We start from the raw sequence: 72,089 nt of genomic DNA, 5'->3' as shown, positions 1-72,089 counted from the left end.
TCTAGGTTTTTGGCTTTGCTGACTACATGGAGGGGGATGCAGCCGGTCACAGCAACAAAGACTGCAGCTGGGAGAGAGTTTGGCTTGCAGACGCCATTGAGCCAGAACCCTCCTCTGAGAAGCCCGTGAGCATCATCAGAGAGAACTCAGCAAAGCAGCCGTTGCAGGAGCATGGTGTCAAGTCAATATTGCTTTCCTGGGCCTCCCTGATTCTGGCATTTGCAGAGCCTGAAGTTAATCCAGTGAATCTAGCTGTTATCCTCCTTTTCCCTGGGCAGCTGGTGGAAAGTCCGCGAGGAGGTATTTCTACTCTAAGGGGGAATCGCAGGGCAGTCTGGGAGGTGGTGCCCTGTGGCCATGGCTAAATTACAACGGTCAACATTGATGCTGTTGGACATTTGGGGATGCATGATTCTTTGTTGCCAGGGGTGCTGAATTGTACCTTGTAAGGTGTGGACAAAAGACTTCATGCAGATGCATTAGAATTCATCACAAGGCATGTGAACCCCTTCCTAGCGGCTCTCCTCACTCCCAGGCCCTTAGGTCTCCAACCACCTTGGCCAGTTGAGTCATGTTTGTGGGGAGCTCCTGTAGTCAGAGCAGGCTGTGGTTCCAACTCCATCCCTCTGGTCCAGGTAAGGACAAAGCTGCCCCATGACACAGCACTACCGGCCAGCTCTTTTTTTTTTTTTTTTTAAACGTTTATTTATTTTTGGGACAGAGAGAGACAGAGCATGAACGGGGGAGGGGCAGAGAGAGAGGGAGACACAGAATCGGAAACAGGCTCCAGGCTCTGAGCCATCAGCCCAGAGCCCGACGCGGGGCTCGAACTCCCGGACCGCGAGATGGTGACCTGGCTGAAGTCGGACGCTTAACCGACTGCGCCACCCAGGCGCCCCACCGGTCAGCTCTTTATGACTGGAGAGGCAACGCTTTTTCCATTTTCACTTCTTTTGGGGGAAAGAGGAAAGAAAGCCCAGAAAAGCCCCGCTGAGCATTGTTCTCAGAACTGCGAAGCAATTAAGTCTGCTCTGGGCGCAGAGACAAGCCACAAGCTGGGAAGGTAGACACAGGGGTACTGGCTTGGGCAGATTGAACAGAAAGACAAATGTGGTCGGCCGTGGGTCATAACAGACCAGTGACCGTAGGGTTTAACTAACATCAGGAGAAGCAAAACATCACAGCCCAGACTCCGAAGGGGCAGGACGGGGTGATGACAAGGAAACCAGTAACAGCTTTATCCGAGCAGACCTGAAGGGCCGCCACTCCAGCTTGGGGTGATCCAGGAGGGGGAACTTCAACATTGACCTGACCTTTGACCCAACCTTAAGCCAAACTTCAGCGGGTCGAGAAGAAGGCATTTTCAGATCACTATGGCCATTCTTTTTGGATTTCTACACCTTGCCCAGTCCTGTGGGGGGGCAGTTGTCTTAGAGTAATACTCAGAGGTGCCATCCGTGAACCTGCTGGAGCTGGCCCCACAGGAAGCAGGGATAGTGAACAACCCATGAGGTCTCTTCCCTCTAGAGAGTCTCCCTGTGCTTTCTAGACTGGAAAAGTCCGAAGAGACAAAAAAGCTGGGCATCGTGAGCTGGCTCAGTGCTCCCCCAGAGCCTCCTGGTGCTGAGGTCGGTGTGTGTGTGGCCGGGTACACACATGACACCGAGCCTGGCTCACCGGGATGCCCAAGCGACGTCCGTCCCACAGATATGTATCAAGAAAGGGTCTGTTTAAGACAGGAAGCTGGGGGGCGGAGGGAAGCCTGGTAGATAAGGAATACAAGAACAACAAAGCTGTTGCCTTAGCACAAGGGGTCTCAAGGTCTGAACACCAACCGCTTGCATGAGTAGGGCTTCTCTTGTTGTCAGTTAGGCCTAGAAGGCCGGCTGCCCGTGACATGTAACTTCTCTGAAATTAGATCTCTTCACTCCAGTAATTGCCTCGGGATTTGAACCCAGGTCTAGCTGACCCTAAGTCCTTGTCGTGGCACCGAAACCTGTCTGCAAGGCGTCTGCGATTTGCTACGTGTACACAGTTGGCGAGACAGCTCCCTGAGCCCCAGCCGGCTCCGGGTCCTTCCTCTGCCCACAGCCAGCTCTGTTGAGTCCCTCGGAGTGGGTGGCTTCCGGCTTTTCTCGCCCCACCCACCTGCTGTTGTGGCCCACTCTGCCCGGACAGGACAGCTTCCTCTCTGTGCACACTAACGAGCACTGTAAGCAAAGGCAGCGGCCGGGAGTTCAGGATTAGGGTCGCGCTGGGAGTCATCTGGGAACATAGGCGGCCCCTGCTTGTTTTGGGAAAGCACCAATTGTGGACCACCCAAACGGCTCCTTAGCCTGGGCTCCACTTGGGAACTCTGACATGGAGTTGGCAGCCTTCCTGTTTCTTCTCTACCTCCTGATAACTCCCCTGGGCCGAATGCTCAAGTACCATAAGCCTCTCGAAGCTCCGAGACCAGGGCACCACTGGGGCTGAAGACACAGCCCTTGGCCAGAGATGCGCGGTTTCCACCCCCCACCCCTTCGGTGAGGAGACGGCTGCCCACCCTTGCTCAGGCAGCCTGATTTAAACCAGTGGTGACGGCTCCTTCCCCCCCGGCCCACCTCGCTCCTCCTCAGCCTGTGGGGGTTCCCACCGGGACCGCCCGCCTCCACAACGAGGCCAGCGGTGAGCTTCAGCTGGGAGCATCCCCACTCACTGTCACTGTTGGTGTCACCCTCACGTGCAGACAGGATGGAGAAGGTGAGAGTCATTGTGTGGCTTTAGAATCAGAAATTCTGGCTCCGAGTCCCGAGTAAGCCACTTGGGAGCTGCGGGACCTTAGGAAAAGCCACATTTAGTACCGTGTTGGTGTCTCTTTATCTATATAGTGGGGCTAATACAACCAGTCGCTCAGGGTTGTCATATGGAGTAAAGATAATGCCTCAAGTAGTGTGCCTAGAGCAGGGCGTGACACAGAACAGGCTCTCCATGGACGGGAATCCCTGCCTTCACTCACGCACACTCACATCATACTTCTTCCTGCTGTTTCTGGTCTCTCCCCTGAGTGGAGACCTCAGGCCTGTTCCCCAGCCCTGATCATGCCATATCCACATGCAGAGGGACGAAAGGGCACATCGATAACCATGGCTCCTTCCTGAGGGCTTGGGAGACACAGGAAAACAGGGCAGCTTTTTGACACAGAAAGCACAGGGACCAACTCCTCTGCTTAGCACCAGAGGCCCCTACGAGGCCCCTCTGAGGCCCCAACCACATTTTCAAGCTCCTCATGGATTCCTCCCATTCACAGATCCCACTAACTGTTGCTTTCCCACGTCCACATGCTGACATTCTGTTCTCTTTATTCTCCTTATCTGGAACACTTTCCTTCCAATCTCTGTCCAAACCCAGTTCACTGGAGAGGCTTGTCAGCGAAGGCCTTTCTTAACACCTTTTGTTGGAGGCTAGTGTTGCAAATAAGTAATAAGAAAAAGCACCTCCTTTGAACACCCCCCCCAACTAGAAGGAGCCTATCCTCCTTCCATCCCCCCCCCCCCCCCCCCCGGAGAGCGCTGACTGTGACAAGTGCCACAAGACAGGGATAGGGTGCCTGTGGGATAGCTATTTGTCTTCTTGTCTCATTCTCGTTGGAAGGCTATCAACTCTATAAAAGCAGGGACTATATTTTATATATGTATCAACTCTATCTTAACAGGACATAGTCTCGGCAACGGTTTCTCAGTCTTGGCACTATTGACATTTGGGTTGGGTAATTCTTTATCGTGGAGGCTGTTTACTGTCCTGTTCATTGTAGGATGTTTAGCAGCAACCTTGACCTTTACCTATTAGATGCCACTACTACTCTACCCCACCCCCCCCGCCAATTGTGACAGCTAAAAATGCCTCCACATTTTATCAAATGAATCCAAGGAGGAGTGAGGGAGCAAAGATGGGGAACCACTGTTCTAGGTGCTTAACCAATGCATTTAAAAATCATTATAAAAAAATCAAGCATATATACAAGTAGAAATAAAGAAGGGGTAGTGAATCATACATATCCACCACCCCTCTTCAATAACTATTAATATTTTTCTGGAGTATTTTAAAGCAAATTTCAGGCAATATGTCATTTCATTCATAAATACTTGAGCACACATCTCTAAAAGATAAAGACGTAGAAAAACATTATCACAGTGCCATTACATCTAACAAGGTTAATATTTTTAATATTATCTAATACTCAGCCAATGTTCACATTCCGTGATTACCTGAAATCATGGACTTTTTTTTTTTTTTGCAATTGATTGAAACCAGCGTTAAATAAGGCCATGAGAGGCATTTAAATTTCTTCTCATCTAGCTTTTTCATGGCATTTGTTTTTATAGTTAACACATATTTTTAGTTATATTTTTTATTTAGTTTTAAATTTAATTCCAGTATAGTTAACAGGCAGTAATACGTATATTTAATGACTGAAAGAGAGAGGTGCTGAAGCAGATTTTGAATCAAAGGGAGGAGGTTGTTGAAAACTGGTATGAAATTTTCTTTCCCAAAGGCGTCACGCTCTTGTGGCCGTCAGCACTGGTTTGGATCTGCTCAGAGTAACTACTGACACACTCGTTGCCTAAAATACTGCTTACTTCATGCATTTATAAATACATACCTTCCTTTTAATTTTAAGTGTATTTGTAATGCTCAAAATTTAAATTCAGCACACTCCCTGGAAGTGAGAATGAGGCTATGTATATAACTCGGTGAAGAAACATGGGCTTCCAATCCAAAGTCAAGTGGAAAGGGAGAGGCATCTCCTGTTGATATTGCTTCCTTCTTTAACGATCAGGAAAAGCAAATATTTAAAGTAATTGCTTGGCTAATAGCTCCTTTGACCGGTGGCGTACTCATGTTTAAGCATGTTTTCCAGATTTTAGATAATGACTTTTTCTTTGTGTTTACAAGATTATTTCTACAGCAAAATAAGAGAAAGATTTATTTTTCCCTGCAAAAGTAACCTCAGGGCAATAGGAAAAATTATATATCTATCATGGTGCGTTGTTGTTTGCGTGTAGAAGCTGCAATTTGTTTTCCTCTCTTGAAATGTTTGCTTTCTCTATGACAGAGAGAATATTTGGAGATCTATTATGTATGCATTTGCTCTATGCATATATTCTTGCCCTTAGGTAGAAATCTAGTGTCCATGGAAGAATGTGACATTTGATTGAAAGCCAGTGAGCCTGGTAGTTTTCCAACGGTTACAGTTCACGGTTCTGCTTGAAGCAAATACCTCCAACTGTGGATAATGGACCTTCCTTGAGAACCTGAGACAAGTTGCTGGTTAATGTCTCTGAAACAGCCTGTTAAGACTGTTACTACAAATTAGAGTCTGGATCATTCCGAAACCCAAATAGACTTCTTTCATCTTCCAGATGGCCGTCTGATCGGGAGCTGGGCAGGATCACGTTTCAGGTTGTGACTTAATGATTCGGGACAATATTTATGGTTATTACTTGACAGAGGGCAGTGAGGAAAATTAAAGCACAGCCCCATGCTTCATTTATGACAAAAAACAAATTCATGGCAGGGTTGTAGATTAGAGATGGCATCTCCCAGCTCCAGGCAAAACTCAGGCACAGCTCTGGTCATCACCAGAGTTGACCCGGTACAACTCGGTAAGGGTGGTGAGTCCTGACCTCAAAACTCAATGCATTCTCTCTAGAAATAACCGAGTGAACCTCAAAATGGAAATCTTGGGAAAGGTATAGCATGAGTGAGAGATCTCAGAGGAGACAAATAATGCAATTACGGTCTTTGCTGGAATGACAATTACATGCAGCTGAAATATTTTGTTTTGAGGCACGTTTTTAACTTTATTATTACAGTTGGTAATATCAACAGGAGAAAATAATCATGCCTGCCAGTGGTGGGCATTCTGTTTATGTAGTGTGTAATTTCTGTATTAACTTTTCCTTCTAAAACATGCTCTACACGATATAATATTTATCTCTTACATTACCCAGAATTTTAGGAATTCCGTAATTGGGTGCTATGGGGAAGAGAAAGACAAGATGGGGAGACAAGACATAGAAAGGGGATAAATAAAGTTAGAGTCGGTTAATGAAAGTGTAGATTGTCTAGAAGAAAAGCCAGGAGAAAGTTTATCTTGCTCCATTAATCCTCTACTCTGTGAAATGAGAATGCACATATTGTTCTGGGGGGAAAAAAAAAAAGAAAGAAAACTAAACCATATGCCATTAATACATTTGACCAACTGTGACATTTTTTAAATAAGGTTTTAACTGGTTTTATTACACCAACTGTGTAATTTCAAAATGACTCTGTCATCTATTATATCTATTATAAACAAGTACTTTGTTTAACCAAGCCAATAATAACCTTCACAGACAGAGAAGGTTGGGAATTGAGAGAACCAAATCCTCTGATTGTTTAGATAAAGGGAAAGAAATTCTCTGGCTAGAAATACAAAAAAAATGCTATCTTGAAAAAAATGTCTTCAATTTATCACCCTACTTCCAATAATCTGATATTCTCTTCTGTGATGTGTAGGGCTGGCTTCCCAGGGCCTGAAGCCCACCTCCAAGCATGAGCCATCTTGGTTCCACTCTCACAGTCTAGTTTCCAAACGTATAGCAAAACAGGGCCATGTGACCACCACCAGGGGAGCCCTTTCAAGGGGGGACTTTGCCAGAGAATGTGTGGTCAGGCTGACTTACAGAGGAGTCTCTACCTCCAAAAGGCTTTGGGCCGGTTAGTCCAAACTGCAAGTGACCACTGATATTTTGAAGGAAAGAACAGAGGGAGGTCTCCTTGCCTCTTTATATCCTGTAAGGTGCACCCACCTCCCTCCTGGATTCAAAGAAAAAGCCTCAGCTCCCTGAATATTTTCAAACTGCTGGCCTGCCTTCCTTTTGCTATAGTCCTAGAACTCATTTGCTCTGTGCATTTTTATTTCTTTCCAAGCATTTGGCTTTGTTCCTGACTCCTGGAGGAATGTGGGCTCTTTCATCGTGCAGGAGGGATGCTCTCCCAGTGTGCTGTGTCTGTTGTTTTCTTTGCTGGGTGGTGTTCAGGGTGAGCGAGGCCACAGTTGTCTCCTTTACTGCAGCACGCACTGTGTAATGTTGAGCTAACTCAGCGGGGAACACTGAATGCCTTCCCCGTGACTCAGGTGGAAGAGCATGGGCTTTAGGATGGATAAAGCCAGGTTCACGTCCTACTTCTATCCTCCATGTGACCAGAGGAAATCAACCCTCTGAGCCTCCAACTTCATCTGTGAAATGGGAACAATAATTCCAGTTTCCCAGGGCTGTGGTAAGGATCACATGAAATCACATGCCTGAGGTGTAGAAAAACAGTCCCTCGTTGAAAGGTTGACCTCTGATCTCCAAAGTACCAGGAATATGTGCCTCAGACCACAAAGTTGCAGCAGGAACCAGAGCCCAAGGCTGTTGGACCAGTGTTCCCAGTTGTCCAGGCTCTGTACCGTGACCCCCTTCCCAGCACCTGCACCCCATGATATTGCCTTCTCTGAATAGACCTTGTATTTGCACTTCCTCACATTTAATCTTGTGATACTCTTACGTTGTTGTCTTGTATCGTTGGAATCACAAATTCATCAAGCTGAAATTTACCCAATTTACCTTCTGGGTCATTGTTTCACTTTACAGGGAAAGTCCTTGAGGCCCGGGAGGTTGTGTGACTTACTAAGGACACCAGAACCAGCTCATGGCAACACTGGGTCTCCAGATGCACAGGCCAGCAGAGTTTTCACCCCTGAGTCTTACACTGCTATTTAACTTCTGTGTTCATGTCTGATTCCTACCAATATCTCCAGCCTTAGCACACTCACAGCCATCTTCAGATTTAAAGTTCCTCGCAACGGGGTGCCTGGGTGGCTCAGTCGGATAAGTATCTGACTCTTGGTTTTGGCTCAGGTCACGATTTCATGGTTTGTGAGATGGAACCCCGCGTTGAGCTCATGGAATCCCAAGAGCCTACTTGGGATTCTCTCTCTCCCTGTCTCTCTGTCCCTTCCCTGCTTGTGCACTCTCTCTCTCTCTCTCTGTCTTGCTCTCAAAAATAAATAAATAAACTTAAAACAAAATAATAAAGTTCCTGGCAGGCATAGCTGCTCGCAGGTGGTCCTGCACTTGAAGGGGGCAGTCGATGAATACTTGCTGAACGGAGCCAGTTGAGGGATGGAAAAATTCCTGGACATGTCAGGAAACACATTTTATCAGTAGCCCCTCCTTCAATTTCACAGACATATTGATCTGAAAAGCAATGATGATAAAATTTTCATGTAGGAAGAGGAGCCTTAGCCTGAACCAATGGTCCCTGCACTCTGTCCCCGGGGATCTCAGTTGTCCTTGTCAAGGTAGGAGCTAGGGTATTTGAATTACTGAGTCGGGTGAATATTTCCTCAGTGCAGAAAGACGGGGGGATAGCCAATGTCTTTTCTGTACCTTGTGATGAATCGGACCCATTTATGACAGACTAACTCTGTCCTCAAACTCAACTAAGCAGCCACTTCTAACCTGGTTAACTTTCAAACACCCCAGCGGGGGGGTGGGAGGGAACGAAGGTACAGAACCAAATGGAAGGCATTGCACAAATTCAGTGAGAGAGGTGGACGCAGGCAGAGTGGAGGCCAGTCCGCCAATTAGGGGAGAAGTGAAACAGATGGCACCTGACACGGGGTGGAGAAAGCAGGAGGGTTTCAAATACGTATTGGATTCCGTTTTCACCAAGAGGTCAGCTTTAATCAAGTTCCCAATGTAAATATTACCAATATAAACCAAATAATGGAGGTTAAACTGTCGCTCTCGAGGTCAGTGACTCTTGGTCAAGCTGGAAGATTTCACATCAAATGGACGCGCTGGAATTTACCTGGAGGGCCTCCGTGCCTGACCATGAAACCTGACTCCAGACCGACTCCTCTGGCTGCTGGACGGAGCGCAGAGCAATGCGCGCTTGGCGGCCTTCTCTGCTTTCCGCCCAGTGCTTGAAAACCAGGTGCACTGGGAACACAGAGAGCTGCACTTTCTCTGTGGCTGAGAATCAAAGCGGATGTTTGGTGCACAAGGTGATGTATCCTGTCCTGTGGCACCTGTCATAGTCGGCGCTCTGCAGGAGGGATGGAAGGAGGAGAGGCTCCTTCTAGTTGGTGGGCGGTGGTGTTCAAAGGGGGTGCTTTTTCTTATCACTTATTTGCAACACTAACCTCCACCAAAAGGTGCTAAGAAAGGCCTTGACTGACAAGCCATTTCAGTGAACTGGGTTTTGAACAAGGACTGGAAGGAAAAGTGCTCCAGATAAGGAGAATAAAGAGAACAGAATGTCAACATGTGGATGTGGGAAAGCAACATTTAGAGGGATCTGTGAATGGGAGGAATCCATGAGGAGCCTGAAAATGTGGTTGGGGCCTCGTAGGGGCCTCCGGTGCTAAGCAGAGGGGTTGGTACCTGTGCTTTCTGTGTTGAGAAGTTGCCTTGTTGTCCTGTGTCTCCCAAGCCCCCAGGAAGGAGCCATTCTTGTAAGTGTGCCCGTTTGTCCCTCTGCATGTGGATGTGGCATTGTCCTCTGCAAGGTCAGTACTGGGGAAGAGGTCTCCATGCAGGGGAGGGACCACACAATCGAAACTTCTCTGCTGCCTGAGCTTTGGGTTCTATTTTGAAAAACAAAACCTATCAGTCACCTTATATTCCCTGCACTGTATGAAAAATAAAATTGTTGCTTACGTTGCTTTTGTTCTTCCAACGTGCCAATCATTATGCCAAGGGGTTTACATGCCTCATCGCATTTAAACGTCATGGCAATACACGAAGCAGAGTCTCTAACGATTCCCAGCTTACATATGGGGAAACTGAGGCAGAGAGGGGTTAAGTATCTTTCCCAAGGTCATACAGTAGACAGGGCTTGAACTCAAACCTACCTGACATCAGTCTGTGCTTTAAACCACGGGGCTCATGTTGTTTCTTTAAATGAATCATCACACGGGTATCTTCTCAGCATTCATCGTTTTGAGTTCTTATTCCATCCTGACCAGGTTCTGACTAAATACAACTTGCCGTCTGCATGTCCTAGTTCTTTCTTCCAAAAAATGGGCTTTTAATCAGAGCTATGCAAAGATCCGTATGGATGGTACCCTCAGAGATAAATCCAAGCGCGGGACACAGCGTGGAGAGGCGGTGTGTTAGGCTAGCTACCTTGTGAGCATGTTGAAGAGTATTCAGCAGATGATCCCCCAGCGATGCTCAGCAAGGTCCAGGAGCTGCTTGCCTGCCCAGGCTGGTGCCTTCCTCATCACTGAGCTGCACATCCAGGAGGGAAACGTGGGACCCATCTCACTGCATTAGCTTTGTGCTTCCCCGAGTTCAACACAAAACGGCAAGGGGCGCGGAAGTTTGCTGCCTGTGAAATGCACCTCTTGTCATCTTTACGGGCGTGCCAGACCATAAAATCCGAAGAGATATGACTGGAATAACCACATTATCTCTTACGAGGCAAAAAAGAGAGGAGGGTGAACGTGGAGATGGATGTACAAAAGCACGGGTCTAAATAAACAATCTACATAAATTTGCATTTGCACGGGAGCATGGCTATAAAATGTGGTCTTCATTAAAGAGAGAGGCTGGTGATGCACCTTAGCAGGGCCTGACACGTGTGATTTCTGATCATTTGGCTCCCTTGTCTTTTTAAAGTCAGATCCTGTATGTGGAATATTTGCCTCATCTAAATAAAGTAGCAAAATCACCTCGGATGGAAGCTGCTGACATCTCTAACATGTGAATATTATACATATGGTATAATTAACAAAGCTTAAAGACGTAGATTCACACGTGCTGTTTCCAGGGGGCTTAGAAACAAATATGTCCCAGCGATATGTATTGGAAAAGTCACCGAAAGCTGGCATCCTGGTAAAGAACAAATTGTAACTCACTGATCCCAAAGGAACAATGAATAATCAGGAGTGACCCCAAAGAACTTCTTGATAGAAAGAAGGGAGGGAATAGTTGGGCTCTTTCTCTCCCAGCCCATGACTAAATAAATAGAACGAGAAAAATGACCTTGAACAACAGCATGGGGGATGTCGGTTAAAAAAGGGACGGGAGGATTGTTCTGTCCAGGTTGTCATCTGTTCTGTGTCAACTGGAGGAAAAGAGAGTAGGGTGGCTTGGGACTCTTCCAGTAGAAGAAATAAGGAAGAAGAACAGTGTCCAGTCTTGCTAAAGATATTTTAAAACAGAACTGTACTATGGGACAGACCCTAAAGTTGAAATAAAAGGGCTGACGTTTCAGACTCACGTTCCGATTATTAGCTGTGTGACCTTGGGTAAGTTAAATCACTGCTCTGACCTTCAGTTTCCTCGTCTGCAAAACCGAAGCCTTGAACCAAAAAGTATGAAAGGTTATTTCCGGTTCTGACAACGTTTGGCTTGAGGTTCCTTTGGCCAAGGGGTCCAAATGTTGTGGTTTGCCTGAGATGGTCCTAAATTATGCCTATTGTCCTGGCATTGTTATTAATAGTGCACATTTTCACTCTCAGAGTGTCCTGGTTTGCACCATAAATTAATAGAGTTGCCCACCTGTACCAGTAAATAACCATTTTCACTTGATACCATCTTAGATCATGTCCCACAATACTGACAGGAACCTAAAATGAAGCAAGTATTTGGCCCAACAATTTATTCCCCAAGAAACAAATAATAGTAATGACAATAGTTCTTGTTTATTGAGTTAACCGCATGACGGTTCTCGCCTAGGGCTTTCCAAGCATTAGCTAATGTAATTCTCGTTACAACTCCAGCAGTTAGTTCGATGCTACTCGGTTCCCTTTTACACTGGGGAGCACTAAGGCCTCAGAGGTGAAGATCACGTGCCCAAACCAGGATTTGAACGTAGGTCTTTCTGACTCCTGGGAACCAGCAAGGGGAACCGCTCCCCAAATGCCTTGGCTACTTTTAGCAGCCAATCTCCTTGGCTGTGAAAGGAAAGCCTTTGCAAGTTCTAAACTCTCCCATATGACGTTTAGACTTGCAGATGATCATCTTCCAAAATCACCATGATTTCATATGAACAACAGTTTCTGCTTTCCAACAAAGACACTCAGAGCCCTGGGTCACTGGGAAAGAGTCTGTGGCGCTCTACGCTTTTTGGTGTTTATCAAACCAGGCCCCGCCCGGAGATTGTTCGGATATTGGGACGTTGATTAAACCATGATGTTCCTGTTACCCGGCAAGGCAAATGGTTGAGTGATTCAGCAGCCCAGTGTTCTAAAATCATTTTCAAAGCAAAAGGGGGTTTGAACAAAATAAATGATTTGAACGCAAGACATAAACAACCAAACAGGCTTGTAAACGAGACCAGTAATGAGGCATCTGGGACACCAGTTCTGTTCCTGATGCCTTTCGGCCGAGCCTTGATGCCTTTCAGATTTTCAAAGAAAAATAAACGGTGACAAAAGAACAGCAGCTGTGGGCACAGTAAGGAAATTAGTTGGAGCAGATTTGTAATTAAGCACTGAAAACGGATCAGTGCGATCCCTTCCTGCATACGAGTACCTTTTGCTTTTTGCCCCTTTTCAAATCCTATTTTTAAAAAATAAACACACACTTCAGCTTTAGTCATGCATGTCCCAACCTGGGATACTGGCTAAAGATGTTACTTTTTCTGGGAAAAAAACCCAAGAAATCAGCTCATTAGAAGCACAGAACCCCGTGAAGTAAAATAACATTGTCTTTGGGTTCCCATTTTGTTTTTATTTTTGTCATCTTTTAACTTTGGAAAGGCAGAAGAGTTGTCTCTGCTCAAAAGATTGTATATTTATGGATAATAAAGGAAGGGTGAAGGATCCTGGGGGCATTTGGGGGGCGATTCATTTTCATTTCCCAATATAAGATGAAGATGGAAATTTTACGATCTTGATTGTGTTTACTCCATGTAACAATGGCATCACAGACAACACTTAAGTCACTCTAAAGATACCGTTATCCACCGAAGGTCTTAAAAAATAGAGCAGTATTGGGGGGCCTGGGTGGCACAGCTGGTTAAGCGTTCGCCTCTTGATCTCGGCTCAGATCGTGATCTCGCAGTTTGTGAGTTCCAGCCCCGCATCAGGCTGTGAGCTGATGGCTCAGGGCCTACTTGGGGTTCTCTCTCTCTTTCTCTCTGCTCTTCTCCCGCTTATGGTCACTCTCTTTCAAGGTAAATAAATAAACTTAAAAAAATTAAAACTTAAAAAAAAACACAGCAGTATTTTCTCATGGGATGAACTTCAGTGTTAAATATATTGATTATGCCTTCTAGGCCAGAGACGGCCCTCCTCCCCCTCCCATGCCCATCACTGAACTCCTCCCACCCCACACGACCCAGTGAGATTTACCCTTGTGGGTGTCATAGCTGACATTCCCCAGCAGCCATTAAAGGAGGACAGACCTAGACCCTTCTTGAACTGGAAATTAGTGTGTTTCTCAGAGGAGCCGATACCTACTTCCTGGTCCACCCTGGAGAGTGTGCCCTTCCTCCTGCCTCCTGGATCCCATCCCCTCTTCCTGTAAATCACCCTGAGCCCAGAGAAATGTAGGAGGAGTGGGTCAGACCCAGGTGTCCTGAATCATTAAGCGCACTGGCTCCTCCAGGGGCTGGCCAGACTCTCTGAGCTTTGACAGCAGTGAAATGTGACAAGAAAGTAAATATCCTAGTGCCCCAGTTATCCAGAGGTCAGGCGTCCCTCAACCTCTACCTTCTGGAACTCAGTTGTGAAGCAGGAAGGAAGCAAAGCAGGCTCGAAGCAGCGGAAACAACCAGTCACAAAGCAATGCACTTTAACTATGTCTAATTGACTCTTAATTAACACACACTCCTAACAAGCCCATTTATGTAGACTCCCAGCCCACAACAAATTAAAAGCAGAAAAGTAGAGGGGGGACGAGGAAGGAGGGAAGAGAGATTAGCAGTGATCACACTGAAGGCAGGAAGAAATGATGGCAAACAGCCTGACATCAAAGGAAGAGATAAAAACAAGCCCCTGAGAAACAGTCCCAGAATTAGCAAAATCAGCAATCCACAGCCATTTATATCGGGTCAAACAGCACAGCACATCTGTTACCGAACACATAGTTCCTGCTTTAAAAGCCGTGACAACCTGCCTGAAGGAGGGAGCCCAGCGCTGAGGACACAGGAACCGTGGCCAGGTCTCCCCCTTCCACTCCCGCAGCCCCTAGAGGGCTCAGGGATCTCCTGGGGAGCCTGTTGTAAACTCAGAGCCTGGAGCCTGGACCCTGCCCCTGGAGATTCTGATCAAAAACGTCCAGCTCCTCAGGCCAGCGTTTTCACGAGGCCTCTCCCACTGGGATGGTGACTCAGAATTACACTTTCAAAAACAGTGCTGACTCCTTCACCAAATTGGGATATGGTTTAGGCAAGTCAATTATTGCTCTGGGTCTTGCTGCTTCCGCAAAAGAAAAAAATCTAGTATATCACCTCTTAATTCCCTTACAGGCCAACCCGCTAACAGCATATACTAGTTTTATGATTAACTCTTAGGCAGCTGCTGACTAGCCAAGGAAGTGTTCATGATGACAACAGACTGACTCCTTTTTAAAAAAGGAGGCCTAGTGAGGCACATGCCATCAGTGTCTCCCACCTTTCTTAACTGCAACACCCTGTCAGTAAAAATCTGGGGGGCACTCACTTTCAGTAGATATATATTTTAATGTCTTTGTAATCTGTGCACGTGCTGCTAAACTAATATTTATACCATAAACCATACACAAGATAACAAATTAGAGGTTCTGCTATTTTCTTCACATACATCACTCTGAAGACCATTGAGATAAATTTCAGGACAAATTCTATTCAACATCCAGAAGAATAGGAGCGATTTTGAGGGCACACTTTGTTTTGCTTGTCATTGTGGTCTCAGGGCCTAGCATGATTCCTAGCTCATGGTTTAGGAGTGGTTATGAATGAATGAATAGAAAGTAGGAAGGGAGGGAGGGAAGAAGGGAGGCAAGGAAGGAAAGGAAAGAAAAGGAAAGGAAAGGAAAGGAAATGGGAAAGGAAAGAAAAGAAAAGAGAGGAAAGGAAAGAAAAGGAAGGAAGAGAAAGAAAGAAAGAAAGAAAGAAAGAAAGAAAGAAAAAGGAAGGAAGGAAGAAAGAAAGAAAGAGAAAGGAAGGAAGGAAGAAAGAAAGGAAGGAAGAAAGAAAGAAAAAGAAAGGAAGGAAGGAAGAAAGGAAAAGAAAGAAAGAAAGAAAGAAAAAGGAAGGAAGAAAGGAAGAAAGGAAGAAAGAAAGACTTTGAAGTGACGAAGCCTCAGTTATCAGGAGTCTCCGTTTATATGGAATATCTTTTTCTTCCATGGTCGTCAGCAATGTGACTGAATACGGAAAATAAAGAGTGAAGTTGAGAAGTATCATTCATATTTGAGGAAACTGCCTGTTAGAATTTAGGGAGTATGATCAATATTTATGAAGCTCAGAAAGCCCTCTCCGGGGCAGAATGACTCACAGTTCATGAAAAGGTAAAAGCGTTGGTTGTTCTGTAACAGGTATGTATTAAATACCATATGTGTCCAAGACGGGGTTCGTGTGTGTGTGTTGTAGACGTTCTTTAGGAAGAGGCGGAGCTTTCCTTTTCCAGATATATGCCCTGTTGGATGCAATTCATCTAACTTATTAACTAATTAATTAATTGTTGGGGGAAACCCAGTTGTATTCTTTTAATGTACTTTAAAAATTGATGTATACTAGATGGTTCTTTATGCAAAGACAGTTTAAATCCCATTCTTCCATAAAACATGTGTGTGACTTATGTCATATGAAGAGTCACTTTGCAGAGCCCTACAGGTGCACACCATCAGCATTCTGCTTGCTGAAGTGACCGAGGCTGAATTACAGTCATCTGCCTGTTGGTCATTGACATGGCGATCTCCTCAGTGAGTTCTGACGATCACCGGAAACTGCTGGGTCTGTGAGAAAGAATTATCTTGGGGAGGAGAGAGAAGACCCATCTTTGAAGAGATGGAAAAGGTAGGTGATATATACCTAGTGGACTCAGTCCAGTGCTTCTCAAACTTTCTGGTCTTATGACTGCAAATTATTGATGACCTGAGAGAGCTTACATTTATAAGTATTAACTATATTAGAAATTAAAATAGGGACGCCCAGGTGGCTCAGTCGGTTAAGCGTCTGACTTTGGCTCAGGTCATGATCTCAGGGTTCATGGGTTCAAGCCCCACGTCAGGCTCTGTGCTGACAGCTCAGAGCCTGGAGCCTGCTTCGGATTCTGTGTCTCCCTCTCTCTCTCTGCCCCTCCCCCACTCACGCTCTGTCTCTCACTGTCTCAAAAATGAATAAATGTTAAAAAAAATTTTTTTTAAAGAAATTAAAATGGATCTTTAAAATACAAGAATACAAGAAACACAAGAAATCCTCACGTCATGTAGCTTCTAGAACACTACAGTGTAAACTCTTAAGAGAACGAAAGTGAAAAAAGAAAATAACATTTCAGTATTATTATGAAAATAGTTTTAACTGGATGAACCTACTGGAAAGGTCTCAAGAACCCCCAGAGGTCCCTGGACTACACTTTAGGAACCACTGGCTCAGCCCATTGCATAGCAAAAGCCCGATGCATGCACACTCTTGGAAGAAGCTGTCAACCAAGATGTAAGAGTGACATCTGGCTGGTGAAGACTGAGGAATTTCTTTGGGATGGAGGCTCCGTTGGTGGCAGCTGGTGGCCCACCAAACTGTGGCAAAGCACGTACCGTGGTGTGCTGGATGTGAAGGATACGGTATTTATAAGAATGACCTTTTCACCTCTGAAATATTTGGAGCTGTTGACCTTCTCTTCTTGACATGATCCTGGACACGGTGACCCATGTTCCTGTGAATTCTTTGCGGTGACCACCTCTGGAAATCATTAACTCCTGGGTGTGGGTGAAGAACGCCTGGGGGTGGTTCTTCTAGGGCTCAGTCCCCGAGTTCCCTAGCAGTATGCTTCTGAACTGAGATCTTTCCATTTCGGCAGGGATTTTCTGCTGTGTCAGAAACAGGGTAGAAGAAGTACTTATTCTCTTGGGCAAATAGTTAGTGCTTTGTTATTTAAATTGTAACTATACACAGGCACAAATATTTGTTGAATGAATGAAATATGAAGCAGGAAATCAACTGAATGTATTAACCATGGTCTTGGAAGGGCATTATCTCTTTCTGGGGCAAAATGGAGGCACAATCTTCTTGATAGAGAGAGGTTGGTCATTTGGACATGGGTCAGGGTTTGTCACAGTGTAAAACAGTGAGACTTCTTGTTCAGAAAGCAAGAAAAAAGGGGCATTAAAAGTACTAAAACAGAAAATATTTTCTTTTCTTCACAGTCTCTTTCTTAACTTGTCATGGTCTTTTTTTATTTGCTGTCTGATGTCATTTTAAGTAAACAAAAGTTAAAATTTTAAATTATTAGCATGAATTATACCATTCATCTTTATAGCGTGGAATGCCAGTTTTCAATGCGGATAGAAGAGCACTTAACCTGTCTTCGAAATCACTGAAATTATACAATTTGTTTTTCATAGTGCGTACATGCATATGAATTTAATTCTTACCAGAGCAGTGGAAACACTTCACGAAACTAACCCCATTGTTTTTATTTCACTTCTTGAGTGTGTGCGCATTCTACCACACTCTGGAAGCAGATGGCTTCCATAACACGCTTACCTTGTACTCAGTTTGAGTCTCGCTAAACTCCAACACATGCTGAGTCTGCTGGAATGCTGTGCCCGTGAGGCATTGCCAAAGCTGTATGTGAATAGGGGAGCAAGGAACGGGAGACACCCATGCTGTGCACGTCTCCTCCACTCACATGCAGACTCCCTTGTCCCATTGCACCTCACAAGTTCAAGGATAAGAATTTTATGAATGTCAAGATGCTGATATCTGTCATTTAACCAAGCAAGGGACCCTTCCGAGCATGGGCCCTGCTTGACGACACAGGTCACTTGGCCACCGGGCTGACCTGACTTGGGGCGACGGTCCCGTGCTGAGAATGGGGGCTCATTTCGGCCGTAGACCTGCTCTTGGGTTTCGGTGTGTGCACAGCTGTCACTAGGGTAGGACGCCCAGCATCCCACAGGATAGTACTCTTCCCACCGGGCCAGAAAGGTTGGACAGCAGCAGAGGGAACCGAAAATGGTCTCTTGGGGTGTATGAAGAAAACAATTGAATTTATTTTTCTATGAACTTTTTAATGTCATTCTTTAAAAATTTCTGTGTCGTGTGTTTGTATTTTCAGAATGCACAAAAGATATCAACAGAGCATTATATGTAGATAATCTATAAATCTATATTGGTGTTTGTGCTAAAAAATGTTTTACTGAGAGGAATGCCTGAAAAACCAGTTAAAGGGCACCATCCCAGAAGACAGCATAAACAATGAGTCAAGGGAGAGAGTCTAGGGGCTGAGGAGAAGCCCATTTTGATTATTTGGCAATGGCTTCCTAAAGTGGGTCAGTCCATAACCCCACCCCACCTCCCCATGGTAGGGGATGATAAGGCCCAGATGAGTTCTAGCCAGACAGGTGGGACCTGAGTTGGTGTGAGCCTCTTGACCTATAAGGGGAGAGTCCAAGTTGTACCCATGGAGGAGAGCCTAGGATGAAGCCAGGGGCTTCACTGGCTCCTGTCAGATGTCCACAAATAAGAGAGACTGAAAATGTAAGTCAGAACAAGAGAAGCCAGGTCAGTAATAATAACTTACGGAGTTACATGACATTGAACTCACTATGAGGCAGCTTTTTCTTCCCATTTCACAGATGAGGGAATGGGCAGCCAGACAGTGAAGTAATTTGCTGAGGGTCACAGAGCTAGCGATGACCAGGTATGTCTCTTTCCCCGCCCGCCTGTAGACTGCAGCAGGCTGAGCAGAAATACCTCCATGAGGCAGGAACTAATATTGTTACCATCCTCGTTTTACAGATGAGGAACCCGAGGTTCCGAAGAACGTGGCGGTGACCAGATCTTGTTCTGGACAGAAAGTTGGTCGTGTGGTCCATGGCAGGGTCAGCTTGGGGCAAAGTCTGGATGCCAATTCCCATGGCTGCGATGACGGCCAACATCCTGTTCAGAGTGAGCTCAGTTGCCTCAAGGGTTGGAGGATTCTTTTTTTTTTTTTTTTTTTTTAATATATGAAATTTATTGTCAAATTGGTTTCCATACAACACCCAGTGCTCATCCCAAAAGGTGCCCTCCTCAATAAGGGGTTGGAGGATTCTAAGGGAGGAAACAGTAACCCCTGGTTTTAGAAATGGGTGGACACAATCTTCAGCCGCGGGACTAGAAATTATAAATTCCATTTACTTAATCTTTCAAAGCAAGCTCAAGGGCATTAAGAATCACTTTACAATGATCTCTTTGGTATTTACGATATCCCTAAAAGGTAACAAAGCTGCTTTATCTCATATTTACATCCAAGCAGAGCTAGGGAGCAGGGGACAAGGCCTTCCCACCGTGATTGAGAGCGATGCTGTCCGGCTCCAAATCCCCGCGCCGCTCTGACACGAGGCTGCGTATAAGGCAGCTTCTCACTGTCCTTCCATTTCTCGTTTTACCTCATTTGGTTAAACCGCACAAGCTCAGTGCTTGGAACTTCCGTTTTCTTATCTTGAACATCATGTGCTGTTCCAGCTCCAGCCAGCCACCCAGGAAGGAAGCATCCTGTTCCTTTTAAACAGAGGGCCCGGCCGGCCACATGGCCACGCTGTTGACAAGCTCTGTAAGTAACATTATCTCCATTGCCTTGAAAAGATCTATCAGAACTGGAAAGCGCACAGAGTTGGAGTTTAATAGTTATTTCTGGTCTGCTTATCTCGCAATCAAATATGAAAAAGAAAGCCAGAGGCATGAGAGGGAGGGTAAGGACAAAGGGGGCAAAGAGACAGAGAGAGAGAGAGAGAGAGAGAAGAAAGAATCAAGCATGGGCCTCTTTTCTTATCCATTTTCAGTTTTCCTAACCCCAGTCCTGACTGAACAAATTAATACATCAGGTCTCTACCCATGGTCACACTTGTTGGGAACCTGAACCGTGTTGATGTTTTATTGTGGTCAACTCGTTGTCCAGATTTCTCTTATATGCTGATCATTTTTAGTATTACTTGAAAATATGCTCTTTTTTTTTTCTCTTTTCATTTTTAACGTTGATAACCTGGTTGAGTATTTCGTTAAATGTGGAGATGTTGCAGGACATGCCCTCCTTTGGGCTGGAAAAAAAAAAAAGGACATTTTCATGGCAAGTTCTTAATCCTCTATTTTTATTTTCCTGAGGTTTCTGGTTTCTCAGAATCTATGCTTTAAACAAGCTACTTCCTTTTGATTTACACTGCAGAGAATTTTGAGAAGTTCTAAGTTAAATGGGTAAAAAGCATTTCAAGTGGTGCAAAAATAGTTAAAAATGTGACATGGAAAAATGCCTGAATCTATTTTACTTAAAAAGTTATGTCAGGAATTAAACTGTGAATTGGGTAGAAAAGCCTTCACGCCCCGTTTCTTTCTACTGGAAGAAATTTTAAAGTATCCATTGAATTCTAGACGATGAGGGTCACGGGAAGTTCACGGGCGATCTAAAACAGCACGCGTGCCTACACATTTTGGCATCTGAGTTATTTGCACAGGTACAGAGCATAATGTTTCAAATAACAGTTTTACTCAGAAAACTTGATTCTGTGCAACTGGAAACCTGTCTAGCTTAGTTAGCTCTTCCTCAACCTGTTGGGCTCTATTCCTCTCCCCAACCTAGAGATGGGTTTATTTCTGCTGCTGACGTTCAGCACCTGCTTGCTTAGAATTCCTCTCTCTTTCTCTCCCTTGCTCTCCTATCGTGTCTCTTTGGTCTCCCGTGGCCAGTCTCTGAGAGTGGAGATGAATGTTCCAGCAAGAATAGTAGCTGGTACTTCCTGAGGGTTTTCCCGGAGGGTTTTCCCGGAGGTTTTGACCTAAGCTCTTCAGGTATACTATAGCATCGAATCTCCACCATGATCTTGTGAAGTAGTTCGGTGAATACCCCCATTTTAAGGTTGGGAAAACTGAGACACAGAAGTTATCAACTGGTGAAAGGTGTGGCAGGGTTTCAGCCCGGGGGGTCTCCTTCCGAAGCACGTGTTCATGACCAAATATTACACCCACCCTGGTCCCCTGGCATGAAAAGAGAAGGGAATATAATTGTTGCGGGGGGTGAGTAATGAAGGAGGGCACAATGAAGGCTTGTGGGCTGGAAATGATCTGTTTCTTGATCCAGGTGTTGGATTTGTCGAACAGAATATTTATGCACTTTTATGTGTATGCATTACACTTCTCTTGTATAAAATAGAAAAGAGGAAATGGACATGAAGAATTAAGGTATATGTATATCACCAATGGCAAATTGAATGCAGACCTTGCCACTAGGTAACTTTGGAGTAATGACTTGATCTGGGTCTCAGTTTACTCATTTGCAAAACGGGATAGATCATTCCTAATTCACAGGGTAGGATGAAATGGTGTCCTTTCTATACCGATTCAGCAGTGAAGGTAATCATGGTGTCCCAGCTGGTTCAGAGAAAGGAACATTGGGCTTCACAGCTAGTAACTAGGGTCCTTCTTCCCAAATAAATAAAGTATAGGAACTCAAAATCCAGATCAGGAGTGTTTCTTCTCCAGGTGAAGAGCTCTTCTTTTCACAACAAATTATACGACCAGATCCAAGGTCAGCCAGCCTGACACTAATAAATTCACTGGCTGCCCCTGTTCAGGAGGTGCAGACTTTGGAAAGCATACGTTTTCCTGTCTATGGTGTAAATCTTGTGTTCCAGAAGTAAACAGCTCAAATGAAAATGAATAGATCTATGTTATTTCCTAGCATTTGCGACAAAGGCCAAATTCCAAGGAGAAGCAAGCGAGGAAAGAAAACAGTTAAATTTCTTGGACAATATGACTGTTCCTGTATTTGCCCATCGGCTTGATGTGTTTCAAACCTGTGATATCTGAGATCTTTGTTTCCTTCTTTTGTATTCTCCATCACATGGAGCTAGCCTGCAAGCACTTCTGAGATGCCCACTGTGTATACCCTTCACCGTGCCCTTCCACGCCCGACGTCCTGCCCATTCTCATTTGACCAACGGTCAGCACTGCTCGCCACAATCCTGTCAAAGCAGACAAATTAAACATGCCAGGTGACATATGGAAGAAAAGACTTTCTGATTTACTATGGAACTGTTTATGGATAAGAGTTATTTCTCTTGGCCTGGTACCTGCTCTCAAGGCTTGATCACATTTCAAGGCACTGCTGCCATTTACTCGAATTATTCCGGGTCCTCAGATGTTTGTGTGCACATGGCTGTCTGGGTGCGTGCACATCTGAACATGGTCCAAATCCTGCAGTGAGGTTGTTGATTGCAAAGTGCAAATGAAGGGAAATTTAAGTCTTCCTCCAGTCCTCACTTCCCCCACGCGGTGGTTTTAAGCATCAGGAGGGCTACCTCGGTAGGGAAAAGGACTTAGGGTCACATCTCAATGAAAAAATAAATAAATCTTTAGTTTAGCGTGGACAAGTTTGAGAACATTGTATTTGTTTGGAGATGCGTAGAGAAAGCTCTGTTTCCTCCCCCGATTTTTGTTTGCAAATAGGATGCTGTCGTGTCTATTTCTTGTGGTGTCGTTCTTTATAAGAAAGAAAACCCTAGCGGTATGGGAAGGTCAGAGTGGGGGTGATCGTTCTCCCTCTAGCTTTTCAGATGTCACAACCAGATGAAAGATAATTTAAGAAGCCCAGCACTGGGTGATGGGTCTTGCAGAACTGCTTGTCTGTTGGACCTGGAAGAAAGCTTATCCCCAGCAAGGTAATTTACGACAGAAGACAAGCTCAGCTCCCTGCAGGCAGCACCACCAAAGTCCTCTGAAAAACTCCTGCTTTATTGGAGAGAGCTGTAAGGCTGAAGACAGGATGACTTATGGCTTTCCAGTGGCTTTCCCCTTTCTCCTCTTCCTTGTTGTGATTGTTATTTATTATTTGTGGGCAGGGATGAGAGGGTTCACTTTGCCAACTTTTGAACCCTCTCTAAATTCATGGTTCTGAGTTTTGAACCGTCCCTGAACCTTCCTGCATTTGAGTTCCCTGCATTCTGCAGCTTCCTGATGTGGACAGAGAAAGACCCTAGAAGGGTTTATTTTAAAAGGTGGAAACAATTCCTTAAACATCAAATAGCTCTTTTTTTTTTTTTTTAAAGCAGCCCATTTTGATGAGTCAAGTGTAAATGAATTGAAAACATATGCTCCAGATCTTCCCCCACTTTATGCAGCAAGTTCATGGCTGAATTGCTAATAGGGCTTCACTGGATTCAGAGTTGAGATGAAATAACGGGGCAGGGGATGGGCCCAGACCCATTAGTTCTCGTGGTTTCTACTGCTTTGTTTCTTATTTAATATAAAATGGGCTCTAGTTGAGCTCTGAAAGCTGGAGAGAAGAGGAGGAGACATTTATAAGTAGCATTTTGCCAAGTAAGAGATCTGTATTAGGAAATAGTGCATTTTGGCGAAGGATTTAAATTCTTGGTTTAATGACTGTAACATTAGGAGGCAGAAAGAACTTTGAAACCCGGGCCGTCTAACTCTCCACTCGGCTGAAGCCCTTCTCATCACCTTCACGCCTGCAGCTAACTTGGCGCTTCCTTCCCACCCTTCAAGTCCTGTCCTTAAGAACCCTGAGAGGTTATTTGGGTCTAGTGCTTTCTATGGCCAATTGCCTTCAATGTGTCTTTTTGAAAATGTGCCCTGCAAATGCTGACAGCTCTAGCAAGGCAGCCTGGGGTAACGTGGAGGACAGCCTAAGAAATCCTGCTCCTCCTGTGGTCCCCGTGTTCAGGGGTGCCCAATGCCAGCCTCACACTGGCGTGGCGGCATAGCTTTTGGGAATCAGGGTATAACAAATGTGTGCTAAGTGCATATCCTGGCAACTGGACAACAAATGCTCACCGGATGCCTACAGGATGACCCCCTATAACGTGTGTTCGGGACAGAGTGGCCCCGAGGCCCCAAACCAGACAGAGCCACACAGGGCATGTTGACTTTTGCCGCTCACATTCTTCGTACGTGCTTGGGAAAAACACTTGCCACGTTCTATGTGTCCGCCGCGTTTCCCCACCTGGCGGAGACGGGCTCGCCTTTGGCCACCCACGTTGCAGGGTGGATGTGGAGTGAACAAGAAGTCCCACAGAGAGCTTAGGGATCCCTGGTTTAAAGTCAAGCACCCATACAAAGTACCAGGCACTAGTAAAGCCTACTTTTGGCATCAGAGCTGGACGCTCAGGGGAAAAGTGGGTACGTTTTGCATGCCGTTAGCAAGCAGCTCAAAACATGCTTTCTAACTTCTTTGTGGAGAGGAAAACACAGTTGTTACAAGTTACTCTGTGATGACAGAACACGCTGAAAAGGAACCGCTAAGAAAACCCGTTCGTCCAGCCTGGGCCCTGGGTCCCGTGGCCAGCTGGGATTATCTAAAGTGGGCGTCCTTAGAGAAAGCAGGAATTCTCTTCCACCACAGACTGTTGAAACCTCCCCATTCAACTGTTTTAAAAGCTGCAGAGAATTAAAAATAGAAGCTTTTTGGAAGGAGGAGAGGGTCCTATGGGGGCACTTTGTTTGCTTTGGTTTCTATCTCTCTCCCTGGAATGCACTGGAAACCTGGAGGAGCCAGCACTCAAAGAAGGCTCTGCAGAGAAACGAAACCCCCTCATGCCGGGATGAAGGGTGAGGAGCCCTTTCTGGGTTCTGGTTTTATCATCATTTCTGTTTAGAGTAGGAAAGCAATAGCCCCCTTCTTAAATTCAGCTCATGTCTCTTCTGAACGGTGCTCCTCCTTATTCAAACATTATATGGCCTAGAGCTTCAATAGGTCACTATTAAACAGCTAATGGTAAATACAGACAAACACTGCCAGTTGAATGGATGACTGTCCCCCAGGTGGTAAAAGTGCCATTCACGCACAGGATGTGATGATTGCAAATGGCAGCCACCACAGGCAAAATAGTTGATTGGGTGGGTGTGGGGGGTGCACAGAAGGACTTGCGTTTCGAGGAGGGGCATTGTATGAGAGGAGGGGGAGGGGATTGAAAGGCAATCTGTAGGCCACTGGGCACTGATTTTAGTCCCTGGGGTCCTAAGAAAATGGGGAAGAAGGTCTTAGGTTTTGGGTTTTAGGGTAGCCTTTGGCTTTTCTCTCTCTCCCTGTTTCTCCCCCTCTCTGTCTCTGTTTCTGCCTCTCTCTCTCTCTCTCTCTTTCTCTTACACACACACACACACACACACACACACACACAGCGCTATGGCTTATTCTCCTGGCTCAAGTTATATAAAACACCAGAACTATACTAGGAAAGGAAGAATTCCAAGTGTTACTCCAGAACAATCTGAAATAAAGTTTTTTTTATGAGGGATCCCAGTGGGTTGTCTGACCCCCGGACTTTCATTCTTTTCTCAGAAACCCCTGTGGGGAGAAGTCCCAATAAAAAGCAGTAAATAAATATAGCGATTTGGGACATGTTGGTTTAAAGAGGGAGGTTCCCCACACCAGCCCCGCTGTGGCCCCACAGAGAAGTAGGGGCTCACCTACTCAACTGCTCCCGCCCACCTGGCACGGATGCAGTTCTGAGGAGGTGGTGGGCGTGCTGTGGAGATGGGCCTTTCCCCCTTCCAGAGGAAGAACTCTGAATGGGATCTGTTTGTGCCCAGTTAAGTTCTATACAATATACAAGATGCTGAGGTGGATATACCTTAGTGACTCCCTTGCAAAGAAGAAAAATGTCTCCTGTCTTTCTTCAGTGGAAGAGGGATTATGAGAAATGTCCCTCCTCTCTTTGTCTCACAAGGGTGATATGAAAATAAAAAAGTTAATGTTTTTGACGGGCGCTGTCTCACTCAGGTGACAAGCAAAGCAGTATTATGTTTATTATTATGGTTATCGCCGTGTCCCCGAGTACACGTTGCTCTCTCTCTCTCTCTCTTTCTCTCTCTCTCACATCACAAGGGTGAGTACGGTCTCCCCGGGAAAAGACAACAGTACAGACTGCTAATGAGAAAATTCATGGGGCCACACCAGACAGCTACTTCAAATTACAGTTTCCCTGGGCACTGATCACGCTTCGTTCCAAAACGAGGAAATCTGGGAACCCGGTTACCTTGAAAATAATGATCTGGCCGCAGAAAGGGCTGAGACAGAGCTAAGTGTTTTAATTACTATTTTGAAAAATGCAAAACCTAGCCAGCTCATGAATGTTTGATTTATACAGACCTGCGCTGTCTGGTCACCACTGGCACATGTAGCTAGTAAAACATTTGAAATGTGGCTAGTTTGAATTAAGATGTGTTAGGGGCACCTGGGTGGCTCAGTCGGTTAAGGGGCCGACTTCGGCTCAGGTCATGATCTCGCGGTCCGTGAGTTCGAGCCCCGCGTCGGGCTCTGTGCTGACAGCTCAGAGCCTGGAGCCTGTTTCAGATTCTGTGTCTCCCTCTCTCTGACCCTCCCCCGTTCAGGCTTTGTCTCTCTCTGTCTCAAAAATAAATAAAACGTTAAAAAAAATTGAATTAAGATGTGTTATAAGGGTAAAATATACACTGGCTTTTGAAGGCTTGTAACCAAAAAGAAAAAAGAAAAAAAAAGAATGTAAATTACCTTATTAATTCTTTTATATGTTATATGTTGAAGTGAAATGATTGCATACATTTATTAATCATTTTACTAAAATTAATTGTAATTATTTCTTTTTCTTTTTCTTCTCTAAATTTAGTGTATGGTGGCCCTCCCCTGTAGTGGCTACCAGGAAATTTAAAATGACATGTGTGACTGAATTTGTGGCTTGCATTATATTTCTGTTGGGAAACCCTAGTATGGACTTTATTAATAGACAGTGGGGGGGCTGCTATCTGGAATTCAGTATTTCTTCCCCAATTCACAGTATCAGGATATGATTGACCTGAAAGGACTCTGTGGTGATACACAGGGTCAGGAAAAATTGAGAAACACTTCGTGATAGATGGAAGAGAAATTACTGAGTGTGATGCATTCGTGTAGTTATCTCCACTTTTCATTGTTTATCCAGCTGTTTTATAATTCTGCAAGTTGTAGAAAGCTGATAATAATGAAAATAATTCTTATCTATAGAAATGCAAATTACTCGTGTCTAGTAGAATGTAATCGATCATTGCTCTCTGGATAGACCCTTTTGCCCTTCTGTGCAAATTCATCTCAGCATTCCTTAGTGCCCATATATGTGCGATTCCTTGAATTTTGACCCAGTGGCAACATCTTACTTGCTTCCTCACGAATTAATGAGTTAAAAAAAAAATATTTGACACAAGTTCATTTTGTATTCGTATGAGAGTCATGATTTTATCTTTTAAAATAATCCTAGAGGATTTAGGAATTCATAGCCATCGAGATTAACACTATGTCTTTCCCTCCTCCCTTAACCCCTAGCCACTCCCGTGGCCCCCATGGTGGGATTACTGAAGCCCCGAGATGGGATAGACAATGAGTTTTCCTATAGAAAGTGTTTTACCTGACGGCTGCATAAACTCTATTCGGACATAAAGCAGGCTAAATTGTGGGTTATTCTGAATTTTGTGAGCCAGACAGGGAATCCTTCCACCCAGTGGAATATTTGATTCTAAGAGAAGACATGCTTAGTTCCAAATAATGAAAGAGAAACATAGCATACAGCATATGGGTAGGGGGTACACTGTCCTTCCTACCTCTTTTTTTTTTTTTTTTACCTTATTGTCATTTTTTCAACAAGAACTGGTTTCCTTCAAAGCAGGGTATGACGAGATGACTCGGGCACATCAGTGTTTATTTCACATGCCCATTTATTTCTGTGAATAGAATTGACTTTAACAAACATGAGCAAACTAAAAATATAAAATAGGTGATTTCTCACACTCCTTTCTACAAAATTTGCAAATACTACACTTAGAATATATATATTTTGTTTCTTTTCCTTATTTTTTTTAAAGAAGTTGGCTTTTATTAGCAGAAAGATCATTAAATTTTGTGGGAACTGGCCTCCAGCATTTTAAGTTTTTACAGAACACGTGAAAGTTTACTGGTCTTTCACCAGCGGAGACGCATGATTTTTATACATCTGTAATTCTGAAAGGGAAACACTCTCCCTACAAATGCAGAGCAGTCCACTTATAAATTTTATGTTTGTGGGCTATTTTCTTATATAAAGCAGCCACCTTGGAGACTCCATTTAAAGTACAATTAAACAATATTCTCACCTATATAATCTGCCCATATGTAATTATTTTCTTTTTTGGTTCTTTGGTAAATAACACAGGAGGCTTTGTGGCATGAGTAAATCCCTTGACCCGGGTATTTTTAATACTATAACTTGGTGAAAATGAAAACCAAAATATGCTTTTTTATAATTTTTGGTTGTTTGAAATTAATTTTTGATGTTTAAATTGGCCGTGTGATGCTTTGATTTTATTATACCAAGAAATACTTTTAAAAATCGTTGACAAAGAAGAGTATGAATTGATGCAACTATTTACTTGAGAAAGACAACATCTTTCAAAACGTTGATTTGTTTAAATGAAAACCTTTGCTAAAATTTAAAAGGTCTTTATGTGCTTTGACATAGGTTATAAAAGTTTTGATGTATCTTAACTCTTGGTAAAACGGGTAAGAGATGCTAGCATATTATAGCTCCCATCATTCTTCAAAAATATGAGAATGCTATACTTAAAAATAAAACCTAGGTTTCATTTGCATGGAAAATTTGTTTCTTATGGAAAAGATTTAGTCCTAACTCATTTTCTGCAAAGAGGAATTACTATATTCTTTACTTCTTTTCTTTATCTGGGGTTTCTCTCACTGGGATGGTTCTCTAGGTTGGTTTTACTTGTTTCTTCTCTCAGAAAGATCATTACAGCAGTGACCAACAGTAAAATAAACAGATAGATACATGCAAAGATATAGGTCCCTTCTGGAAAACAAAGAATTGGAGAATCATTGGGGAATAGCTTTATTTTTTATTAACCTGATTACATTTAAAAAGTTAACAGAAGGGTGATGTCTTTGTCATCTGCTGTGTATTCAGGGCTAAAAAAGCTTTGGAAAAAATAATCACTATTTATCACATATGACTATACTAATGATCAATACTATTGATTACATATATAATATCAGGAGATACAGAAGTACTTCAGGTATTTGTAATAAGAAGTTCAGGCAATCCATGAAGTGCCTTTAGTTGTTGGACAAAGTTTTGTATTTGCTTTTATCTTAGAAGACAGATCTTTATCAAAATTTCAAAAGTATCCCTGACCATCCCCCTTCCGAAAAACTTCAGAATGCTTGGCTAGAAGGATTATAACAGCAACTGCTTGTCTCTATAACATCCAGACGAAAATGAAAACTTTTAAGATCATCTCATCACTCTATCCATAAGCTTCCCAACTCAATCCAGAGATTGTAATGTGCATACGGATTTTTGGCAGTGTGTAACTTTAAAAAGATACAGTCCTTTAAATAATGTGCCATCTCAGGCTCCTTTTCTTCAAACTCTGGGATCCTTTCTGTTGAGCATCATACCTGCTTGTCTCCTGTTCCCAGTCTTTCCTACCTTCTCCGTGTGAATTAACTAAAGGAAACCTTGTGGTGCACCTGACCTACAGAGGTGTGGATAATTCTGACCCCATGGGTAAGCAATGCAGTACTGTGATCAATATGTGTTCATACAATAGGTCTGTGTCAGGAATAAGTTATTAAAGGAACAGTGTGTTGTTGATAAGGGGTTTTATTAATTTAGAAACTCAGGACTCCAGTATTTTTTACAATAACGTGAGCAAGAAAGTGATGAATCATTTACAATCAACCATGACGAAGGTGATATTGTCAAAGCTTATTTTTGCTGGTACTGTTCCAGAAGTTTATCCACAATTGACGCCAATTTCTCATTCTTCAAAGTTTCCCTGTATCCTGAAATAGAGGCATAGTTTAACCTGAAGGAGAGCAGAAGTTGAAGGAAATTGCAAAGTAACATTTGAATAATGAACATCTTGCCAGGAAAATGTGTCTGATCTCCAAGGAAAGGGCGTTGGAAGAGATGCAAGATGGCGGGGGCGGGGGGTGGATTTTCTCTGACACAATTTTGAGTTCTTTGACAGCAGTATCTTTCTGTCTACGAAGCATATAGAAGTACGTTCAAGAAGCGAGGAAGTCCTAGAGACATGATCGGAAAGAAAACTGCAGACAAGGAAGTTGTTCAAACTAGCTCACTTCTCGTCTCGGTGTTTTCAGAGTTTTCCCCTCATCCCACACTAATGACAGGCCCTTAGGAAAGACAAACCTTTTCCAGATGCTTCGGTGAATTTACTGCCTTTTTTTTTTCTCCTACAGACAATAATAAATAACTTTCAATTAGGACTTTACATTTAAAAAGCATTTCATTTTCACAATAATCTTTTAAAGTTGTCGTAATAATTACTATTGTTATTATGCTGATTTTTATAAATAAGAATACGGAAGTTCAGACTCTTTTTGAATCATCCAAGTAATAGGTGGAGAGGCAGGAATTTTTAAATACAAACCATCCAACTTCAAGTTCCCTGCTTTTCTCCCTCCTTTTGGAATGACGCTGGGGGTAGAATTAGATATTAATCTTTCAATAATTATGTTTGCTTTTTTGAGTAAGAACTTGAAGAAATGTAATATGCCATTTAAAATACTCTCACATTTATAGACTTATACATTATTTACACTGTTTTGAAATATTTAAGAGGGGAGGAAGTATAATTCGTCATGATAAAAATAAACTACCATCATTGGGGTAGGAGTTGGCACCAACCGAAACATCCTGACTGCTTCCATACATTGCTGGGGGCATTTATGAAAGTTTGGCGATTGGAAGTGGAACCAGCATCATGAGGACTTCTCTGTGAGTCTCCAGCGTCCCTCCAGGGGGCACTGGGGCCCTTCCCTTTTTTTCTCTCATTTTGTTCCATTCCGCCCCCCCCCCAGCCCATGATTGGCTATTCTATCTACAGCAAATCAAAAGAGAATGTCAGTTATCTCCCCACCATGCTGTACACTTGCTTCAGATGGCCTCACGAGATTAACTTTCAGCTAAATTCAAAGATGAAAATCAGAAAACAAAAGCAAAACAAACTTTTGCAACCATCTTTATCTCAAGGACTGGGCTCCCTTTCCAACACAGAATGGCTTCGCACAGATACGGAGTTATTCTTCAACAACAGATGGGTCTGTAAGTGAAAAGAGACCTACTCATTTGTCTGGTGGCATGTGGACTTCTTCAAATGCACATGTGGCTCTGATTGCCATGGAGGGACCACACGACATTAATGCAATTTCCTCTTTAATGTGCTCCCTCTCTATCAGCCCTGATGTTCAGGCATCCACATTTAAGACAGAGGCCTCCATCAGACCAGCAGGAGTGCCGCAGAGCTTTGTGGAGCTTCGCCAAAGCAACAGGCCAGCATTTGGGAGAGGCTAGTGATGATGTGATTTCAATTTCATGCCATCTGTCCCCAGATTTCTTTTACTATGGGGCTGGTCACTGGCTTTGAAGAACAGTCAGAAAGCCAGGGCTCTGGGATGCTCTGTACGGACTTGAAAGGACAGGAGCCCCTGGGAGCCCCATGGCTGGTTGTTGCCGTGGGGAAGTGGGCAGAGACTGTCAGCTCCCGTTAAGAGATGTACTTGGACATCCTAACGAAAGCAACGTCAACCTTCAACAGCTGGCTGTGTGAGAGGCTGGGCAGGAGATGTCACATTGCTTCCCTGGTGACAGACAGAACACAGGCAACCAAGGAAGGAGGGGTAAAAGACTGGCTGGTGTGCTTCTCATCAGGGAATGTTCTTTCTTCTTGGGAGAATAAAGCCTTACCACCTATTGTCCCAATGGAACCCCTCCAAGCTCCTTCTGCAGCAAGATCTCACCATTCCAATAAGAACCTAGACCAGAAACCAAAAACAAGAAAAAAAAATGGCTTTTTTTTTGGCCAATGAGTCAGTTTTTTTTTTTTTTTAAATGGTGGATTATTTTGCACAAGCCCTTGAATGATTATTTTCTTTGCTCCCAGGCAATCTGGATTAATCGATACAATAAAGGTCTGGAAGCCCTAAAATGTTGCTTTAATTCCCAACTCTGACACAAAAGAAGCGAAATGACTTGTAGGAGAATATGTTGGAAAATCAACAATTTCCCTATCCGCAAAATAGCGTTGGAGTGCCGCTGGGACGCTGTGCGGCATTCAAAAAAATTGTGTTCCAAATGCTAATTATTCACCAGTTGGCGTTCCAGTTCGCGTCTCTTGACATCAGTAAGTCGATTGCTAACAGGATGATGACACTGGTTTCACTTTTAAATGTGGGTTTCAAAAGTAGACATTTTCAGAGTCGCCAAAGAAACAGAATGGAGACAAAACCGTAGGCAAGAATCTGGATGTCAACTCATTCATTTTGCAATGAGGAAAGCAGGGCCCAGAGAGGTTAGCGCCCTGGCCAAGGCCACAGGGAAGGTCAGTGACACGCCAGGACAAGAATGCTGGGCTTGACTTTGATCAGTACCACATTCTGTAAAACGTCTGGCTTTCTATAGGCCTGCTTCCTGTGATGGTCCCTGGGAAGGGATTTCTCATGACATGGGTCTTCCCCGGCTCTACATGGGTGACTTGGGGGCAACGCACGAAGGCACGCTTTGCCATAGCGCCTTCCCCATCACGTACAACGCTCATTCGTCGATGACAGACTCGCCAGCGTCTCCTATCAGTCGCTGAAGTCTTGGAGGCATGAAAATAAACACAGCCTGACAACTCTGTTCCCGTGTTATGACCTGTTCACCTCCCTGCCACTTCCAACTTCGCTTCTCCCTGAGTAGCCTCCACGTTATTTAAGTCAGCAGGACTTCCAGACATCAGGCAGCGGGCGCAGAGGCTGCGAGAAGGAGTGGCTGTGAGGCCGCCGTGCGCGGGTCTGAGCTCTTTAAACTCCAGGTTATGACTGCCTCGGCAGGGGCCGAGGCCGCTCTGAAGGTGGCTTTTCGTCTCAAAATTTTCAAATTTCTTTCCTTTTTCTTAACCACATCATGTCCTGGAATTGCTAAGGTTCTCACTCTGGTAGAAAAATTCTTGAAGTATACTCAGGAGCCGCCTTTATTCTGGAATGTGCCAACGGGCAGCTTTAACAAAAGCCTGGATAGCCCCTTAAAAAAATAGAAAATAAATGCAACTTACACTTTACTGTGAATGACACTAACAGTCCTACCTCAGACTCATTGAAAAATGCCCAATTTGTACATGGACATTCATGGCTGCATTTTTTCACAGTGGCCTGAAAAGAGATGTAACCCAAGTAAATGTGTCAACTCACGCCTGGGTGAACAAAAATGTGGTATATCTACACAATGGAATACTATTCAGCAGTCAAAGCAAAACACCGACACATTTTCCAATGTGGATGACCCTCAAAAAGTTATACCAAGTGAGAGAAGCCAGACCAAACCCCCTCCCCACTCCCATATTATATGATTCCATTTATATGAAGCATCCAGAAAAAGATAAATCTACAGAAACAGAAAGTATTTTAGCGATTGCTAAAGACTGGAAGAGAGAATGAGGAATGACTGGAGTTGGACACAGGTTTCTTCAGGGATGATGGAATTGTTTTAAAACAAGGGTTGGTGATGTTTGCACAGCTCTGAAAATTTACTAATCATTGAATCATCTACTCTGAATGAGTTCTCTGGTGTGGAAATTATACCTCAATAAAGCTGTTAAAACGAACAACCCCACAACCAACGTCCCGGCTCTTAGTATGGAGGACGTTTCTGAAGGGGAGTGATGGTTGGTGCAGTTGGGATATGGGACTGATTCAGCATTAGGGTTTCCTAGCCCAAAGTCTCCCTCACGGAGAGCCAGCGACCTTCGAGTCCTTCAGGAGCCCTTGACATGATGCAACAATTTACAAAATCAACTGTCTGCCCTTGTGAAGTGAAGTCTGACAAAAGCCTCGGTTCAGGGACGCGTGCATTCAAAGGGGAAAGCCCATGGCAGCAGCAACAATTTTAGCTCTGCAATTAAGACACTTAAAGTGTTTGGGGCTGACAAGGAATTAAAGTAAATGTTGATTCAGTTGTAAAGTTTTCAAAGATGTAGCCTTGCAAAAGGGTCTTGCACAACTGCTGGGTTTTGTTTATTTGTGCATTGTTATTGTCTTTAAAATATTCTCCACCTCCCCTCCCCCCCAGAAAATTTCTAAGCAGCACTGGGACCCTTAGCAGGGGAGACTGGAAACAGGTCTGAATAATGCATTCAAGATAATTTCGAAAAATCACCCTTTAACGAGTACCATATTCCCTCCAATTTTCCCTTATATATGATTCACCATTTTGCAAATACTGATGTATAAAGAATGCATTGAATGTGGCAAAAGTTGAAGATAGCCCCTGTGGATAAGACCTAATGGACACCATCCTGCAATAATACATACAGCTCAGCCTCCAGACATGTGTCTTCAATTTAAAATAATTCAGCAATCATGTTCAACCAGAACCTGATTACACAAAATGGGACTTTTTAACTCCCAGACTTGGATCAAATTTTGAGGCCACAAAAAAAAAAAAAAAGGTGGGGGGAGATAATATGTGCCATGTTTATATATTCCAGATACTGTGATTAAATGATCCACACTCAGATTTAACTGTTTCTTTGAGCTTATCAAGGTACCTATTTCCATTTCCCACCTATAGATCTTTGCCAAGCCTTTATGAGAACTTGTGTCAAAGTTCTGGGCCTTGATGCAAAGGGAAGAAAGCTGAAAATCAGTTGGGTTCTTCTGTCTTAATATTATGGTTTCCAAAGCACTGAACTGGGTCATGTTCTCCACTTTCCTGGAGACTCAGGGTGGAGGAGACAAGACTGGGCAGAGTTGGCTCTCCCTGGAGTGACATTAGGTAAGCCTGGCACATCGTGTCTGCTGTGGTCCCCGGAGGATGCTCTGCCCCCCTTACATCTTTTACATACTTGTCCACTGTCCCCCTTCTCCCTTATCACTATGGCTGGTCTTCCTTCTCGCAGGCAAGTTGGATCTGCCCACATGGGATTCTGAGATGCTAGGAAGTCCCCACATCCTTCTCCTTTGATAGACTTTCCAGTGCTTAAGCTGCTACCATTATTGGTACTTATCACTTCAAATCCCTTTGATTAGAAGAAATAGTGGATATAAAGGTGTTTGGTGAATCCCAACCAACGGTCTCTGGTGACAAGATTGCGAGATAAAATACAAATGCTCAGGTCAATTCAAATTTCAGATAAACAACAAACAGTTTTTTGTATGTGTGTTTCCCACATTTGCGTAAGACATACACATATTAAAAAATTATTTGTTGTTTAACTGAAATTTGAATTTAGCTGGCCGTTGTGTACTTTCATTTGCTAAATCTGGCCATCCTATCTAGTGACCACCACTGTGTGGTACATCGTTAGGGGACTCTGGCTGAGAAGGATGGGAGAATGATACTGTAACATGACCACCTCCACATCACTGATGAAGGCCTATGAGCTGGTTCATTTTACCAAAATTATTAAAGGATTTGATGGTCTAAAAACTAAGTAGTCTAAACCTGAGCATACTAGAAATTAAGGGTTTTGTGTTTTGTTCTTCAGTCAAATGAACATATTTAGAATGTGTGATCTTTTTATTTCATTATTATTATTATTATTATTGTAAATTACATCCAAATTAGCATATAGTGCAACAATAATTTCAGGAGTAGATTCCTTAGTGCCCCTTACCCATTTAGCCCATCCCCCCTCCCACAACCCGTCCAGTAACCCTCAGTTTGTTCTCCATATTTATGAGTCTCTTATGTTTTGTCTCTCTCCCTGTTTTTATATTATTTTTGTTTCCCTTCCCTTATGTTCATCTGTTTTGTCTCTTAATATCCTCATATGAGTGAAGTCATATGATTTTTGTCTTTCTCTGACTGACTCATTTCACTTAGCATAATACCCTCCAGTTCCATCCACATAGTTGCAAATGGCAAGATTTCATTATTTTTGTTTGCCAAGTAATACTCCATCATATATATATACCACATCTTCTTTATCTATTCATCCATCGATGGACATTTAGGCTCTTTCCATCTTTTGGCTATTGTCAATAGTGCTGCTATAAACATGGGGGTGCATGTGTCTCTTTGAGTAGTGCAATTGCTGGGTCGTAGGGTAGTGCTTTTTTTAGTTTTTTGAGGAGCCTCCATACTGTTTTCCAGAGTGGCTGCACCAGCTTGCGTTCCCACCAACAATGCAAAAGAGATCCTCTTTCTCCACATCCTTGCCAACATCTGTTGTTGCCTGAGTTGTTAATGTTAGCCATTCTGACAGGTGTAAGATGGTATCTCATTGTGATTTTGATTTGTATTTCCCTGATGAGGAGTGATGTTGAACATTTTTTCATGTGATGGTTGGCCATCTGGATGTCTTCTTTGGAGAAGTGTCTATTCATGTCTTTTGCCCATTTCTTCACTGGATTTATTTGTTATTTGAGTTTGATAAGTTCTTTATAGATTTTGGACACTAACCTTTATCTGATATGTCATTTGCAAATATTTTCTCCCATTCTGTCGGTTGCCTTTTAGTTTTGCTGATTGTTTCCTTTGCTGTGCAGAAGCTTTTTATTTTGATGAGGTCCCAGTAGTTCCTTTTTGCTTTTGTTTCCCTTGCCTTTGGAGACGTGTTGACTAAAAAGTTGCTGCGGCCAAGATCAAAGAGGTTTTTGCCTGCTTTCTCCTCGAGGATTTTGATGGCTTCCCATCTTATATTTAGGTCTTTCATCCATTTTGAGTTTATTTTTGTGCATGGTGTAAGAAAGTGGTCCAGTTTCATTCTTCTGCACATTGCTGTCCCATTTTCCCAGCACCACTTGCTGAAGAGACTGTCTTTATTCCATTGGCTATTCTTTCCTGCTTTGTCAAAGATTAGTTGTCCATACATTTGTGGGTCCATTTCTGGGCTCTCTATTCTGTTCCATTGATCTGAGTGTCTGTTCTTGTGCCAATACCATACTGTTTTGATGGTTACAGCTTTGTAGTATAGCTTGAAGTCTGGGATTGTGATGCCTCCTGATTTGGTTTTCTTTTTCAAGAGCGTGGTCTTCTTTTTAAATTGATAATGGGTGATCTTCTTTTTAAACAGATAATACCAATAAACCTGTAAAATTTTGCTGATGGGTTTATCGGTATTTCATGAATTAAAAGCAGAAAACTGGATGCCATTTAGGGTACTAGGCAAGGATAGAGTTCCTGCTGCTTTGGGTTCTGACTTCCGGGTCTGACTCTGGGGTGGGGGATGGGAGTGGCAGGTAAGACCCGGTGGGAAGTGTGTCAGGTAAGGGGCTGCCAGTGGTGTTGGGAAATTCATTACTCTAAAAATAAAATAGCAAAATTTGCAAGTGACTTGCTTCCCCCCACCCCCATAAATGAGAGTGGACTCAATCTTATCTTTTCAATAACTTCTCCTTTCATCACTTGTACACCAGGTGGGAGAGAAAGTTGATGTGTAAGTTGACTCTCTGGGGATTCCATCTAAGTTGACTAGGTCCCCACTGATTTGTCATTCATGTGAAGATCACCTGTCACAGGTGCTGGGGCAAAAGATTAGGTCGTGCTTCACTGCCCCCAGCTACTTCCAGGAGGGGAAACCCAGCCTGGCATCCCAAGGTACCATTTCCTGCTTGTGGCGGGTCCCAAATTCCCCTCAGGTTATTCAACTCACATATTCAAGATGAAAGGCTGTCTTCCCTTCTTTTTTCTTTTCTTTCTTCCTTGATACAGCAACATTTATTTTTGGGGTCTACCCTGTGCCACACAGGCTCAGTTCCTGCCTGGAAGAGCTTGCAATTCAATAAAATGGGAAGAAAGTGTTATATAAGGAGGTTGCAGGTGAAGGATTTTGAAAGCAGGTGAGAGCATGGGGAGAATCAGGGAGAAGCCCAGCAGGGATAAGAAGAGGGGTGCAACTCATTACTGATAAGACCTGTCATTGCATAGAAAGCAATGACAGCAGTTCTAGGAGGCACAAAAAACTTGGCTGACTGTGAAGTTTCCCAAATAAGTAATCCTTGCGATCCCGCAGTGGATGGAAGCTGTCTCTCTATCAACCGTGAAAGGCCTGCTTTGGGATATTGTTCTGAGTGCCCCCTGGGATCTTTTTCTCTGATGCGGCCATGTCTCAGAGGAAATGGAACAGCCTTTGTTTTGTTATATTTAAAAGTGAGGGGGCACCGGGGTGGTTCAGTTGGTCGAGCATCGACTCTTGATTCCAGCTCGGGTCATGAACTCACGGTCAGGAGTTTGAGGCCCACATGGGACTCTGCGCTGATAGTGGGGCCTGCTTGGGATTCTTTCTCTCCTTCCCTCTCTGTACCACCCCCCACTCATTCTCTCTCTCTCTCTCTCTCTCAATAAATAAATAAATAAGTAAATAAAAAATATTACCCCAAAAAAGTCAGTGTAATGCTGTGGAGTGACACAGATCTCATGTAAGCATCCTTTGGTCTCATGAGTCATCCTTGACTCATTTTATTCTCCTTTATGTGACCATTTGTGGCTTACAGGTTTTCCTCTTCGTTTAGACTGTAAGTTCTGTGAAGGCAAAAATAATTTCCCATTAGTTTCTGTCCCCTAACAGTGCTCTGTGGCGTTGGATTCATCATAGGGACTCGATAAATGTCTGAACGAATAAAGGTAACAAAAACACCTTTCTTTTGCTCTGTTAAAAATAATTCTAACCAGTTTCTACTGACATATTATACATATATCCTAAGAAACAGTCTCCTCAAATTACAGCTTCAACAATGGATCAAAAATCAATTTCCAAATAAGTTTCTTGGTAGAAAGCATTGCACAGACACAGACATACACACTCACTCTACAGCAATAAAAAAGTCATTTGCGAATTTAAGAACTACAGAACAACAACACATAATCCACATTCAGTTATGATCTGTTTCTAAGGCCAGGGAGAGCGTGAGTAAATGAAACACACAGATCATCTTCAAATCACGCAAGCTCCAAGACTGCTTTATTTTTTTGCTGCGAGAGCTGATGATAAGTGGAAAGTTTTACCTTCCCTTATTTTGCACATTCCTCCTTTGGGTGAAAGCAGAGAAGTCATGGACAATGTAGTAACCCATCAAATCGAAGAGGCCATTGGTGGTAGGACATGGAATTGTTTTGGGTGCCGCTGAGACAGAAAGAAAAAAAACAGCATTGCCATGGAAACAGCCCAAATTCAGAGACAATAAGATGTTGAAAAATGCATGTCTCAGAATCTGTGAAATATAGATAATTCTGCCTACTGCCTGGCCCAGGGCTTTGCATATTGTAGGTGGTCAATAAATTTGTCAAATGAGTGAGCAAATAAAGATGACAAGCAGAAATCCTCAGGTTTTACAATGCCTGGAGTCAGCTTCAGAGAACAGTGGGCCAGATCTCTTTTTGATGCTTTAAGTAATCAATGCAAAGGGGCAGGGGGCTGCTCTCTGATTGCCAACAACAAAACAAAACACAAACAAACAAAAACCTAGATTGCAGACCGCATCTCCCCAACCTACCCCCCGAGGAGTTTGGCCTCATGTGTTGTCAGGAAGGAGTGGAGAGCTTTCATCCCCGGTGTCCCTGTCAAACAGGAATTTTTCTTTGAGCAAACAAAGAAGGAATAGTTGCGTGCAAGAATCACACTGAAGTGTGCAAGAATGTGTAAACGAGTGTTTGCAGATGAAGGAAGGCAGGTGGATATAAATACATAACATAGAGTAAGAAATTTCTTTACCAGAAGCTTGGCGGGCTTAACACGTACATCAGAAAACAGCACACACACATGACTGAACCCGCACATCCAAGAACTGCAGCTTGCAACTCTGTGTCTCCTCTCCATGATAGATATGGGCAATATTAATGTCATCTTCTAAGCCCCCAAAAATATAGCTGACTCTGTTCAACAGAGCTGGTCAGACTGCTGCAGGTAAATCATCTGCAGATCAGAACTCCATGTACACATAATCTTTGGAGCATTTGCAAAGTCTGGGGCACAGAGTGACAGGTCTGGAATACTGATATTACTCATAGCCTGTCTTACTTGAGTGTGTGTGTGTGTGTGTGTGTGTGTGTTTTCCTCACCCGTAATAAGGAAATATTTTCTGACATGGACCTCCTTATGAACTGGCTTTTAATTCACCTTCTCAGAGGTCCTTCAAAAGAACGAAGAAGCCATTTTAATTAAGAGTAAAATTCAATTTTTGGAGCAATGGTCTGCTTTCTGAACGAAATACTCTTTTTGTGTGTGTACATATGATGCTTGTGCTAGACCATCCCACGATCCTTTCAATTTTCCAGAGGACACTGCATGCGCCTGTTTTCATCCATCAGAGTCAGGCTGGAGCGGAGTGATTTGGTCAGTGTTTGGCTGTGTAACAAAAGAATTTAAATAAAGAGGTTAACACTGAATGTGATTCCAGGGGTTATGTCCCGAGGGCCTGGCCCAGGGTTTTGAACCGAGTACCTGCTCAGCTAATATTTTTTAAAAAACATTTATTTATGTTTGAGAGAGAGACAGGGAGAGAGAGAGAGAGAGAGAGAGCGAATAGGGAAGAGGCAGAGAGAGAGGGAGACAAAGAATCCGAAGCAGGCTCCAGGCTCTGAGCTGCCAGCACAGAGCCCGACACGGGGCTCGAACTCACAAACTGCAAGATCATGACCTGAGCTGAAGTCGAACGCTTAAACAACTGAGCCACCCAGGAGCCCCTCAGCTAACACTTATTAAGTGAATGAGGGAATAAATGAGAATGAGAAGCACACCTCTGCTACAGCAGTTGCCTCAGGGAAAGGCCGTTGGAGGATTCCCATAGTGTGGTTTCTGAAATACATTGTGAACTGTGGATAAGTATTATGCAAGAAAAGGACGTTTGGTTCAAAAAACAAAAAACAAAAAACATTGAGGGGTGGTGGATTTAACAGGGCTTTTCAAACTCTTTTGCTTGTGTCTGCCCTAAAAGAATTTTGAAACATATGTATACTTGTCACTCTGTTAGGTTGGCATCTAAATTGTAACAGTTACAAAGGACATAGTTTCTGGCATGTTTTAAATACTGACATTAAAGGGGCGCCTGAGTGGCTCAATTGGTTGAGTGTCCGAATTTGGCTCAGGTCATGATCTCATGGTTAGTGAGTTCGAGCCTTGCATCGAACTCTGTGCTGACAGCTCAGAGCCTGGAACCTGCTTCAGATTCTGTGTCTTCCTCTCTCTGCCCCTCCCCCACTCGCACTCTGTCTCTCTCTCTCTCAAAAATGAATATTAAAAATTTTTCAAAAAATACTGACATTAAAAAATAAAACTGTTATTGTTACATTATCCTTTTATTTTATTTATTTTTGTAATATGAAATTTATTGTCAAATTGCTTTCCATACAACACCCAGTGCTCATCCCAACAGGTGCCCTCCTCAATACCCATCACCCACCCTCCCCTCTCTCCCACCCACCATCAACCCTCAGTTTGTTCTCAGTTTTTAAGAGTCTCTTATGTTTTGGCTCCCTCCCTCTCTAACCTTTTTTTTTCTTCCCCTCCCCCATGGTCTTCTGTTAAGTTTCTCAGGATCCACATAGTAGTGAAAACATATGGTATCTGTCTTTCTCTGTAGGACTTATTTCACTTAGCATAACACTCTCCAGTTCCATCCACGATGCTACAAAAGGCCATATTTCATTCTTTCTCATTGCCACATAGTTTTCCATTGTGTATATAAACCACAGTTTCTTTATCCATTCATCAGTTGATGGACATTTAGGCTCTTTCCATAATTTGGCTATTGTTGAAAGTGCTGCTATAAACATTGGGGTACAAGTGCCCCTATGCATCAGCACTCCTGTATCCCTTGGGTAAATTCCTAGTAGTGCTATTGCTGGGTCGTAGGGTAGATCTATTTTTAATTTTTTGAGGAACCTCCACACTGTTTTCCAGAGGGGCTGCACCAGTTTGCATTCCCACCAACAGTGCAAGAGGGTTCCCGTTTCTCCACATCCTTACCAGCATCTATAGTCTCCTGATTTGTTCATTTTGGCCACTCTGACTGGCGTGAGGTGGTATCTGGGTGTGGTTTTGATTTGTATTTCCCTGATGAGGAGCGACGTTGAGCATCTTTTCACGTGCCTATTGGCCATCCGGATGTCTTCTTTAGAGAAGTGTCTATTCATGTTTTCTGCCCATTTCTTCACTGGGTTATTTGTTTTTCGGGTGTGGAGTTTGGTGAGCTCTTTATAGATTTTGGATACTAGCCCTTTGTCCCATATGTCATTTGCAAATATCTTTTCCCATTCCGTTGGTTGCCTTTTAGTTGTCTTGATTGTTTCCTTTGCAGTGCAGAAGCTTTTTATCTTCATGAGGTCCCAATAGTTCATTTTAGCCTTTAACTCCCTTGCCTTTGGGGATGTGTCAAGTAAGAAATTGCTGCGGCTGAGGTCAGAGCAGTTTTTTCCTGCTTTCTCCTCTATTATCCTTTTAAATGTATCCACAGAATCTAAGAACCATAGCAATTGAATACCCATCTTACTATTTTTTTTTAAAAAATGGACAGAAACTCTTGAAATTTTATATTTCTTTGTTTTCATAAATTTTCATAATTCATTTATTTTCTGCTTACCCTCCATAACTTCATCCTAATAGAATGTGTTTTTATGTTTAAAAGTCTTGTTATTGAACACTTCATTTTACTTTTTTGTAACAAAAATATGTATGTGATTTGAAATGAATATTTTTATTCATTCTGCCTATAATACTATATTTTTAAAAAAATTCTACCATTGATATTTAACAAATAATCTATTATGATAAACTTTGATTTAAATGATCAAACACAAAAAGTAAAAGTTACTGAATATTCACCTCTTAATGAGATGGACGAGGATTTTTGCTTAATCAGAATTCAAATAAGGTCCATACATGGCAATAGTTTGATGTGTCTCCTTTTAGTCTTTAAATCTCGACTTCTATCTCTCTTCAACTTATTAAAGATATCAGGTCCCTTTTCCTTAAATTTTCTATAAATCACTAGTTAAATCTAGAAGGCTGGTCAGATTTAAGTTAAACTTTTTGGCAACAATATTTTATTTTAGCCAACAATACTTCAGCTGGGTACCGTTCTTAAGGTTTTACATTTCAGTCTGTATCTGCCTTTCTACCCAAGCTACAGGGATGGGTAAACGAACATCTTCATACCAAATGAAGATGATGATGTCAGGTAGGATTTAACTAGATGATCCGTGGTAATGGGAAGCTGAGGCAAGCCGTTAAAGGCAAGGCCAAGAAGCACTAAGATCATTTGATTGAAAGTTTGGTCATCCCATAGATAAAAAAAAAACCTATTCAGCTGAGTTGCTGGCAGAGAGTAAGGGGACCATGGAAAGAGTGATGGAGGAAGGCAGCTGTGGTTGCCTAGTAAGGCCTCCTGATCAACTACAGAAGTGGGATGGAGGTAGGATCCTTCAGTCTACTTCAAACGGTATATTTCCCCAAGCCTGAGCTGTGGTTGCCTAGTAAGGCCTCCTGATCAACTACAGAAGTGGGATGGAGGTAGGATCCTTCAGTCTACTTCAAACGGTATATTTCCCCAAGCCTGAGAAGTAATGAAGCAGAAGGAGACCTTTAGTAATATAATGAATGGTGGGATTGCCATCCCAAAGTCCATAGAAGGGTCCTGCAGTGGGATGGAGTGGTACAGAAAACATATCTGGGGTGAGCATGGGCCTGTCTACTAGAATCTCCTCAACAGCTTGAGTTTCAGACATGTCACATCCTACATCTCCCAACACAAGCATTAATTCTCTCAGGTCACATCACTGAATGCTATAAGAAAAGCAAAAACATTTCCTGAACCATAACTTGATAGATACTCTATGGGTTCCATAAGCCATATTCTTTGGTTCTTTCCTACGTATCCCTTCCTCCACACATACTTTCTCCTCTTTGGGCCTCTAGCGGCCATTCTCTAAGTTTTCAAGAGAAAATTTGAAGATTACTATTTTAATAAGGTTTGTTGTGTTCTTAGTTGAGAGTCTTGATCTGCTAGTTCTTGTTTTTTTGTTTTTTTTGTTTTTAAATTTTAATGTTTATTTATTTTTGAGAGAGAGAAAGTATGAGCAGGGGAGGGACAGAGAGAGTGGGAGACACAGAATCCAAAGCAGGCTCCAGGCTCTGAGCTGTTAGCACAGGGCCTGACGCGGGGCTTGAACTCACAGACTGTGAGATCATGACCTGAGCCGAAGTCAGATCCTTAACCAATTGAGCCACCCAGGCGCTCCTGCTAGTTCTTCTTTGTAAGACTTTAAAAATTAATTCCCAAACTGCACAAGAGATCATAGAACCTACAGAGAGTATCAATGTGTGGATATGCAAACTCCACACATTTTTCATCTATTTGGGTAAGATGTTCTGTAGTAAGCGAAGACAGAGAATGAAGAGTGGAAGGGGAGATGGAGGTCTACAGGGGGTGAGAGAGACAAAGGGAGACAGGAAATCTGTGGTTAGACCAGTACATGATCATTAGTTCTTCCACCCATTTCCTCCAAAGGCATTTGAACGATTCCGATGTCTAAGGGCTGTCTCCTGGCGCATCAGTAGGCTACTGTTCTGTTGTTTCTAGCAGCCGCGTTGGATCAAGGACAGCCATTCAGGAGGGCCCCCTGAGGGTTTTAATTTGAAGTGCTCAAGACTAGCTCTCCAGTGTTGCTTGGAACTTTTTGCCACAGTTGGCTTCACTGCCTAAAATTCCACGAGAGGAAATTACCCTTTGGAGCAGTAAGCATCCTGTGTTAGAATGCCAAAGCCCGCAAAAATGTATTGCAGTGAAATCTCCCAGCTGCCTATACCTTGTCTCCCACTAGGAGGTGAGGCCCAGGGCCAGAGGAGTGGAAAAGCAGAGGGCAATTTCGGCCACAGGCCACTTGCTGAAAGGCCATGTCAGAACGGGCCCATCATGGGCTGTATCAGAGCATGAGAGCCTGAATGGAGGCAGGGCTCTGAAGAAAAGGCCACCAAGAGACAGAGGTGTGCTCTGTACTTCTATTTTTTGTTACTATTAAAATTTATTTGTTTTTGAGAGAGGGAGAGGAGAGAGAGGCAGAGAAAGAGGGAGAGACAGAATCCCAAGCAGGCTCTGCACTGTTAGCACAGAACCCCACTCACGGCTTCAACCCATGGACTGTGAGATCATGACCTGAGCCGAAATCAAAAGTCAGACGCTGCCACCCAGGCACCCCTGCTCTGTACTTTGAATAGGGTTGAGCCCCACTAGCTCTGAGAAGATACTCTGGAAGAGTTTAGGGCATGGATCATCTCGGTGAGGTGACCTAGAAGTTGCTTAGTTTTTGAATGAGTTAAGTAAGTAAAATAAATAAACCGAGAATCTAATAAGATATCAAAAAATGAAGAAATTTGAAATACAACATCCCAAGATTTTCCTGATATGACACACACTGTTATTTTACGAAAGAACATTTCTTGCCCTTTCCTCTTGCCTTTGATAATTTTAAGAACAAGAGCCTACAGTCTTTGAATAAGTGACATTGCTTCCCAAGAAAGGACATTTACAAATTGATAATCACACGCACACACATTTTACACACACATTACATTCTTGCCCTTATTTTTCTGGGTCCACGAAAGCTTTGTTACGAACTGACATTTGGAAACAACTGGCATACAGAACAGAGTTATCACTTACGGCTTCTGAATCCATCCCATGACATGATGTATAAGTGCATCAGAATTTTGCATATGAAATATATATCGTATGTACTACTTAAGGACTATCTCCTTGGAGTTTCCTTAGTGAAATCACTATCGCTTCTTACTATGGTAACACTGCAGTATGTGTTATTTTAAGTCACAAAAAAACAACACGCATAAGACTGCTTTTCCCAATACGGGGCTACATGCCGAGGAGTAGCAGAAATGAAGCTAAGAAGGTCAGGAGGGGCAGGACCAGATCAGGCCTTATGTTGCAAAGTGTGGAGCTGGGGCAGTCTTCTGTAATCATCGAGGTAGCTCAAAGAGGCCTTAGGACAGTGGGCATTTCAGGGACTCGTGAGCCAGGCTAACTGGGTTTGAGTCCTAGGTCTGCTGCTTAGTACTGTGTGATCTTGGACAAGTTACTTAACCTCTGTGCCTCCATTTCCTCAGCTATGAAGTGAGAATGATAGAAACAAGTCCTGGTGTATGAGTCTTTCATGGGCATTAAATGAGACAATGTGTAAAGTGCTTAGAAGGGTGCCTGCCCCCTTTTACCAATGTTGTCTTATTGGAAGGAATTTAAGGACCGAATATCATGACACACCAAGACTAGTCTCTTGGTGAGCCATTTCATGTTTCTGAGGCTCAGTTTCTCTCTCTATAAAATGACGAGATTAAATCAGATGCTCTAAGGCCTCCTTGCTCTGATAATCTCTGGCTGGAGTTGCAATGCAGGGACAGGCTTGCATTTGAACTTTCAGATGGGCCTTGGTCCCTTGCCTTGCCCATTTGAAGGCAGAAGACCTATAGCCCAGATGGAGCCAAAGCTCTTTAAGCAAAAGAGCTCACCTGACTGTCAAGTGTAATTCGAAGAACTCTCACGAGAAGCCATCTTCCAATTCTCAGGGAGACAAAGCAAAGGCTGTCGGATAGCTTGTGAATTTACACAAACCAGGTCGCCTCCTGCCCCTCTTTTTGAGCACCTCCAACCAAATGAATTCCCAGTGTCAGCAGAAGTTTACATATGTTATGCAAAAGCACATCACCAACACAAAGGAGAGACATAAATAATGCAGATTGAGCATCCATCCATCTTGGCCATGGCCAGATGACATGGGGGTGGGGGCCACAATTAGCTGGTGGAGCTCTGACAATGGTCGCAGAGGCAGTGCGTTTGCGAGGTAGAAATGGAGTGCCCCATAAAGGGGAAAGATAGGGAGAAACCCGGCAGGCTGTGGAACAAGGTAGGGAGAGAGAAGCAGAGACACAGAGAGCAAGACAGAGAGAAAGTGCACGCATGGCAGGGCCAGCACTGGCTTTGCTTGGAGCAAGGACAGAAAATGGGAGTGCCACCCTGTGAATCCTCGCCATGGCATTTTGATCAAGCCGTTGATTCTGTTTGAGCTTCAATTACAAAGGACTGTGAATTATACATGGAAAGTTGTCTGGGCCGGTCCCTTAGCAGATGGGAAAACCGTGGTGGCAAATGAAATTAGCAGGCTGCCTTGTGGAACGAGCTCTGTGCCTTTCCTCCTCGGTACTTTCAGAATCTGCATGGGGTATAGACGCCAGGACCGTCACTGGGGTTTTTTGGGTTTTTTTCCTCATGAACAAGACAGCTATAAAAAGCAAACAAACAAAAAAACCTCTAAAAACATAAAACAAAAAACTCTTCTCCTTTGAAGATTTAAGAGACAGATTCTCTTTTCCAAGAGATGGCCAACTGGTTTTAATTCTTGGAGGCTTGGGTTGGAGTAAATGTGAGATGAGGCTGGGAGGTTTCTCCTTGCTTCACTCACAGCCCACTCTGGGCACCATGAGCCACGTTATCGCCTCTAGAGAGTTTGGCACTGGGCACAGACAGAGCAGCGGAACAGAGCAGAAAATCTGCTGTCCCGGGAGTGGAGCCTGCTCCCTTTCTCCAGGAGGCAGCCTGGCCAAAACTATGGTTTCTGTTGAAATAGCAGCTAACCACCGTTCCTTGGAGGGTTCCAAGTGAGGGATAGAGCTCAGGGAGCTCCAAGCAGCCAGCACAGCAAAAACCCAGAGAGAACAGCACTCGCCAAGCAGCAAACGGGAGGAAGGCAGATGGGGAGCTTTCAGAAATCACCCTCCTTTGATTAGCAGGCTTCTGGGGAGCCGGCTAGGATTTCCATAAAGTCTGGGCTTTTTGGAAGCTAGTTCACTAGGTTTGAATCCTAGGGGGAGTCATAACCCAGCACACAGATACTCCAAATCATAATAATCGTTAAAACAACTATAATAATAATGATAGTAAGACTAGTTACAAGCGTAATAAAAGCTAGTACTTATTTAATGCTTACTATGTGCCCACCACTGTGTTAAGCACTTTACATGCATTTTCTCACTTAGTCCTCAAGTAAGACTTTGAGGTCGATACTATTATTACTGTCATTTTAGAGGTGATGAAATGGTGGTGCAGGGAAAAGAAATGTCTTACAAAGGTCATGGTGGTAGATTGATTGCCAAAGTGATTACCGTTCTTCACTCTTTCCAGGATCCACACTCTGCAATGTGACTTTGCAGCTTTTGACTGGTTTCATGGCTTGCTTCTGGCCAAGAGAATGATTCTTTGCTGATAGCGTCCCGGTTCTGAGCCCAGACCCCACCACACTTCCACTCTCTCTCCTGGAAGTCGGGCACACGGTCGGCACACAGCAGCCCAGCCCAGCCCAGCCCAGCCCAGCCCAGCCTGCTGGAGGATGAGGGGCCACGTGAAACAGAGATGAGCTGCCCCAGCAGAGACCATCCCACACCAGCCAGCCTCCTGAAGATGCTTGAAAGGGTCCAGATGAGCTGAGCCTGGCCCAGATTAGCAGAACCTCCAAGCTGATCTGCTGATCGGCGAGCAAAAATAAATGGTACTTGTTTTAATCCACCAAGTTTAGGGGGTGATTGTCACATAGTAACTAGCAATGAAAACAATGACGTAAGTAATGCTAGCATTCCAAACCAAGTTTCTTTACTCCAAAATCCTTTGTCTTTTAACTTCTGATTTCTAGTGACACACTCCCATGTTCCACACCTTACTCACTAACATCATCTTCTCCAATTCCACTTTTCTCTTTCCTGTAGGTTCTAGTAGCAGGCATTCCTGATGGCTGGCAAAGGATTTGGGAATCTCAGTTGAAAAAGCCAGCAATGGTGGCTGCAATTCCTCCATTGGCCATTGGCCAGGAGTGAATGCGTGACCCATTTCTGATGGTGAGGTAGAAGGCTGAGCCACCTGGAGGGCTGTGGGGAAAGATTTCCTTTTTCTGGAGGACAGAAACACCAGAACATACAACCTTTTTCTGACTTTTCTTGCTGCCCACCATCTTGCAACAATGGAGGAGGCCTACCTGAGGCTGAAGGTAACTGAGGACGGCAGAGAACAGACACCAAGCTCACCCGGATCGCTCAGGCACCGAGACAGAGCCATGCTTGGGATCCATAGTGTGTTTCCTTTGAATTTTCCCATTTGTTTCAGCGAGTTTGATTTTTTTTTCTTTTTACTGGTAGCCAAAAGCATCCTAATGGGTAGAGTTCCAATCATCAGATAAAAGGATCCAGCCATCTGGTTGTTGAGTCCTTTATTCCTACAAAAACCAAAGTAAAAGTTCAGAGGACACTGAAGCCGATTCCCAGGAGGCAGACCTCAATTTGTGGGAGCCCTGTATTTCTGACCCACATCGGCTCCTTTTGGCTGACTTTAGCAGTAAGCAGCGGCCTTGGGACTCAAAGCAGGATGACCGCAGGATGCGGGTAAAGCAGGAAGACTTTGGGAAGTTCTGGGGAGCATGGCTCAAAGTGCGGGCCGGAGATCTGAGTACACAACAGATGTTCCACGCATGTGTGCTCTTGGGGGCGTTCTCCCTTCCACTGGTCCCAACTCTTCTTCCCCATCCCTGGACTCCAGGAAGCACATGGTATGTGCCTTTATTCAGAGATGACCGTCAAAATTTTTTAGCAACTGCTATGCTCAGATGCAGACCAAACAAAACAGAGGACCACTGCAGTGCTGGGGCAGGGGTTTGGAGGCCCCTGTTTGGGGATCATGGGGAAGTTGGGGCCACTGGGTGGGAAGCAGGTCCTTGAGGTGGGTTCAGGACAGAAAAGACAGAAGATGGATTCTGTGGGGCAAGTGGGTGGGCAGTGAGGACAGCATGTGTTTACCTGCCTGGAGTTAGTTGCTGAAATTTTAATAGCTTGTTTGGCCATACTGAGAGGCATACCAGACAATTCTATTCTAATACATATTCTTTTCTATGTGCCTGTGTTTGCTCTGCTAGCTTGTGGACCCCAGAGGCCAGAGGCACTGTGATACCCACTGATTTGCATATCCCCAGCACACAGGCCATCTCAACACAGTTGGGTGAATAGAACAGAGTCAACAATATAAATCCCCAAGACCCATTCTCTTCATCTAGTCCAGATTCTGAATAAAGAAGAATCTGACTGGTCACAGCCATTTTCCTCTGAAACAATTATTTCTTTGGAGCAGAGTTATGGGGAGTTAAGGTGACCTCTGACAGTCCGACCTCCTTCGCCCTGAGATAGCTCAAGATCAAACTGTCTCACCGAGGAGAGCAGATGGCAGAGGGAGCTGGGGGGAGAGGGCAGCCCCCTGTGTCTTGCAGGCTGTGGAGCACGCTGTGCCTCCGTCATCATTAGTGATTCAATAGTTCTCATTTGACTGAGAAAGAGTGCGAAACCCTGCTCCATACAACCTTGTCCTGGGAACTCCTCGGAAAAGCCAGGAATCCCAGGACGTGGACGCTGTCTGGTTCTTGAGGGCACTGCTGTGTCCTATTCACCTTTCTTTTCCCCAACACCAATCCTGGCAGGGGTTCCAGGGCCAGCTGCTAGGAGCCTGAGTGAGGGAATGAATGAATGAGTGAATGAATGAATGGGGGCACCCTCCTTTGCAAGTAGTTTTGAAATGAAGACATGAAATGAACTTTGGAGTCATAGTAATTTGGGTTCCCATCCAGGTTTTGCCACTTAAAGGCTATTGAATTCGGGCAAACTCCTTAGTTTAGATAAATTTCTGTTTCTTATGTACAAATAGATATAATAAAACCAACACCAACGGCTCACAACTCCTGTAAAGTGCCCAGTATAACACCCAACAGTGCCTAATGAATTGTAGCTACTCCCCTTCTATCATCATTTTCATTTTTTTCTTCCTTTCACTTTCCTTGTTTTAATATTATTATTATTATTATCATTATTACTATTATTCTTAAACTCACTACCCAGAGATACTCTTTGAATGTAATAGAACTGCCTGGTTTGAGGTTTGTTCCCCTCCTCCCCCCAAATAATATCTGGATAAATCAGCATAAAGTTGTCTCTCTAAACAGTCTTTGCTGTCCTTTTATGGCCATTTCACTTGCATCCACTAAGGGGGAAGAGCTATTGGAAACAAGCCTAAGAAAGCATGTAATGTCTAAATACAGCGGGTACCTACTTCCGGCGATCTGCCTCCTAATTTTCACCGGGCACTTATGGTGTGTCAGGCACAGTATAAAGCTCCTTACTGTTCTTATCTCTTTCCTAATCCCTATCACAACCAGGGAAGTGGGTATCAAGGTAATCTTCAATTTACAGATGAGGAAAGCGAGGCTCAGAGAGGTTGAATGAGGAGGTCAAGGGGATGAGCGCGACAGAGCCAGCATCATGAGCATGCTGGTTGGCCCCCACCTGCCATTCCTTCCTCCCCTTGGGTTTTCAGCCATCAGCTCCACCCCTGACTCCAATGAATGACTCTAATTGGTTTAAGCCAATTCTGGAAGTCTTAGCCTTTTTGGACAGTGATTGGCTCAAATAAACCAGAATGTAGCTAATCAGTGCAGGGCATTCTCCTTGCTAATCATATTTAAGTGGACTGACTTTTCTTTCACTGGTTGTGAGAGACCAGTTCTCCCTCTCCTTCTCTTGCTGGCCCTTCATGAGGAAGCCCGATTACAATCCACAGCCAGTCTTGCATCCTTGAGGGAACTTAGGGAATCAGTCTGAGGATGAAGCTGAAACAGTAGAGTGGAGAGAAGAGCCAGTGATGTCCTTGAGCCCCTGGACCAGTCAACTCAGAAGCCTGCTCTGCCTCTGGACCAATATAAGCCACTAAATTTCCTTTGCTGTTAAACTAGTTTGACTTAGTTTTTCTGTTACTTTCTGCTCAGAAGCAGTCTAAATGATATGGCAAGAATCAAACCCAGGTCTGACCCATCACCAGTGTATACTATCTGTGTTACCCTCTTTTCTGTTTCTCTAGCTCATCATCTCGAAACTCATATCTTTATCGGAAGTCTGGTAGTATCGCTGTGTCTCAGTCAGTCTACAGCATTTCTGGGGCAGTTAGTTTTCCTACTGGAAGGCTAAAGCCCTGGGAGGTAGCCGCTGGGCATGTAAGGTCACTCTTTCAAATGGGTGGCTGGAGGCCACAGAGCAAAGCTGATGGCTATTTGTGGATACAAGGTAATGAAAACCTCTTCTCGGGGTGACTCCAGCCGAGGCAGGCTTTAGAGAAGAGCAGACTTCAGTGGGGACTAGAAAAGCAAACAGACAGCTGCAATGCCTGCTTATGAGGCCTTGACGTATTGAACCTGTAGAAATGTTAGCCTCCTCTAACTACAATCTAATTTGTACAAGTGCTTAGAAAGAATACTGAATTTATCAGAGCTTGAAGTGCAAAATATTAAAAAGTAAATCACTGCTGGTAAAATCATAGAGCTATCAGGAGATCCATTTGAAAAGCCAGTTAGCAAAGCCAATTTGAGGCACATTCATCAAGCCTTGAAATCATGGAGGCCCCATCACATGGCTTTCCTTCTAGCCAGCCCAAGAGGATCCTAGAATTGAAGGCTAAGAACAGCTGAATCCTGACAGAAATCAGATGATTGGAAATTTTAATAAAAATGTTTGAAGTGGTAAAAGAAAATGCCAGCCCAAGTAGCTGAGATAAAAGGATGATTTTTTGCCTTCCCCTTTCCTGGGCTAGGGTGCACCCATGATGGCAATTGCTCTTGGTCTCCACCTGCAGATTTAGTCATGCCCAAGCTTCTATGCCCAGGTATTAAGTCAATTTCCCAGACCTGAGATCAGGTGACTCTGTGACAGTTAAGAGTTGCCTGTACCGAGTCTCAAATCTTGGCTGCCTGCAATTGAGGGGCCCATATTGATTTCATTGGGAAGCATCCAACCTTCCTGGTACATGGTTTGACCCTTGCAGAGGTTGGGCATCCTAAATTCTGACTGGTCAGTTTCTTTTTCCAGGCCTCCAGCCTCAAAAAAGCACAATTTCTGTGGCCACTGGGCTGACCCACTCCATGGATGTGTGGTGTCACACCCAGGGCCCATCTGTACAGCCTTGTCTGTTTCCTCTGGGCCTTCCCAGGCAGAGGGTATCAGGCCAAGACATGGCCTTGTCCTCCTCCTACCTGCCCGAAACTATTTTGGGGATGACCCTGAGGCAGTATATAGCATGATGGTTTAGAGAGTGGTGCTTCTCAAACTGTGTATGGTGAACAACCTGTGTTTTTACTTCCAGTCTGTTACAGAATAAAATGTGGGCTCCCTGTATATATCTAGCATGTATCTTATACCTCATGTGACTCACAATGCAAGTCTGACAGCCCTGAGCTCAACTATTCAGTGACATATGCCCACTGATCATGCACTTGGATGTCACGGCAATGTCAAATTATAGAAGATTCCCGCTGCTTCCTTTCAGTTTCTGTACTTTTCTTGTCACAGACTGGTAATGAACAGTTCTCATCTGCAGTTGGCACTTTGAGTAACATTTATTTACAACAACCTTTCTTAAAATGTGGTCCTTGGACCAGCAACATCAGCATGACCCAGGAACTTGCTACAAATGGAAATTCTCAGGTTCCCTCCTGGACCTCAGGAATCAGAAACTGGGGACAGAACCCACAAATCTGGACTTTTACCAGCCCTCTGGTTGGTTGTGAGGATGTCACACAGCTGGACAGGAAAAAAGAGCTAACAACAACAGGTACGTTCGGAGATTTCTTCTATTAGAGCTGTAAGTTTCATTCGAAGAAAATGATGAGGTCTGTCTCAGTGACTACCGAACTCAATTTTTTTTAAGCTTTGGAATCTCTTGGTTCTTAAGTTAATAAGCAGTGCATTCCACAGAAATATATTCTCATCTTAACATTGGATTTCCAACGTTAATCTTTAATAGATTTAAGAATGAGTGATCTCTTCCATTTTACGGCTTCTCCTCACCCCCCCCCCCCCCATCTTTTGCATCAGTTCTAGAAACTCTTCGATAGCACACACACAGAAATGCTGAGAAGGAAGGAGCATAAGGGAGGGGCGACAAGACTCCCTGAGTGCAAGGATCGTGGAGCCCCTGTCCATGCGTCCCCAGTACCTGGTTTGTTGTAGAGGCTCAGTCGATCTTAATGGAATGGATAAATCGATGAATGGACAAATGGAAAAACAAAATTTGATAGGCTAGAACTTTGTGAAAGGATGTTCTGATTAACTGACTTTCTGATTAATTGGCAAATCTTTCACTTCCCTGAAAACGTACATTTTGTTTTTCAACTAGTTTGAGTGAAGTTTTATTCATTGCAAACCAAAGGTCGCCTGCCTAAAAGACAGCTCCGTTCAAGTGTAATACATTCAAATTACATCTCTTCTAAGGGACGTGTTGCCCAGGTGTCTCAGGTCAATATAAAATAAAGAATTTCATTTTGGGGAATTTTATTATTGAAAATGAATTTTATTGAAAACCACAGTCCGAGAAAAGCAGATAAAAGGATTATAGCCCATGAAGCATGGTAAACATATGCTACTATTTTGGGTGAAATATATTTATTTTCACGATTAATACTTAAATTAAGCACACCCACATTTGGCATTGCCATGAGCATAATTGGTAAAAATTGTTCTAACGAGAAGCTCAGAATTGTTCAGGCAGGACTTACCAAACGGAAAGAGAAAAATTAAGCAAAGGAAAATCATATCGTGTAAAAACAAATGAGAGAAAAGTGCAAAACATCCAACAATTAGTTGGTGTACACAGGGCCAAGCCGTGGGGATGATGCGTTCACAGATATTGACTGATCCTCTGTCTGAAACTTCACTGGCACAACGCGAAGACACCCGGTCAGTTTGAACTGTTCAATCCTAAACTGACTGAATTGACCAGTCATTCGGAATGCCTCGAGAATCTGTCTATAATGTGTCTGTTTTGCATACGGTGCCTCTCCTGCTTTAAGAGCATCTTCACACCAGAGACTCCCCGACTTAACGGACAATAAATGCTTGGTGGCAAAACACAAAGGTAAGGAGACCTACAAGCACCAACAAGAAAGTTCCGGTTTCTGGAGCTCTTTTGTGATCCTCGTCATCCCATCCTGGAGAAATCGAGGATCTTTTCCAAAACAAAAACGTTGAAGGGTGATCTGAGTTCAAATCTTAACTTGCCCTTTTTAGACTTACTGTTGCCCTCTGTGAGATGGGAATAGTAATAATAAGCCTTTTTATTTCTGCTTTGTTTTGTTTTCTGAAGGCTTACATAAACTAGTGCACGTGGAACACTTATTGTCCCGCCTGGCTATTCGTATTAGTTACTCCTCATCAAGCATTAAGCATAGAGTCTTGAGTTTGCCCCACGATAGCTCCCTGGGATTAGCTATTTGAGTTAACACCCAAAGTCAGAGATTAGATGACTCATGGCAAACTCTTCACTCCAGGGCTGAGTCTGCATCACACTTCATGAGCTGGTTGTGAAGGACATGATGCTTTTCCCACCCAAAAACATATCATCTCTGGAAATATTCCAGTTGATGACCATGAAGCAATAGTAGCAAAAACAGTATTGGGCTCTGCAAAGAGCGACAAACTAAAGAGAATTCCAAACTCATGCCTGCCAAGTTTTCCCTTATTTGGAAGTAGCCCATGTGAAATTCTAGAACTCTCCACAGGTCACTCACAGTCTGTCCATTAGCTTTCCTGTTTGCTGTCTTCTTGTCTACTTACATCAACTCCTCTTAATATTTAAGAACTTTTCAGGAAATTCAGTTTTAGAAAGACAGCAAAGGAGCTTTGAATTGGCAAAAGCTTCACATTTCAGAGGTGATACTAATCTAAAGAAACACACTATTATCTTAGTAATTTCCAATTGTTCCTGGAAGCATTTTACTGCAGAGACCACTGCCAGCTATTAAGTAGAGGAGACTCGTTTTGGTTGCCAGAATTAGCTGAAATTAAGATCCTTTGACATCTTCTTACAGAAAAAAGTCAGTTTCAGTACAAACAATTCGGAATTTAATAGATTGTGACAGGTTATAAAATCCTATGCATTTGAAAGAAAAGCTTTGCTGGTGGAATAATGTGTTTCTAATTTACACATAATAGGCCCATGAAGCTATGACTAGAAGGACATTAAAGTAATGAGGAAATTCCAGTTATAGACACTTTCTGTAGAGATCTTAAAGATTATGATTAGGGCAGTCATTTTCCCAAGTGCCGCGTAGAGCTCAAGCCAAAATGAAGGTGGCCAGGACAAAGAAAGAAGACTGGAAAGGCAATGAGCCTCAGTGTCGAGGGTAGGGAAAGCATTTGGGGGATAGATGCTCAACCCAGAGGTGGAGGATTGTGTTAAACTTAATAAATGCTGCGAGTACTGAATACCGACAAAGGCCTAGCGCTGGATGCTTGTTGCTGAATGAGGAGGAATCAACAACGACGTGAGCCATAAGAAGGGCCAAGAGATTTTTGTGGATAAAACTCTTTACAATAAAAAAGAATTCTACTTTCCTGCGATTCTTTGTCCCGAGAGTCGTCCAGTCCACCCCACGGATGACTAGCATGACATAAAATGGATCCCTTAAATACCTTCCTTATTTGAAGTCTCAATGCTACTATATAATTTAAAATGCATACTAAATGGCAAAGAAAATTTGGAGCGTGTCATTTGATATGAGTTTGGGTAGCCGTTCTCCTACGATAAATTGATACAGTGATAGGGGAAGTAGCTTGTGCAAAACAGCAGAGAACATGCTCACAATGAAAGGCACACGCTTTACTTTAATGCCCATTAGTATTTTTCTGCCCTCTTTTGAGATCAGTTTCTCAGGCATAAGATGATGTAAACTGGAAGAAACTTACTTACTGTCTGACTAGAAAATGATTAGACTCTTACTCTGTGATTGCTTCTACTATTGTTTAGAGTCTGGGTACCGCATCTGGGATATTATCCTAGGTAATCAATAAATACTGACCACTCGGGTGTTAGGAGATCTGGCAATTTTGCTCGACCTTAAAAATTTTCTCCAGTAAGAGTTTCATGGCTCTCTCCTTTTACCTCTCTACCTTTCAAAAATATAGTTTTGAGCATTCTCTATATTCCACTCATGTTCTAGGCACCTGAGAATGAGATCCCCGTGTTTGGAGAACTTCCATTCTGGGAGGGTGGGTGGGAGGTGGAAGATAGTTAACTCAGAGAATAAGATACTTCTTTGTGCCTCTTTTTACTCATGTGTCATATACTCTAGTGCTGTCTGGTCTGATGGTGTCTTGTCCCTTAGAGGGACCTTTCTTAGCCTTGGTCTTGCCTGAGTATGAAAGAGAGAGAGAGATTACAAAGGAAGTTGGTGGATGTCACTCTCCCCTAGAACCCTGCCATCAGGGCAGTCTGAGAAGGCGATGGGTTTATAGTTTAAACAACACCATATAACCACAGAAGAACAGAAAAGGTCCAAATAAAACAAACTAGTGCTTATGCTAGCAGCTTGGCTTCCCCAAAGCCCATCTCCCTCCTTTTTGTTTGTTAACGTTTATTTATTTTTGAGACAGAGTGAGACAGAGCACAAGGGGGCGTTGGGGCAGAGAGAGAGGGAGACACAGCATCTGAAGCAGGCTCCAGGCCCTGAGCTGACAGCCCTGAGCCCTACGCAGGGCTTGAACCCACAGACTGTGAGATCATGATCTGAGCTAAGTTGGACGCTTAACTGACTGAGCCACCCAGGCACCCCAAGCCCATCTCCTTCTGACCCATTCAAGAGGCATAACATTTAGTTACAAGACACTAATTTCTTCTTAATCCTCCACTATGAGGAGTGTCTTTGTGACACTACATAGCTAGGCAGTCAGGGAAGTTCACCTAGAGAAAAGACACCCAACAACATTGTTCAGCATCAGATAGATAATATTTTTAACCTTGCAGCTGGTTTGTTGTCTTGGGGTGTTCTGGAATCCATTTCTCTATAACTCTGATTTTCTTCAAGAGATGATATAACAGAAAATTTTCTCATTCCTATGTGGTCATTGTTTCTCAACCATTAATAAAATTTCCAGAAATAAGGTCAAGAGACCCATTTATTTAGAATGTACTATGTTTTTTCATTGTACACAAGTTTTGACCACAATAACTTGAGAATTAGCTCATTATAGGAAGACTAGAACCTGGCGTTTTGCTGTTCTCAACATCCTGAGGACTTGAAAACTTCAACTCCACTCAATGTGAAACCATATTCTTCTGAAAGAATTTTGAACATAAACTGGCATTTTCGGGTAATGAGGGGCTGGAGTTATTTCAATGATTTTTAACATGAAGAAACAGCACTGGTTTGTGATTGAAAGAAATAAAAGCTATTGTCACTGCTTGGGCTTCCAGAAAACCAAACCCCCGTAAACTAAAATTTGGCCTCCAGACTGGTCTGTGATCTCTTACAGAGTAGGCCCTTGCACCAGATAATCATATTCATTTCTTTGCAGAACCTTTCACGTGGAATCTTAGATTTGGAAAGAATCTTAATGATGATGTAGTCTTAACTTCACCTGTCCCAAATCTAATATTTATGTTTCTTGAAGGACTAAATGTAGCTACAAATAAATCACTGTTTGTGATACCTGAAAAAAAGCATAGCACAGATATATGCAATGAGATTCATACAGAGAATCCATGGAGGAACAGAAAGATGCAAAAAGCAAACATTTCAAGTGGCCAGCTGCATATCAGTACCCCATAGTGTGGGAGGTACATACCCAAAGTGGCTATTTATGGCTTCACCATGACAATTAGAAGAGTGAACACACCTTCTTTTTAACAAGAAGCTCCCAGCCCAGCACATTGATGTTACTTGCTGCCATTTTTCTTTAATCTGTGTTTCTTTAAAAAAATTTTTTTCTTAATGTTTATTTACTTTTGAGAAAGAGAGAGAGAGAGAGAGAGAGAGAGAGAGAGAGAGAGACAGTAAGCAAGGGGTAGAGAGAGAGACACAGGATCTGAATCAGGCTCCAGGCTCTGAGCTGTCAGCACAGAGCCTGATGCAGGGCTCAAACTCATTAACTGTGAGATCATGACCTGAGCTGAAGTTGGACGCTTAACCAACTGAGCCACCCAGGCGCCCCATTTAACCTATATATCTTAAAGGCATCTATACAGTTCACTGTTTCCGAAATCAATACTTCGGAGTCGTTATTTTGGAACTATTTCCTTTTGTTTGCTTAGCATTTAACCAAACCTATAAGATACTTAGAAGCAATCAAAGTAAAATCTATAAAATGGCTTCCAGTCTGGTAAGGAATACAAGATTTTTTTTTGCCAATAGTTTCCAAAATTTGTAAAAATGTACATATCCTTTGACCCTGCGAATCTACTTCTAGGAATTTATCCTAACACTGCAGATTAAAATAATAAAAATGAGAAGTAATCCAAATGCCCAATACTAGGTATTAAAGGAATTAACACTAGCTTGCTCTAACAAATAATCCCAAATCTCAGTGGCTTCACGCAATCAAGGTTATTTTTCGCTCATGATACAGTTGATGGCCTTCCGTGTAGTGATATAGGTATCCTGATTCTTTCTATCTTGTAGTTCTACTATCTTCCAGAACCTCAAAGTACTCATCTATACCCCTGCATTCATCCAACAGATAAATGAAGACAGAAAAGATAAGGAGGAATGCCTGGATTTGTTATGGGCTGGATATGGCTTACATCATTCTGACCACATTTTATTGGCCAGAAGCTGGTCATGTGGCCACAACTAACTGCAAGGGATTCTGGGAATCCTAATCTTCCCCTTCTTGGGCATCATAGATTGGTGAAGGTCTAGCTGATCTCTGGCACGTTAACAGATTGGCTTAATGAAGTATGGTACATCCATAAACGGGACACTTATGTAGCCACTAAAAACGAAGATTCAATGAAGTAGAAGAGATTTACACTATAGTGAATGAAAAAGGCAGGCAACAAAACATTTAGGTTATGACCTTGACTTTGTCAAAAAATATATTTTACCAAAAAATACATATTTATAAATAAAAATCCTAGAACATATACATTAGCGTTTCTTCCTGAGTGGTGGGTTACCACCTTTTCCACCCTGTGCTTTTCTGCATTTTCTCAGCTTCATACCATGAATATGAACTACATCTTCTAGTCAGATCGGTTGTTAAAAATAACTGTACTTTAGAATAGTGCTCTCCAAAGCAATATAATGGAAATCATACATGCAATTTTAATTACAAAGAAAAAGGATCAGGTGAGATTAATTTCAATAATACGTTTTATTTAACCTAATCTGTTCAACATTATCATTTCAACATATAGTCAATAAAATTAAAATACTAAAAATTAAAATACCAATGAAACTTTTAATACTTCTTTTACTTATACAGAGTTTTGGGATATGGGTATACCATACGCTTACAGCAGATCTTACTTTGGATCAGCCTCATTTAAAGTGCAGTAGCCACATGTGGCCGGCAGCTACTGTATGGGTCAGCACAGCCTGAGAGTGTGCTGAGTGGCAGGCAGGGCAACAGACAGGTAGTTCAGAAGAGGACAACACCCCATGTGAGGGCTGGAAAATGTCTCATGAAAGAGGCGAGTTTGGAATTGGGCCTTGAGGGATATTATTAATAGTACCATCAATTACCATAATACTGGTAACGCCTAACATTTATTACATGCTTGCCATATGCCCATCACTGTGCTAACCACTAGGGGTTGGTAGAGAGGAGGAACAGACTTGCTGAAGAGGGAGAACACCAGAAGCAGCCAAAGCAGAGATCTAGGGGGGAAGGTCAATACACCTGCAAGTATGGGGGGTGGGGTGGGGTTGGGGAGGGATTGGAACGATTCGGCATTGGGCTCTTTGGAAAGTAGTAGAAGAAAAAACAGGAAATCCAGTTGGAACCAAGTTTAGAAGCACTTTGAATGCTAAGGGGGGATCTTCATGCCTACTCAGTGAGAAAATGTGGTGACAAAAACACAAAACACTCACTAAGCACCCATTTTACTGATAAGGAAACTGAGGCATAGAGAGGTTAGAAAATTTCCAAAGGTCACACAGTGTGTAACCATGTTTGGGATAGCCTGGACTCCAACCCAAGCATTTCTGGCTCCAAAGTATACACCTTAACTGCTCACAAATACCACAAATTTTGGAACCAGAGACCTGGATTTGCATCCCAGGCTCTTCGCTGTCTCACTGGGACTTGAATCAGTTCCCTGAACCCCCAAGAGCTTCAGACTACCCCCCCCCCAGCTGCCACCCTCATGAAAATGGGCATGTCCCACCAATCTGAAGTATCATTGCATGGATGTGATGACACTGGCGGGAAAGCACCAATTATACTGTCTGGCACAGAATAGATGCCGATTAAGGCTGGTTGCCCCGCAAAATGCCATGGGGAGCCATTTCAGGCCTTTAGGCAGGGGAATGGGATGACTGGACTTACACTTTAGGGAGATTTATGCTGGAAATACCCATCTTCCTTGATTACTCGGCCGGATGGATTGGAGCTAGGAGAGATGTGTTAGGAAGATATTGCATTAGTCCAGATAAGAGGTAATGACGATCTATGCTGGGACAGAGACAGGGAAATTGCAATCATATTATCTAACTGTAGGATATCAGAGCCAGAACAGGCCCTATGGAGTAGAGAGTCCAGACGTAAATGACTTATCAAAGGATAGATCATGTGACTAGTAAAGTTCATCTCGTTCTTTGGTGCACTGTTCCTACCTTCACTCAGGCAGTGCTGGTATTAGACATCAACGCCAACATTTTAAAACTCTTAATACAAATAACAAAGTATCTCAGTTTTGTCTGAATCATATACTTTCTACTTTTAACTAGCATCTAGGGGCAATCTCATGTAATCCTATCACTGTCAACTCTCCCTCACTCCTAAAGGAAGGTAGGGAGACTGGAATCAGAACAATTTCCCCACTACAGATGGGTAAACCAAGGCACAGAGGAAGATGAACCTTATTTCTGGATCAAACTCTCTCACATTTACTTATAAATTATTTTGTTTTTTTTAAATCAAAGTTTGTTTTGGCTTTGAAATGTTACTAAAATGTTGGTACAGGGATGGTGTTTGTAAAATTTCACGCTGAACAATATGTCATGGGAATAGAAGGGCTGACATCTTTTAAGATTATTCAGATTTTAAAGGTTAATGAGTACAGTTCTCTTGAAATCATATGTATAGGAAGACTTGTGTGATCAACCAGAAATTGGATCTCTGTAGTTGTTTTGTCTTAAATATAGTGAATGAAGGTACATCTTGCTAAGAATGTGTATTGAAATGCCCTCTCTTTCCGTCTCCCATCCGGAGCGGAGGAAAGAAACCAAACGATGTGTTTCTAGAATTAGTTTTCCTGCCAATGACAAACGGTGAATTCTACCACTGGAGGGCGCAGGAAAGAGCAGATGCTTTTCAGGTTATCGACACTAGGTGGCGCCGCTCTGCTAGTTTTCTTTATGTCTGTTTTTAATTTCTTATTTCTTAAAATTCCTTTGTTTAGCAGTGTTGTTAATGGAGTAGCTTAAGTCATGTAAAGAAGCTTTTTTATTTTTCTATTCTCTTCTTAATATGTCTGTCTGTCATATATAAGTATATGCTTATATAATATACTGATACAAGTATGCTAGGGGAAGTAGAGCTAGCAATTCCTTACAGCATACAGTTTAGTTCTATTTCGCTCTTGAATTAATTTTGAGGACATTCAAGTATGGCTCCAAATTGAGTTTTCCTTTTGAACTGTCACTGTCTCAGATTTTTTAGAATTTTGTTAGAGGTTTCACTTTAGTTTGATTTTAAAAGCGACAAAATTGTGAATCACATCAGAGCTACCAAAATGTGACATAACTCAAATACTGGAATGAAAAGTAGGTATCAGTACAAGAATTGAAAATGAACTCTCTCATTTGGGTTTATGTAGAGAGGAATTCTCTAGCATCATTTAGTTTATCAGTTGTGTTTCTGAGTTGTACCTGTCTTTGGAGTTCAAATTCCTAACTATAAAAATAAGGAAGTTCCTCTAAATGCCCTCAAAGATCTCTTTCAATTTGGAACAAATATGACCTTATGAGTTCGTACACATAGTTGTGGCCCCTGCCTGCCCCAAACGTGATTCTTGAAGCTATCTGCATAAGCTACAATTTTTAAAATCTGGGTAATTCTCTGTGGCACCACAATGTATGTAGTTATGAGCCCCAGCTATCTTTCAATCAATGTTGAATCACAGTGAGAATGAAGTGGGCCCATGGAGGAGCAAGCTGAGTGCTCTGGAGAATCACACTCATGGGACAGAACTGGTTCAGAGTGACAGATCTGCCCATTAAGAGACTCTGAGTCCAAGCAGAACTAAAAGGCAACCAACAGAATGGGAGAAGATATTTGCAAATGACATATCAGATAAAGGGTTAGTATCCAAAATCTATAAAGAACTTATCAAACTCAACACCCAAAAAACAAATAATCCAGCGAAGAAATGGGCAAAAGACATGAATAGACACTTCTCCAAAGAAGACATCCAGATGACCAACCATCACATGAAAAAATGCTCCACATCACTCATCATCAGGAAAATACAAATAAAAACCCCAATGAGACACCATCTTACACCTGTCAGAATGGCTAACATTAACAACTCAGGCAACAACAGATGTTGGTGAAGATGCGGAGAAAGAGGATCTCTTTTGCATTGTTGATGGGAACGCAAGCTAGTGCAGCCACTCTGGAAAACAGTATGGAGGTTCCTCAAAAAACTAAAAATAGAACTACCCTAGGACCCAGTAATTGCACTACTAGGTATTTATCCAAGGGATACAGGTGTGCTGTTTCAAAGGGGCACATGCACCCCCATGTTTATAGCAGCATTATTGACAATAGCCAAAGGATGGAAAGAGCCCAAATGTCCATTGATGATGGATGAATGGATAAAGATGTGGTATATATATATATGTGTGTGTGTGTGTGTGTGTGTGTGTGTGTGTATGTATATATGTATATATATATATATGTATATGTATATGTATATGTATATGTATATGTATATATACACACACACACACACACACATATATATACATACACACATGGTGGAGTATTACTTGGCAATCAAAAAGAATGAAATCTTGCCATTTGCAACTACATGAATGGAACTGGAGGGTATTATGCTAAGTGAAATGAGGCAGTCAGAGAAAGACAAAAATCATATGACTTCACTCATATGAGGACTTTAAGAGACAAACCAGATGAACATAAGGTAAGGGAAATAAAAATATAAAAATAGGGAGGGGGACAAAACATAAGAGACTCATAAATATAGAGAACAAACAGAGAGTTATTAGAGGGGTTGTGGGAGGGGGATGGGCTAAATGGGTAAGGGGCACTAAAGAATCTACTCCTGAAATCACTGTTGCATTATAAGCTAACTAACTTGGATGTAAATTAAAAAAAAAAAAAAAAAGAGAGAGACTTTGAGTCCAACTCTGGCTCCATCCCTTATGGGCTGGGAGATGCTAAACCAGTAGTCAGTAAGTAGGCATTGAGCTTGGTGCTGGGTACCATGGTGGATATGTGGAGAAGTGAAAAGCCAGGCACTGTGTGGCTCACAATCTAGCAGGGCATAAGTTGTCTGTTACTGGGAAGTTGGTAATTATGGGGAGTAAGTACCAAATGAGATCAGGTCTCTGCTCTGATCCCTGCCCAAACTCAGGTCCCTGCCCAAACTTTTGCCCACGGTTGTCACCCTGAGAAGTGATATGGAGTCACCACTGGGTGGTAGGTGTGGGGCACTCAGCCAAGTTGGGATAGGCAAGAGCAGGGAAGGGCTAGAGAGAGATAATAATGAAGTTGCTTAACATTCTCTGCCACCTAGTAGCAAATGTTAGACATCATGAACAAAGGGGTATATTTTCTATGAAATAAAGGAAAGTGACATAGACATAAATATATTAGGTCCCCATAGACATATACTAGCCTGGAAATGAGTGATATCTGGAGATCTGCAAGGAAGTGGGCAGAAATAAAGTAAAAATCCTTGACTCACACCATCCTTGATGATGTCCACTGTAGTTGGTAAAACCTCCAGTGTGAGCTCATTAAATCAAATGCTGCATATGGAACCCCTTCAAATGCCATTATTGGCGATATGGGGCCCTTTTCTAAGCCCTTATAAACATAGACAGAGACACTTGTGCATCATTAGGCATGCTATGCCAACCACTCATCAAGACAGAATGACTAAATGGGCTGCTAAACACCATGAAACATATTAATGTTACAAAAAATTTGGAATCATCTTATACTTGATGTCATATAGGCTTTGGAGCACACTGAACAAATTTTCTCACTTGTGCAGAGCTAACTTACTCAATTGAGGAAATGCCTGAACATAGCAAAAACAGAGTAGGCATGGGCCTCCCTGAATCCTGCTACACCTAAGAGTGATGAGCCTGGCATTTCTCCTGGGGCAGGGTTGAGGGGGTGGTAGGGAGACTGGAAATTGGGAGTGAATGGGATAGAACCTGAGTCTGGAGGCTGAGGCAGTAAAATAGGGAAAGGAAGAGGAATGAAGCCACAAACATTTAGGTGAAAAAAGTTCATGAACCAACCTTTGTAAATCAGGAATGGCTCCTTTAGGTTCAACATGGCGGCCACACTGGCAGTCAACAAAGGTGTAGGACTTCCTAGGAATGAGCTGGCCTTCCCTCTTCCAGCACTGTCTTAAAGCAGAAATTCCCAAACGGTGTTCCTTAGCACATTAGCACCCAGAGATATTAATGGCTGGGGAAAACAAACACTTCTGCACCACTTTGGTTTAGAAAATGCTGGATTAAACAAAGTCAAGCAAATTTATTTCATGCTTGGATCCTTTAATATACTACCATATATTGTAACGCCTTCAAAGTAGGACTTACCACGTAGGGTTTCCCAGACCTTTTGAGTTTACAATCTATTTTATTTATATAAAAATATGGAACACTTCACGAATTTGCATGTTGTCCTAGCACAAGGTCCATGCTAATCTTCTCTGTATCGTTTCAATTGTATTATATGTGCGGCCAAAGGAGGAGCACTGGACGTTTTCTGTTGTTTTTTTTTTTTTTTAATTATAGATTATCTCAAGACACATGTTCTGAGAAACACCTCTTGGGAAGCAATATCCTAATTTATTTCAGATTAAATTCTCCTCTAGCAATTTCAGTGTGAAATTTCCAGATAAAAGAAAATTGCCAGAGAAGTGAAAGATTCATCAAACCAACGTTTTGGTGACATGCAAGGAAACCCAAGTGTTCTTTTGATTCACTTATTTAAATTGTTTGTGTGGGTAGATCCACATTTGAAAGGCACAGTGACCCCATGTTTAGATTATTTTTCTCTCAGGCAACTACACTAAATTAGCTTTGCACCCCAACAATTAGGCCTTGCCTAAATGGTGCCACCACCTTGGAACCTGATGTCAATGTGGCTGTCAGTCTAAGCATGGCTATGCTATGAGAATAAGAAGAATAAATACAGTTCCTAATTTCCAAGTCAAAGACAGTGTGAATTGATATTACACAGTAAAATGCAATGAGATTAAATCAATAACATCTGCAATAAGGCATAATGAAGGTAAAATTATATCTCTGGCTTCCTGAACAGCTGTGAATCTATTTTTAATGATCCTCATTTTTGGCAGTCAGCTAACAACTTCTAAAATGTCCTAGAAATTGGATTGTTAAGCAGATGAGCACTGCAGTGGCTCAGAATGTCATTAATTTCAGCTGCCTTATCCATCTGCATGGGCGCAATGGAGGCATCGTGAATTCAGCCCCCACCCACCCCACTGAGCACCCCACTAATCGGGCTTGGGTGGCCCCAGTGAATGCCTGGAAATAGTAAGGCAGGAGAGCTGGGGGAGAGGGGCTCCTGGAAGGATCACGGGCTGTTGAAATATGGAGAAAAAGGAAAAGTCCTTGCTTCTGTAATGCCAATTGTAGTACATAATTGACTTTCAAGCCTACATTGTGCTATTGGAACCTTATAACCATCACAGGAACAAGATATTCTAATGGTTCCCTGTTTACCAATGGGGCACTTGGCTTCCATGAGATTACTCTGCCCAGGACTTGGTCAAGGTCATGCCACCAGCAAATGCAGGAGCCAGCACTCAACCCTGGTCTTCTCATTCCAAAGCCAGGACCCTTTCCAAGTCCTCTGCTTGTTGGAATAGCAGCCGTGGGAAAGACACCATGAAAACTTTGAAATTCGGGAAATGTGAACATTTGGGATTATCCATGTTTTTCTTAGCTGCCTGGCACCTTAGTATTTTACTGCAGCTTTTGCCAGAAGCCATGTCTGGGAAACAGTTGATCGCTTTGGCTGATTGTTTTGAGCTCACTTTCCTTCTCCTGCTGGCAGGGGCAGGGAAGTGGGGAGGTGGGGGTGGGTGGTGGAGGTGGCACCCCACGCTTTGCACACAATTGTATTTCCTCCACCCTACCAGCAGATCTCAGATTCCCAGGTAAGCTTTACTAGCTACAAGGCTCAGGCGGCCCCAGGCTAAACTGTGTTCCAGAAGATTAAAGCTAAGAGTAGAAATCCACTGTTCAGATCCCCTCTTTGCCTGGGTGAGAGGTGACAGGAGGATGGATTCCTGACTCTTCTTCCCTGCCCTGGGAACCCTACAACATTGAGAGAGAAGATTTTTGTGTCGACGATGAGGCTGCAGCTAAGTTAAGCCATTAGTTTATGGGACTGACCCCACTGCCTAGCTTGCTTGCAGCAGTTGGGGCTGATCCTTTGCTCCCTGAGATATCGGACAATCAAGAAGCTTACGGTGCAGGGGTGGGGGCTGTGCTGTGGCATGGTTTTAGGCTGCAGAGAAGAGCTTGGCTCCAGGAGAGACATCTATGGCACAGAGGGTTATTCGGCATAAAAGTATAAAATGAGTACCTCTGTTAAGCGAGGGGATTATCTCTATGAAGCCAGGGAACACTGTCCAGTGGCCGACATGATGGTCAGGAAAGCTGTAAGGAGAGAAGCAAACAGTGGAGGGAAGGGAGATTTTGTAATGATGAAACATCATACACCACTGATGATTAAAACAATGCCTGGCGTGCTAGAAAACACTTGCTCTCAAAAATAGTGGGGAGATGGGAGGGATCACGGTTCATGTGAAGGTGGGAAAATGATGTTCAGAGGAGAAGGCAGGGGAGGTCTAGGGAAAATGGAAGAGCTGGCACCCCTAGACCGATGGGGCTGGGCTGGGCCAACACCACGGGCCAGGAGGCAGTGCACTGAATGACAGGGACAGAGGGGCTGTTCTGTGCCAGGACCTGCTTGACATGCCAGGGGAACAGTGTACATCCCATGCAAAGGGGATTGACACATCTCATCTCCCAGCAAGCCTCTTCCATTAGGCTCTCCCACATAGATTAGTGGACAAGGTGGCTATTTTGTTGTGGTTTAAAAGAAGCTCTCAAACACGAGCACCTAACTTGCTTAAGAAACACACACATTGTCTTTAAATCCTTAGCTGGGGGTCACGGTCTTTCAGTGCACAGAGACCTAGTTATCAGTTATGCAAACCTCATGCCTTCACTGTCATCGATGCGGGTCAATGTAAGGTTGGTGAGATTTCCCCTTGTGTGTCGACTTCTGTCGTTGGCTCACTGTGCTCAGATATACTCTGAGGCCATACCCTTGTGTGTCGATTTCTGTCGTTGGCTCACTGTGCTCAGATATACTCTGAGACCAGACTCAGATTCACAGGAAATAGTATTGTGTTCCATTAGTGATGTCTGCCCTGGATGAGAGAGAAAGGAGGGAAGCTCCTGTATCTCCACCCTCCTACTGCATCCCAGAAGGTGTTCTCACTTTACGTGAAGCTGGTTGAAGGGTCAAAAATCAAAGGAACCTCAGACTCACAAGTGAGGGAGATGAATGGATGGAGGAGAGCTTTCCTGCCAATCTCAAAACACACTAACAGTTCAGGCTTTGGAAGCATCAGGAGTCAAATTCACCACTAATACATTTATTTGGAAGGATAGAATCTCTGAAGAATTGTTGAGTAGATGCTGGAGGGCCAAACTAAGTCGTCCAGTCAACCTGATTAAAGTTAAGGGGCAGGGAATTGAGATGACTACTCACCAGCTGGCTGGATGTTCTTTTGTTTCTCATCCTGAACAATGAGGGGAAAGCAGTTCCAAAGAGAGAAGGACAATGGAGATCTGTATGTACACACACACACAAATATATATATATATATATATATATATATATATATATATACACACACACAAATCAAACACATCACATTTGCATACATACACATGCATCATGTATACCTCATCTGTGTGGTATACCGAGGAGAACTTAGAGAATCAAGTTCCAGAAGCCATGTTTCCTTGCAGGCCTCAGTTGAGTAGTTGGTATCTTCACTAACTAAAGGAATAGAACCAAAGGCAGTGGACCAACACCCGAGATGAGAGGGTGGCCGTCTGTCGGTCAGATACCCAGAAACCCACTTCATGATAAGTCGTGACTCAGCTGGGAGGGGAAGTCACAGGGCTGGGGAGACACTTGACTTTGGAGCTCTGCAGATCCAAACCTTGGCTGTTGGTGGTGCCTGGAAGCTTCCCTGTGAGTTTCACTTCATTCTGCGAGGACCTACCTGCAGGGCTTGAGTAAATTAAAAAGCAGAGCTTAACAGTATTTTAAACAGGAAGTATCATGTTTCCGAAGTAACTCGACATGTTAATATTGTTCTCCAAATGATAGCTTCTTAATAAGCTTCATTTCACTGGTAGCATATTGTCATGCTAATAAACAATGGGATTTGTTTTTAAAAAGAAAAGCCACCCCGAATGTCTGCATGGCTAATTTCCCTGATGTGTTAACATCACACATTTGGTGTAGAATTGCTAAGGATTGAATTGCTAAAGCCAAGGCTCCTGGTGGCACAAAAGGCATGAAGAGAGAGGCTGCAGGTTTAGGAAGAAGGTGCTCAGCATTGAGGGCTGGGAGTTAATAGGATCAGGGGGTCCCCTCTCCTTCTGGACATGGGAACAGACATTAAGCAATCGCACTGATCTATAGCAGAAGTTACCAATAGCCCCAGCAGGAAACAGAACTTCAGAATCCTTCTCCAGACAGCACACTAGCATTCCCTACAACCTGGTAGTTGACACAAACACAATGAAGCCTATTTGCATTTAGGGGGCTTATCTGCCTACTACATCAGGTAGTTTATTATGCACTCTTCAAAGAATGGCAGGAAGTGTCCTCAGATGCTGCTTTTGCTATTTGCTAGCTATTGAGATGGGAAACCATCCTCCCTAAGTAATTAAATGACAGTGGCTTATTAAACATTTTGAGTCCTTTGCACTTCTTCCTAGATACCATCCAAAGCGGTGCAATGTTGGGATTCTAAACTTGGGGTCTATGAACCCCCAAGTGGCCCATAATATAATTTGAGGGTCGATGATCTCGGATGTGAAAAAAATACAGGTATTTCTTTTTTCACTACTGTCTAACTGAAATTCAGCATTTCATTCAATTATGAGTGTGAGCAACAAACCGGCATTAGTATCTGTGATCTTCTCATCGACAGAAATCACAGATTTCCCTGCCCACTGAGGTTGTTGCAGGGATCGTGTGATATCACGTGCGTTCACCACAACTTTGAAATGACAATAGTTGTCAGACCTGCTGCCAGTAACTATTCTTTAGTGTGCTGTTCGAGAAGCACATGCATTACTAGATCACAAATCTGTGTTTTGAAGAATATTTTGATAGCTTCATTTTGATATAATTTATGGTTTTCTTTGTTGTTTCATATATGATATTTTATACCCTGAAAGCACGATTCCAGAAGAGGGTCTATGAACAGAAAGGACCCTCCCTTCAGGTGAGGAGGCCAGGGTTCCTGTCCTCATTAAACATCCTTGTCAAGTCCCCTCCTCCTCTTTTCTTTTTGCCTTTTTTTCTCAATTTAAAAAATTGAGATAAAAGTCACATAACATAAAAGTCACTCTATTCAAGTGTACAATTCAGTGGATTCTTAAAAAATATATTTATTTATTTATTTATTTATTTATTTATTTATTTAGAATCCCAAGCAGGCTCTGCACTGTTAGTGGGGAGCCTGATGTGGGGCTTGAATAAACCCGAGCCAAAACCAAGATTCAGATGCTTAACTGAGTGAGCCACCCAGGTGCCCCACAATTCAGTGGATTTTTAACATATTAACAAGGTTATGCGACCACTACCACTATATAATTCCAGAACATTTACATCACCCCAAACAGCAGCCCCATTTCTGTTAGTGGTCAACCTCTGTGTTCTCTCCCTCCAGCCGCTGGCAATCACCAATCTGCTTTCTGTCTCTGGATTTTTCTAGTCTGGTCATTGCTTAGAGATTGAGCCATAAAATATGAGGCCTTTTATGTCTGCTTTATTTCGCCTAGCAGGGTGTTGGGGGAGTTCATTGTGCTGTGGCACATGTCAGGGCCTCATTCCTTTCTGTGACTGAATAATATTCCATTGTATGGATGTACCACACACTGTTTATGTATTGGGCTGCGTTCTTTATCAGTCTTCACATCTACACTTTCAAAATGAAGAGCTGAGGGCAGATCACGGCTAAAGATTCTTCCAGCTTCCAAACCTTGACTCTGTCTACCTCCACGTAGCCTCTGCTGTGTTGTTTTGCATGAAGCTCTGTTAGATTGGCTCCAGGTCTCCTGTCCTCAGACATTGGCCTATCAAATTCCTGAGAGCACATTTTTAAATTCCATCTGTTCACATCCACCAAAAAAAAAAAAAAAAAAAAAAAAATTATTTCAATTGGTCTGGAAATCTTCCTGAAATTAAGGCTTGTTGGTAGACAATCCCAAATGGACGACTACTCTCTCTTCTCCAACTATGTGTGCAACACCATGGCAATTGACAAACTGTAATGGGCTGGGCCCATGAGTGGGGGG

The 72,089-nt window shown here is 43.2% G+C and overlaps 1 long non-coding RNA gene and 1 other non-coding gene across 4 annotated transcripts; one reads left to right on the top strand and one right to left on the bottom strand.

Annotated features, from left to right (window-relative positions):
* Positions 1-18,985: 18,985 nt before the first annotated feature.
* LOC109497488 lies at positions 18,986-56,765 on the top strand. Of its 3 annotated transcripts, none has more exons than XR_002153727.2 (3): positions 18,986-19,122; positions 19,681-19,768; positions 48,347-56,765. It is a non-coding gene; the product is annotated as an uncharacterized LOC109497488 (long non-coding RNA). The 3 variants fall into 3 exon arrangements; XR_002153729.3 differs by lacking the exon at positions 18,986-19,122 and having other exon boundaries at positions 19,500-19,768; positions 48,347-48,710; positions 48,925-56,765; XR_002153726.3 differs by lacking the exon at positions 18,986-19,122 and having other exon boundaries at positions 19,492-19,768.
* A 9,323-nt stretch (positions 56,766-66,088) lies between these two features.
* Positions 66,089-66,197, bottom strand: LOC111559583. Its single transcript, XR_002740712.1, has one exon. It is a non-coding gene; the product is annotated as a U6 spliceosomal RNA (small nuclear RNA).
* Between the last annotated feature and the right edge of the window lie 5,892 nt (positions 66,198-72,089).

Source organism: Felis catus, chromosome A2 (assembly GCF_018350175.1).
Source record: "Felis catus isolate Fca126 chromosome A2, F.catus_Fca126_mat1.0, whole genome shotgun sequence".
Taxonomy (NCBI): Eukaryota; Metazoa; Chordata; class Mammalia; order Carnivora; family Felidae; genus Felis; species Felis catus.
The sequence above is the reverse complement of the archived record's forward strand: the minus strand, read 5'-3'. Positions and strand labels throughout refer to the sequence as shown.